The sequence below is a fragment of the Myxine glutinosa genome, chromosome 8, assembly GCF_964187855.1.
Source record: "Myxine glutinosa chromosome 8, kmMyxGlut1.1, whole genome shotgun sequence".
NCBI classification, from domain to species: Eukaryota; Metazoa; Chordata; class Myxini; order Myxiniformes; family Myxinidae; genus Myxine; species Myxine glutinosa.
In genome coordinates this window covers 33,180,262-33,252,350 of record NC_136268.1, presented here as the reverse complement: position 1 = coordinate 33,252,350, position 72,089 = coordinate 33,180,262, and the positions used below count along the sequence as shown (strand labels likewise).

The 72,089-nt window shown below is 43.2% G+C and overlaps 1 protein-coding gene across 1 annotated transcript; it reads right to left on the bottom strand.

The window, feature by feature from the left end:
* Positions 1 to 15,164: 15,164 nt before the first annotated feature.
* On the bottom strand, positions 15,165 to 61,907 carry TMEM214 (transmembrane protein 214). The gene is made up of 17 exons (XM_068104264.2): positions 61,755 to 61,907; positions 60,095 to 60,243; positions 55,636 to 55,786; positions 54,314 to 54,451; positions 49,651 to 49,718; positions 49,176 to 49,281; positions 42,842 to 42,923; positions 42,637 to 42,738; positions 38,598 to 38,739; positions 27,080 to 27,171; positions 26,782 to 26,833; positions 26,553 to 26,660; positions 22,438 to 22,546; positions 21,669 to 21,732; positions 19,595 to 19,763; positions 18,958 to 19,403; positions 15,165 to 15,878 (listed from the first exon to the last, which is right to left on the bottom strand). The coding sequence occupies exons 2-17, from the start codon at positions 60,224 to 60,226 to the stop codon at positions 15,728 to 15,730; spliced, it is 2,112 nt and encodes a 703-aa protein (XP_067960365.2). The 5' UTR covers positions 60,227 to 60,243; positions 61,755 to 61,907; the 3' UTR covers positions 15,165 to 15,727.
* Between the last annotated feature and the right edge of the window lie 10,182 nt (positions 61,908 to 72,089).

Below are 72,089 nucleotides of genomic sequence, written 5' to 3'. Positions count from 1 at the left end.
AGTGTTGAAAAACCACTTTTCGCACTTGTGTTGGTGCAGGAAACCACTTTTGCACTTGTATTAGTGTGGATAAAACACTTTTCGCACTTGTGTTAGTGTTGAAAAACCACTTTTTGCACTTGTGTTGGTGTTGAAAAACCACTTTTCGCACTTGTGTTAGTGTTGAAAAACCACTTTTCGCACTTGTGTTGGTGCAGGAAACCACTTTTGCACTTGTATTAGTGTGGAAAAACCACTTTTCGCACTTGTGTTAGTGTTGAAAAACCACTTTTCGCACTTGTGTTAGTGTTGAAAAACCACTTTTCGCACTTGTGTTAGTGTTGAAAAACCACTTTTCGCACTTGTGTTAGTGTTGAAAAACCACTTTTCGCACTTGTGTTGGTGCAGGAAACCACTTTTGCACTTGTATTGATGTGGAAAAAACACTTTTTGCACTTGTGTTAGTGTTGAAAAACCACTTTTCGCACTTGTGTTAGTGTTGAAAAACCACTTTTCGCACTTGTGTTGGTGCAGGAAACTACTTTTGCACTTGTATTAGTGTGGAAAAAACACTTTTCGCACTTGTGTTAGTGTTGAAAAACCACTTTTCGCACTTGTGTTAGTGTTGAAAAACCACTTTTCGCACTTGTGTTAGTGTTGAAAAACCACTTTTTGCACTTGTGTTAGTGTTGAAAAACCACTTTTCGCACTTGTGTTAGTGTTGAAAAACCACTTTTCGCACTTGTGTTAGTGTTGAAAAACCACTTTTCGCACTTGTGTTAGTGTTGAAAAACCACTTTTCGCACTTGTGTTAGTGTTGAAAAACCACTTTTCGCACTTGTGTTGGTGCAGGAAACTACTTTTGCACTTGTATTAGTGTGGAAAAAACACTTTTCGCACTTGTGTTAGTGTTGAAAAACCACTTTTCGCACTTGTGTTAGTGTTGAAAAACCACTTTTCGCACTTGTGTTAGTGTTGAAAAACCACTTTTCGCACTTGTGTTGGTGCAGGAAACCACTTTTGCACTTGTATTAGTGTGGAAAAAACACTTTTCGCACTTGTGTTAGTGTTGAAAAACCACTTTTCGCACTTGTGTTGGTGCAGGAAACCACTTTTGCACTTGTATTGGTGTGGAAAAAACACTTTTTGCACTTGTGTTAGTGTTGAAAAACCACTTTTCGCACTTGTGTTAGTGTTGAAAAACCACTTTTCGCACTTGTGTTGGTGCAGGAAACCACTTTTGCACTTGTATTAGTGTGGAAAAAACACTTTTAGCACTTGTGTTAGTGTTGAAAAACCACTTTTCGCACTTGTGTTAGTGTTGAAAAACCACTTTTCGCACTTGTGTTGGTGCAGGAAACCACTTTTGCACTTGTATTAGTGTGGAAAAAACACTTTTCGCACTTGTGTTAGTGTTGAAAAACCACTTTTCGCACTTGTGTTAGTGTTGAAAAACCACTTTTTGCACTTGTGTTGGTGCAGGAAACCACTTTTGCACTTGTATTAGTGTGGAAAAAACACTTTTCTGCACTTGTGATAGTGTTGAAAAACCACTTTTCGCACTTGTGTTAGTGTTGAAAAACCACTTTTCGCACTTGTGTTAGTGTTGAAAAACCACTTTTCGCACTTGTGTTGGTGCAGGAAACCACTTTTGCACTTGTATTAGTGTGGAAAAAACACTTTTTTCACTTGTGATAGTGTTGAAAAACCACTTTTCGCACTTGTGTTGTTGCAGGAAACCACTTTTGCACTTGTATTAGTGTGGAAAAACCACTTTTCGCACTTGTGTTAGTGTTGAAAAACCACTTTTCGCACTTGTGTTGGTGCAGGAAACCACTTTTGCACTTGTATTAGTGTGGAAAAAACACTTTTTGCACTTGTGATAGTGTTGAAAAACCACTTTTCGCACTTGTGTTAGTGTTGAAAACCCACTTTTCGCACTTGTGTTAGTGTTGAAAAACCACCTTTCGCACTTGTGTTGGTGCAGGAAACCACTTTTGCACTTGTATTAGTGTGGAAAAAACACTTTTCGCACATGTGTTCGTGTTGAAAAACCACGTTTCGCACTTGTGTTGGTGCAGGAAACCACTTTTGCACTTGTATTAGTGTGGAAAAAACACTTTTCGCACTTGTGTTAGTGTTGAAAAACCACTTTTCGCACTTGTGTTAGTGTTGAAAAACCACTTTTCGCACTTGTGTTGGTGCAGGAAACCACTTTTGCACTTGTATTAGTGTGGAAAAAACACTTTTTGCACTTGTGATAGTGTTGAAAAACTACTTTTCGCACTTGTGTTAGTGTTGAAAAACCACTTTTCGCACTTGAGTTAGTGTTGAAAAACCACTTTTCGCACTTGTGTTGGTGCAGGAAACCACTTTTGCACTTGTATTAGTGTGGAAAAAACACTTTTCGCACTTGTGTTAGTGTTGAAAAACCACTTTTCGCACTTGTGTTAGTGTTGAAAAACCACTTTTCGCACTTGTGTTAGTGTTGAAAAAACACTTTTCGCACTTGTGTTGGTGCAGGAAACCACTTTTGCACTTGTATTAGTGTGGAAAAACCACTTTTCGCACTTGTGTTAGTGTTGAACAACCACTTTTCGCACTTGTGTTAGTGTTGAAAAACCACTTTTCGCACTTTTGTTGGTGCAGGAAACCACTTTTGCACTTGTATTAGTGTGGAAAAAACACTTTTTGCACTTGTGATAGTGTTGAAAAACCACTTTTCGCACTTGTGTTAGTGTTGAAAAACCACTTTTCGCACTTGTGTTAGTGTTGAAAACCCACTTTTCACACTTGTATTCGTGTGGAAAAAACACTTTTCGCACTTATGTTAGTGTTGAAAAACCACTTTTCGCACTTGTGTTAGTGTTGAAAAACCACCTTTCACACTTGTGTTGGTGCAGGAAACCACTTTTGCACTTGTATTAGTGTGGAAAAAACACTTTTCGCACATGTGTTAGTGTTGAAAAACCACGTTTCGCACTTGTGTTGGTGCAGGAAACCACTTTTGCACTTGTATTAGTGTGGAAAAAAACACTTTTCGCACTTGTGTTAGTGTTGAAAAACCACTTTTCGCACTTGTGTTAGTGTTGAAAAACCACTTTTCGCACTTGTGTTGGTGCAGGAAACCACTTTTGCACTTGTATTAGTGTGGAAAAAACACTTTTCGCACTTGTGATAGTGTTGAAAAACCACTTTTCGCACTTGTGTTAGTGTTGAAAAACCACTTTTCGCACTTCTGTTAGTGTTGAAAAACCACTTTTCGCACTTGTGTTGGTGCAGGAAACCACTTTTGCACTTGTATTAGTGTGGAAAAAACACTTTTCGCACTTGTGTTAGTGTTGAAAAACCACTTTTCGCACTTGTGTTAGTGTTGAAAAACCACTTTTCGCACTTGTGTTGGTGCAGGAAACCACTTTTGCACTTGTATTAGTGTGGAAAAAACACTTTTTGCACTTGTGATAGTGTTGAAAAACCACTTTTCGCACTTGTGTTAGTGTTGAAAAACCACTTTTCGCACTTGTGTTAGTGTTGAAAAACCACTTTTCGCACTTGTGTTGGTGCAGGAAACAAACTTTTGCACTTGTATTAGTGTGGAAAAAACACTTTTCGCACTTGTGTTAGTGTTGAAAAACCACTTTTCGCACTTGTGTTAGTGTTGAAAAACCACTTTTCGCACTTGTGTTGGTGCAGGAAACCACTTTTGCACTTGTATTAGTGTGGAAAAAACACTTTTCGCACTTATGTTAGTGTTGAAAAACCACTTTTCGCACTTGTGTTAGTGTTGAAAAACCACTTTTCGCACTTGTGTTGGTGCAGGAAACCACTTTTACACTTGTATTAGTGTGGAAAAAACACTTTTCGCACTTGTGTTAGTGTTGAAAAACCACTTTTCGCACTTGTGTTAGTGTTGAAAAACCACTTTTCGCACTTGTGTTAATGTTGAAAAACCACTTTTCGCACTTGTGTTGGTGCAGGAAACCACTTTTGCACTTGTATTAGTGTGGAAAAACCACTTTTCGCACTTGTGTTAGTGTTGAAAAACCACTTTTCGCACTTGTGTTAGTGTTGAAAAACCACTTTTCGCACTTGTGTTGGTGCAGGAAACCACTTTTGCACTTGTATTAGTGTGGAAAAAACACTTTTTGCACTTGTGTTAGTTTTGAAAAACCACTTTTCTGACTTATGTTAGTGTTGAAAAACCACTTTTCGCACTTGTGTTAGTGTTGAAAAACCACTTTTCGCACTTGTGTTGGTGCAGGAAACCACTTTTGCACTTGTATTAGTGTGGAAAAAACACTTTTCGCACTTGTGTTGGTGTTGAAAAACCACTTTTCGCACTTGTGTTAGTGTTGAAAAACCACTTTTCGCACTTGTGTTAGTGTTGAAAAACCACTTTTCGCACTTGTGTTGGTGCAGGAAACCACTTTTGCACTTGTATTAGTGTGGAAAAAACACTTTTCGCACTTGTGTTAGTGTTGAAAAACCACTTTTCGCACTTGTGTTAGTGTTGAAAAACCACTTTTCGCACTTGTGTTGGTGCAGGAAACCACTTTTGCACTTGTATTAGTGTGGAAAAAACACTTTTCGCACTTGTGTTAGTGTTGAAAAACCACTTTTCGCACTTGTGTTAGTGTTGAAAAACCACTTTTCGCACTTGTGTTAGTGTTGAAAAACCACTTTTCGCACTTGTGTTAGTGTTGAAAAACCACTTTTCGCACCTGTGTTGGTGCAGGAAACAACTTTTGCACTTGTATTAGTGTGGAAAAACACTTTTCGCACTTGTGTTAGTGTTGAAAAACCACTTTTCGCACTTGTGTTAGTGTTGAAAAACCACTTTTCGCACTTGTGTTAGTGCAGGAAACCACTTTTGCACTTGTATTAGTGTGGAAAAAACACTTTTCGCACTTGTGTTAGTGTTCAAAAACCACTTTTCGCACTTGTGTTGGTGTTGAAAAACCACTTTTCGCACTTGTGTTAGTGTTGAAAAACCACTTTTCGCACTTGTGTTGGTGCAGGAAACCACTTTTGCACTTGTATTAGTGTGGAAAAAACACTTTTTGCACTTGTGATAGTGTTGAAAAACCACTTTTCGCAGTTGTGTTAGTGTTGAAAAACCACTTTTCGCACTTGTGTTAGTGTTGAAAAACCACCTTTCGCACTTGTGTTGGTGCAGGAAACCACTTTTGCACTTGTATTAGTGTGGAAAAAACACTTTTCGCACATGTGTTAGTGTTGAAAAACCAGGTTTCGCACTTGTGTTGGTGCAGGAAACCACTTTTGCACTTGTATTAGTGTGGAAAAACACTTTTCGCACTTGTGTTAGTGTTGAAAAACCACTTTTCGCACTTGTGTTAGTGTTGAAAAACCACCTTTCGCACTTGTGTTGGTGCAGGAAACCACTTTTGCACTTGTATTAGTGTGGAAAAAACACTTTTCGCACTTGTGTTAGTGTTGAAAAACCACTTTTCGCACTTGTGTTAGTGTTGAAAAACCACTTTTCGCACTTGTGTTGGTGCAGGAAACCACTTTTGCACTTGTATTAGTGTGGGAAAAACACTTTTTGCACTTGTGATAGTGTTGAAAAACCACTTTTCGCACGTGTGTTAGTGTTGAAAAACCACTTTTCGCACTTGTGTTAGTGTTGAAAAACCACTTTTCGCACTTGTGTTGGTGCAGGAAACCACTTTTGCACTTGTATTAGTGTGGAAAAAACACTTTTCGCACTTGTGTTAGTGTTGAAAAACCACTTTTCGCACTTGTGTTAGTGTTGAAAAACCACTTTTCGCACTTGTGTTGGTGCAGGAAACCACTTTTGCACTTGTATTAGTGTGGAAAAACCACTTTTCGCACTTGTGTTAGTGTTGAAAAACCACTTTTCGCACTTGTGTTGGTGTTGAAAAACCACTTTTCGCACTTGTGTTAGTGTTGAAAAACCACTTTTCGCACTTGTGTTGGTGCAGGAACCACTTTTGCACTTGTATTAGTGTGGAAAAAACACTTTTCGCACTTGTGTTAGTGTTGAAAAACCACTTTTCGCACTTGTGTTAGTGTTGAAAAAACACTTTTCGCACTTGTGTTAGTGTTGAAAAACCACTTTTCGCACTTGTGTTAGTGCAGGAAACCACTTTTGCACTTGTATTAGTGTGGAAAAACCACTTTTTGCACTTGTGATAGTGTTGAAAAACCACTTTTCGCACTTGTGTTAGTGTTGAAAAACCACTTTTCGCACTTGTGTTAGTGTTTAAAAACCACTTTTCGCACTTGTGTTGGTGCAGGAAACCACTTTTGCACTTGTATTAGTGTGGAAAAACACTTTTCGCACTTGTGTTAGTGTTGAAAAACCACTTTTTGCACTTTTGTTAATGTTGAAAAACCACCTTTCGCACTTGTGTTGGTGCAGGAAACCACTTTTGCACTTGTATTAGTGTGGAAAAAACACTTTTCGCACTTGTGTTAGTGTTGAAAAACCACGTTTCGCACTTGTGTTGGTGCAGCAAACCACTTTTGCACTTGTATTAGTGTGGAAAAAACACTTTTCGCACTTGTGTTAGTGTTGAAAAACCACTTTTCGTACTTGTGTTAGTGTTGAAAAACCACTTTTCGCACTTGTGTTGGTGCAGGAAACCACTTTTGCACTTGTATTAGTGTGGAAAAAACACTTTTTGCACTTGTGATAGTGTTGAAAAACCACTTTTCGCACTTGTGTTAGTGTTGAAAAACCACTTTTCGCACTTGTGTTAGTGTTGAAAAACCACTTTTTGCACTTGTGTTGGTGCAGGAAACCACTTTTGCACTTGTATTAGTGTGGAAAAAACACTTTTCGCACTTGTGTTAGTGTTGAAAAACCACTTTTCGCACTTGTGTTGGTGCAGGAAACCACTTTTGCACTTGTATTAGTGTGGAAAAAACACTTTTCGCACTTGTGTTAGTGTTGAAAAACCACTTTTCGCACTTGTGTTGGTGTTGAAAAACCACTTTTCGCACTTGTGTTAGTGTTGAAAAACCACTTTTCGCACTTGTGTTGGTGCAGGAAACAACTTTTGCACTTGTATTAGTGTGGAAAAAACACTTTTCGCACTTGTGTTAGTGTTGAAAAACCACTTTTCGCACTTGTGTTAGTGTTGAAAAAACACTTTTCGCACTTGTGTTAGTGTTGAAAAACCACTTTTCGCACTTGTGTTGGTGCAGGAAACCACTTTTGCACTTGTATTAGTGTGGAAAAAACACTTTTTGCACTTGTGATAGTGTTGAAAAACCACTTTTCGCACTTGTGTTAGTGTTGAAAAACCACTTTTCGCACTTGTGTTGGTGCAGGAAACCACTTTTGCACTTGTATTAGTGTGGAAAAAACACTTTTCGCACTTGTGTTAGTGTTGAAAAACCACTTTTCGCACTTGTGTTGGTGCAGGAAACCACTTTTGCACTTGTATTAGTGTGGAAAAAACACTTTTTGCACTTGTGATAGTGTTGAAAAACCACTTTTCGCACTTGTGTTAGTGTTGAAAAACCACTTTTCGCACTTGTGTTGGTGCAGGCAACCACTTTTGCACTTGTATTAGTGTGGAAAAAACACTTTTTGCACTTGTGATAGTGTTGAAAAACCACTTTTCGCACTTGTGTTAGTGTTGAAAAACCACTTTTCGCACTTGTGTTAGTGTTGAAAAACCACTTTTCGCACTTGTGTTGGTGCAGGAAACCACTTTTGCACTTGTATTAGTGTGGAAAAAACACTTTTCGCACTTGTGTTAGTGTTGAAAAACCACTTTTCGCACTTGTGTTAGTGTTGAAAAACCACTTTTCGCACTTGTGTTGGTGCAGGAAACCACTTTTGCACTTGTATTAGTGTGGAAAAAACACTTTTCGCACTTGTGTTAGTGTTGAAAAACCACTTTTCGCACTTGTGTTAGTGTTGAAAAACCACTTTTCGCACTTGTGTTAGTGTTGAAAAACCACTTTTCACACTTGTGTTAGTGTTGAAAAAACACTTTTCGCACTTGTGTTGTTGCAGGAAACCACTTTTGCACTTGTATTAGTGTGGAAAAAACACTTTTTGCACTTGTGATAGTGTTGAAAAACCACTTTTCGCACTTGTGTTAGTGTTGAAAAACCACTTTTCGCACTTGTGTTAGTGTTGAAAAACCACTTTTCGCACTTGTGTTGGTGCAGGAAACCACTTTTGCACTTGTATTAGTGTGGAAAAAACACTTGTTGCACTTGTGATAGTGTTGAAAAACCACTTTTCGCACATGTGTTAGTGTTGAAAAATCACTTTTCGCACATGTGTTAGTGTTGAAAAATCACTTTTCGCACTTGTATTGGTGCAGGAAACCACTTTTGCACTTGTATTGGTGTGGAAAAAACACTTTTTGCACTTGTGTTAGTGTTGAAAAACCACTTTTCGCACTTGTGTTAGTGTTGAAAAACCACTTTTCGCACTTGTGTTGGTGCAGGAAACCACTTTTGCACTTGTATTAGTGTGGAAAAAACACTTTTCGCACTTGTGTTAGTGTTGAAAAACCACTTTTCGCACTTGTGTTAGTGTTGAAAAACCACTTTTCGCACTTGTGTTAGTGTTGAAAAACCACTTTTCGCACTTGTGTTGGTGCAGGAAACCACTTTTGCACTTGTATTAGTGTGGAAAAAACACTTTTTGCACTTGTGATAGTGTTGAAAAACCACTTTTCGCACTTGTGTTAGTGTTGAAAAACCACTTTTCGCACTTGTGTTAGTGTTGAAAAACCACTTTTCGCACTTGTGTTGGTGCAGGAAACCACTTTTGCACTTGTATTAGTGTGGAAAAAACACTTTTCGCACTTGTGTTAGTGTTGAAAAACCACTTTTCGCACTTGTGTTAGTGTTGTAAAACCACTTTTCGCACTTGTGTTGGTGCAGGAAACCACTTTTGCACTTGTATTAGTGTGGAAAAAACACTTTTCGCACTTATGTTAGTGTTGAAAAACCACTTTTCGCACTTGTGTTAGTGTTGAAAAACCACTTTTTCACTTGTGTTGGTGCAGGAATCCACTTTTACACTTGTATTAGTGTGGAAAAAACACTTTTCGCACTTGTGTTAGTGTTGAAAAACCACTTTTTGCACTTGTGTTAGTGTTGAAAAACCACTTTTCGCACTTGTGTTAGTGTTGAAAAACCACTTTTTGCACTTGTGTTGGTGCAGGAAACCACTTTTGCACTTGTATTAGTGTGGAAAAAACACTTTTCGCACTTGTGTTAGTGTTGAAAAACCACTTTTCGCACTTGTGTTAGTGTTGAAAAACCACTTTTCGCACTTGTGTTGGTGCAGGAAACCACTTTTGCACTTGTATTAGTGTGGAAAAAACACTTTTTGCACTTGTGATAGTGTTGAAAAACCACTTTTCGCACTTGTGTTAGTTTTGAAAAACCACTTTTCGCACTTATGTTAGTGTTGAAAACCACTTTTCGCACTTGTGTTGGTGCAGGAAACCACTTTTGCACTTGTATTAGTGTGGAAAAAACACTTTTCGCACTTGTGTTAGTGTTGAAAAACCACTTTTCGCACTTGTGTTATATATATATATAAGTATGAGTGAAATATATAGGTATGAGAGATAAGATAAATATATAAGTATGAGTGATAAGATAAATATGCGAGCCGAGATCTGAGTTACGAGCGAGTGAGCTGGGATATAAAACACGTAATCGTCGAAAAACATGAGCGAGGTGTGCGTGTTGTCGACTTGGCGAGGCAGTACGATCGTAGTACTTCTACGATATGTACGATTTTGAAGCAGAAGGAGTCGATAAAGGCTATAACGCCAGCCAAGGGCGTTAAGATTATTTCAAAGCTCCGGACCTCTGTCCATGAAGAGATGGAGAAGTTGTTGTTTGTGTGGTTGACGGAGAAGCAGCTCGCAGGAGATACCGTGACCGAGAGCGTCATCTGTGAGAAGGCACGAGACATTTACGGGGATTTGGTGCAGCAGACGGCGGGAACATCAACGGACGAGGCATCGGAAGTCATTCAAAGCCAGTCGGGGATTGTTTGATAATTTTAAGAAGAGGACCGGCATTCACTCCGTCGTCAGGCATGGTGAGGCAGCAAGCTCGGATGTGAAGGCAGCTGAAGATTTTATTATAACTTTTGCCGAACTGATAGAAGCCGAAGGATACATCCCCCAGCAAATCTTCAACTGTGACGAGACAGGGCTCTTCTGGAAAAAGATGACGAGGAGGACGTATATAACGGCAGAGGAGAAGAGCATGCCAGGCCACAACTTGTTCAGAGTGCCGGCGATAGCTCGCCTTCTCTTTGTGGAAGACACGGTGAGATCCTTAACATCCAACAACTAATGGGACGCAAACGGGGCACCCAGTTTAGCGGTACACACATTGATGAATCACCCTGCCTGTGAAACACCGACATGACAGGTTATAGCTGGGTCGGGATTCAAACCCAGGCTGGACAGTTTAGAGTCAAGTGTGCGTACCTCCAGTCCAGGCCATCCTGCCAACTTGTATGCTGCATACAGGTGAAATATAAAGCGCGAGATATTTTTATATATATATTTCAAAAAAAATTGGTGTGGTTTTTGGGGGGCTGGAACGGATTAATAGCATTTCAATTCATTTTAATGGGGAAATTTAATTTGAGAAACGAGCAAATTGAGTTACGAGCTCGGTCACAGAACGAATTAAACTCGTAAGTCAAGGTTTCACTGTATAAGTGATAAGATAAATATATAAGTATAAGTGAAAAGATAAATATATAAGTATGAGTGATAAGATAAATATATAAGTATAAGTGATAAGATAAATATATAAGTATGAGTGATAAGATAAATATATAAGTATGAGTGATAAGATAAATATATAAGTATAAGTGATAAGATAAATATATAAGTATGAGTGATAAGATAAATATATAAGTATGAGTGATAAGATAAATATATAAGTATAAGTGATAAGATAAATATATAAGTATGAGTGATAAGATAAATATATAAGTATAAGTGATAAGATAAATATATAAGTATGAGTGATAAGATAAATATATAAGTGTGAGTGATAAGATAAATATATAAGTGATAAGATAAATATATAAGTATAAGTGATAAGATAAATATATAAGTATAAGTGATAAGATAAATATATAAGTGATAAGATAAATATATAAGTATAAGTGATAAGATAAATATATAAGTATGAGTGATAAGATAAATATATAAGTATGAGTGATAAGATAAATATATAAGTATGAGTGATAAGATAAATATATAAGTATGAGTGATAAGATAAATATATAAGTATGAGTGATAAGATAAATATATAAGTATAAGTGATAAGATAAATATATAAGTATTAGTGATAAGATAAATATATAAGTATGAGTGATAAGATAAATATATGTCATAAGATAAATATATAAGTATGAGTGATAACATAAATATATGTGATAAGATAAATATATAAGTATAAGTGATAAGATAAATATACAAGTGATAAGATAAATATATAAGTATGAGTGATAAGATATATTTATCTTATCACATATATTTATAAGTATAAGTGATAAGATAAATATATAAGTGATAAGATAAATATATAAGTGATAAGATAAATATATAAGTGATAAGATAAATATATAAGTGATAAGATAAATATATAAGTGATGAGAAATATATAAGTGATAAGATAAATATATAAGTGATAAGATAAATATATAAGTGATAAGATAAATATATAAGTGATAAGATAAATATATAAGTGATAAGATAAATATATAAGTATAAGTGATAAGATAAATATATAAGTGATAACTGATAAGATAAATTTATAAGTATAAGTGATAAGATAAATATATGTGATAAGATAAAAAGGGGGGTTAGGGATTTTAATGGGCTACCGCAGCCTTTTTTACTAGTATATAAATGATAGAACCAAGCATTAACCAAACTAAAGAGTGGAGGTATATACAGCCTTGGTATATACATGGAAAACATCATGAATGTGAGAAATATCAAATAAGTATTATTGAAGAAATAACAGGGGTAAGAGTAGATAAAACAAAATAGCGAATAAATTTAAATACGAATAAGTTAAAGTCTCTGAGAGACAACATCCTTGAGTGGACTGAAAACTTTAATGGTTGCCAAGACATTGGGGGGAAAATAATTTACTATAATCTCAAAATGATATGAGGCTCGGGAGGTGCTCAAACAAGAACATTAGGAGAAGTTAATCATTTCCTATCAGCTCAACGGCGATACCTAAACCAAGAGTTAAATTCTAATATAACATTTGTCAATATTCTAGATGGTGATTGTTCTTCTAAGAGAATTAAGTTATTACGTAAAAATGAAACACAAATATTCGTTGGGTCTCTGTATGAGTATAATGAAAAATGGGGGGGTTAATAAGTTAAATGCAGGGAGAAAAGGGTGTAATTTTTCAAGCCTGGCATGCCTGGCATTTCAAGCCATGGGCAAGGTTTAGGGAAAGTGGGTGGGGCTTAGTAAAAAGTGGGTGGGGCTTAGGAAGGAGAAAAGGGGCGTAATTTAATGAGAAAAAAAAGGGGTGTAATTTTTCAAGATAGGTGGTTTGAGTCAATAAGTTTCCATACATTTCCCCATTGGCTTCAATGTTAAATTTGAGGTGAGCTAGATACTATGAGTAGTAGTTAGGTTGATTGAGGATTAAATATTTGGAAATAGGGTGTCTCAAAAGAGGGTGAAATCTGGTTGAAAATCCAGTGAGTTAAGTTTTTTAGCTCTTTCCCCATTGACTTCAAATTTTAAATTCTATGTGTTTTAGCAGTTGGTAAATTAGCCTCGTAAAAAGTGGACACAATCTTTTGAGAGAAAAAGGGGTGTAATTTTATGAGAGAGGGGGTGTGAGTCAATAAGTTTTTCCCTTTTTTCCCAATGACTTCAATGTTAAATTTAATGTGCCTCAGAACCCAAGCCAAGTTAATGGGGAAAACTCAATAAAGGTCATCTCCAGGTCATCCAAGTATGGAGTTTAATCCAGTTTAATCCCACCAGCGGAAAGGTTTTTGTGCTAAAACAAATATGGCGGCCAAACCACGTGACCGATGACATCATAATTATTATTCAAAATTATACAGGTGGAGTTGCACCAAAAGGGGCGCAATTTTTTGAGTGAAAATTTCCTGTCAATCGGACCAACAGTTGCAGAGAAAATCATATTTATTCTGTGCGGACAAACACAAACACACTCAAATGCAATAGCCTCCTCAGGTGAGAGTAAAAAGGGGCACAATTTAATGAGAAAAAGGGGAGTAATTTTATGAGAGAGGGGGTGTGAGTCAATAAGTTTCCTTAATTTTCCCCATCGACTTCAATGTTAAATTTAATGTGCCTCAGAACCCCCATTTATCCCCTACTCGGGTCAATAGGATTAAAAGGTCGTGTATAGCAACAAACAAACGAGAAATATGTTGTGTATAGCACGATACTTGCAAAATCCCTAAAATTGTTTTTTGGCCTATGTTGAGCTCAAAAATAATTGGTGGTTGAATTAAGTGACCATATATGCAAATCCTATTGAAATTTCAAGTCAATTGGAAGAATTCTTGAGGATTTTAGAGATTTGGCCTATGATGACATTTTGGCCTATATTGACCTAAAATATAATTGGTGGTTGAATTCAGTGACCCGATATGCAAATTATCTTCAAATTTCAAGTCAATCAGATGAAAATTGAGGATTTTAGAAATTTAGCAAAGTTGGTGACCTTTGGCCTATGTTGACCTATTGACACCAAAAACAATAGGCTTCTTGTTTATGATCAACCCCACCATTTGGTGAAGTTTCATGAAGATCGGTTGAAAATTGTGACCTGTAGGCGACTGACATACAGACAGACAAACACAGAATGAAAAATCACTCAGAGTGACACTTGGCAAAAGAGAACAAAGCCGAATGACACTCAGTAGAGCATCCTTTTGACCTCTTATATAATTGGTGGTTGAATTCAGTTAGCTGACATGAAAATCCAATTCAAATTTCAAGTCAATCGAATGAAAATTGAGGCATTTAAAAATTTGAACAAAGTGGTTGACCGTTCGCCTATTATGACCTTTTGGCCTATGCTGATCTCAAAAATAGTTCTTGTTTGAATTCAGTTAACTGATATGTAAATCCCATTCAAATTTCAAGTGAATCAAATGAAAATTGAGGATTTTAGAAATTTGAAATTGTTGTTGACCTTTGACCTATGGTGATCCCAAAAATAGTTGGTGGTTGAATTTAGTTTGCTGATATGTAAATCCCATTCAAATTTCAAGTCAATTGGATGAAAATTTAGGATTTTAGAAATTAACAAAAAGTGGTTGACCTTTGGTCTAAGTTGACCTTTTGGCCTACGCTGATCTCAAAAATAGTTGGTGGTTGAATTCAGTTAGCTATGAAAATCCCATTCAAATTTCAAGTGAAACGTATGAAAATTGAGGATTTTAGAAATTTGAAATTGTTGTTGACTTTTGGCCTGTTTCTCTTTTGGCTTACGCTGATCTCAAAAATAGTTGGTGGTTGAATTCAGTAAGCCGATATGTAAATCCTATTCAAATTTCAAGTCAATCGGATGAAAAGAGGATTTTAGAAATTTGAAATGGTTGACCTTTGGCCGATGTTGACCTTTTGACCCCAAAATATATAGGATTTTGTCGGAACACAAACTCTACCATTTGGTAAAGTTTCGTGAAGATCGGTTTAAAATTGTGACCTGCAGGCAAGTACAAGTGAGCGGACACACGCACACACACACACACACACACACACACACACGGACGGACGGACGATCAACATACTTGCAAAAAATTTTTTTTTTTTGCCAAGTAATAACGCACAAGGCCAACACTTTAATAATCTTCGATTTTTACACGTAACAAACACACGGGGGGGGGGGGGGTGAAAACAACCTTCTTACACCTTTGGTGGTGTCGGTAAAGATGCAAAAACTGATCCCCTTAACTAGACCTATCAGTTTACTTCCAATCATGAGCAAGGTCATGGAATCCATCATCGCAGTTTATATGAAATCCTGATTGAGGTTGAGAAAATTATTACAAAGATAGAAGGCACTTGAGGAAGAAAGTACCCAAGTTAAAATGTGTTACCCTATTCCAAAGCAGCTGATGTCACTTTAGTGATGTTGATAATATGACCAGTAAAAGATAGTGAGAATGCAGACTTAAATAATTTTATTTGTTTAAAGTGTAACAATAACATGAAATCGAAGTTCAAAAACAAAAACAAAATAAATCTAAATTCCGACATGGGGGTTTACCAAGGTCATGTGAGTGGGTAGGTGTGGTGCGTTTTGAATACTGCAGCCTTTGGAAGTGTGATCTTAGAATACTTAGAATAGCTGGACCATCAATGCATTGCACATCCTCAGCTTTATACAATAAACCAATTCAAAGACGTCCATTAAAGTTCGGTCACAAAAGTCATGGAATGAACGAATCAATACGGTTAAAAAGAAATCTTGTTTCCTGTGCACCAAAAAAGCCTTCGAGGGGAACACAAAATAAGTCCAATAGTGATGGGACACGAAGGAAGTTTCAATGTTATCAACTTTAGAAAATCTTATCTTTGTAGCTCACAAAGACCATCGATGGGCACAACAATTGCGTTTTGTGGACTCAAAGTCACAACAAATTACTTTTGCTCTTGAACATTTGAAGCGACTCGTTTAATAAGGCAACGGACATTTAGCGGCGATCTTCAAGGCCAGGGTTCTTCTATCATAGCTTGGTTACGTCATCTGTCCTCCAAGTTGACAACATGCAAGAGAGTCCATCCAGCAGGCCAAAGAGCAAGTTCATGACAAGATGCGAAACACAGCGAGTCAGTGCAGCCGCGCACTCCACCACCGTGACCAACCTCGGGTTTTGTCTAGAGGAAACAAGGATGGAAGGTCAGGGCCAATCACATTCACACAAACGATCATATTACCCTCCGACTACCCAGGCAATTGTAAATCAGTCACGGGGGCCTCAAGTTTGTCAAATTGTAAGGGAATCAACACATGACTGCAAGACTCGTTTCATTTTCTCCAAATGTAACCTCAGAATGAGGATAACCTTAGAAAATCCTTCCTTCACAAGATACACTGAAGCAGACACGTTGGGTCACAGACCAATTAAAGAAGATGACTCTTCTTATACGACATTGATGCCCATTGTTGATTTATTAACTTTTGATTCTAATGTTTTCTCCAACTTCGCAAAGTAATCCTGGTACTTGAGAAGTCATCGCACTTTATAAATCCCTACTGCCCTCTTCGGATCGGATCTTTAACCTAGCACCCCAACACCACCACCCCAACTCTGCACCTTGTGCATGTAGTTCATCTGAATAAACCAACTAGAAGGCAAACAAATAGAAATTGATGGGTTTGCGGAAATCTGGCACGTCCAATAATGGACAGTTGGTACAGTTGAGTGGTCAATGTACATTCATCAAAATGGGTTATTACGGAAGCAAGATGAAAACAAATAAATGAATCATTCAACTATTCGAGTGATTAATTATATTAGATTAACTAGTGAGGTACCCGTGCTACACACGGGTGGGAGGCCAGAAGCAAACAGACAATGCAGAAACGGCTCATGCTAAAGCATGAAACCAATAAATTCCACATTCCTGTAGCACCTTTAGTCATACGGCAGACATGGACAGCAAGTTCGTGAAGGACTTACATGAAAAACGTACACGTTCGCAAACAAACGGGTACGTGTTTTTCATACCCAGTCAATGGCGAATCTGCATAAGGCGATCCGCGAATTCACGTTTAGAAAGTAGAAACCGTCACGGCATTCCGTCATTCACTTGAACTCGATATCTCTTTTTTCATTCCAAACAGCATAACTCCAATCACAAATTAAATAGCATTAATATACAAAATAAACTTTTAACAACATTCGTGACATAAACAAATATTTAAATCCTGATGTGAAGTTCCGTATGGTCGGGTGAATACAATTACGAATTCAAAATCGGAATTGTATTCACTCAATTCCAATCATCAATTGATACTTTAACAAAACGATTAACACGATTAACGTTTAACATTACGATTGAATGACGGTTGTATTTGGATATTATCAAACCCGCACATTGCCGTCATCTGTCCACTTCTGCATTCGCGGCATGTTCATAATTGTCATCAAAATCTAAACAGTATTTGTAGAATTTCAATAAAAGCCACATTACTGTTCATATCGGCAAATATTATTCCATAGTGTTTGGAAAAACTGGAAAATTGGAAAACTTGGAATAATTGGAAAAACAATATATAGCCTATTTTACTCCCAGGGATCCCAGGAATACCCACCCAAAATATCGTTGCGATCGGTCGAGCCGTTTTTGCGGTACCTTCGAACGGACAGACGGACATTTGGTGAATTATAGTAAGACCAGCAACGGTACCCGCCCTATGGGCGGGGCTTAAGATGGGAAGCCCAAATGAAAAGGCAAAATATCAGAAATTGAAGGCTTTTTTATTTTAAACGATTCATATAAGCATTCGTTGAATCATATCACACGCAAATCATCAAAATCTAAACAGTACATGGCGTGCATTTTGAAAAAAGATTGAATTCTGCAAAACGGAAGCAGCCGCTGCACATCTTTCTCAGTCGCACGTTTATGTGTGAAGAGTGCGCGCCGAATCTGTAACACGGAAGCGGCCGCCACACCCGTTTCTCAGTTGCTTTGCACATTCTGCCATGTTACTTCGGAGCCGCACGTTTATATAGGAAGAGTTCGTCAGGAGTGGATCTACTCTCTCCTGGTACGTAGAAATAAGCAGTATTTGTAGAATTTCAACAAAAGCCACATCACTGTTCATATCGGTAAATATTATTCCATCGTGTTTGGAAAAACTGGAAAATTGGAAAACTTGGAAAAACAATATAGACTATTTTACTCCCAGGGGTCCCAGGAATACCCACCCAAAATATTGTTGCGATCAGTTGAGCCGTTTTTGCGGTACCTTCGAAAGACGGACGGACATTGGTGAATTATAGTAAGACTAGGGCATGCCCGTACTATATATATATCTAAAATTATATCCCCCCCCTCTATTTACATGAATGGTTTGGTCCATTCGCAAAGCCAAAGCGGACGGCTTGCGAGTACGGTGACAATCCCCCCCTCTATTTACCTGAAATGGTTTGGTCCAAAGCGAACGGCTTGCGAGTACGGTGACAATCCCCCCCCCCCCCCCCCCCCCCCCCCCCCCCCCCCCCCCCCCCCCCCCCCACCCCTCTATTTACATGAAATGGTTTGGTCCAAAGCGAACGGCTTGCGAGTTTGGTAAAGAAATCGCCATAGCTCGGTAACTACTTCTCCGATTAATATGAAACCTTGAAAGGCACATCCTCGGGTCCCCAGCAATATACCTGGCAAGTTTCAAGTATATCGACCGGTAGTTGTCGAGAAACAGCGGTCGCATACACACACACAGACACACACACAGAGATTACTGGAATTATAGATAGATGAACAGGATAAGATAATTAAATTGATATATGTGGGAAAATTACATGCCCAGACCAGTAATTCCACATATATCAATTTAATTATTTAATCCTGTTCATTAATCGAACTGCTTCACCACACCCCCCAGTGATGTTTATAATAGAGGATATGGATTTGTCCCCCCCCCCCCCCCCCATTGGAGGAGGACCCTCTCGGGTTCAGGCCGTTGATGCTCCTATGGTTGGCAGCGAGTGCCCCGGAAGCAGTGACAGACAAGGGTGGCAATTATAATGTGTGAGAAAATTGCATGCTTGGTCAGGGTCACCCAAATAGCTCAGATGGCAGAGCACTGGTATGGTTCACCAGTGGACCTGGGTTAGATTCCTCGTCTGGGAATGTAATTTTCCCACATATATCAATTTAATCAACTATATATACAGAGAACAAACAAAGAAACAAAAAAAGGACAAAATAAAAGTGACAAACTCACCGAACAAGGTCAACAATCAAAGCCAAGAGCTTCGTGGCCACTTCAGAAATCACACTCGTCCACAGGTGGAGATGTTCTTGGACCACCTGAGCCACTATGGCGATAAACCGTAGACAGCGTACACGTGCACGGCCCACTGAGTCGCACAGCCTGGCGGTTCCATTTTCAGGTGACAGCAGCATCTGCCAGCACTCCGTGCAATCTCGGGCATGGAAACTGGCAGGAAAACGTTTGAACGAGGTCCAGGGCTGGTACGTTGCCAATTGTACCTGGGTAGAAATCGACCCGAAGGCTGCAACGGCCCAGTCGCCCAGCTCAGTGAAAAGAAGAACCGCGGACTCAGCAAGCATGCCGGCAGCCATGCGGAGTGAAGATCCATCGAGTGCAATCCAACACGAATCCAATAGGTTGGAGATCACAGATGTGGATGGAATATTTTCCTGCAGCTGATTAATATTAAAGGAAGTGCAAGGAAAATAATACAAATTGCTGCATCCCGCTCGACATACGACGCAATCCGAAGAACAAACCATTAAGCAGCACAAGAATGTCCAACTCTGGCATTTTTTTCCCCTGACATTTTGAGGCATTGCCAATTATGCATTTTCAAAACGATTAGCGTGTGCAGATATCTTACCGACAGCAAAAGACCACAAAGAGTCTGTAGGAACAGGTCCAAGTAATGCATCATGTTCTCCCAGGAGAAGGCTCCCCACTCCACAGCCCCATTCCATAACACTGATGCATAAGGCTTTAACGTACGAATTGTACGGGTACTGGCAAACTCCACGCTGTCTTTCATCCACCTACAGAAAAAGAGGGTCATGGAAGGGGAGGCGCTGTGCACAACAACGGTACCATACAATATTCCTCATATATCAGTACTGTCGCGCAGACCCTTCCGGTTAAGACCAGGGACCGCGGATGGACCAGAATGGATTTACTTGAGGCGACGACCAAACACAGATTCGGCTATAAAACGTGGGAGGAAGAAGGGAAGTGGAAGCTGCGGCAAAAGCCCTTATCTTCAGCGAACCGACGGCAGCTGCAGGGAAATTAATGTACTCGACACCGAATTAGAATGTACAAAAATAAACACGTTTATTCCCGGCACCCGATAATAATGAAACGCGACGGTAATAAAATAATGCTCCTAAATTGGGATCCCACACACCAGACTCAACAACAGGACACAGGAATGAATTACGAAAATAACTGTCCGTCGTGTAATTGTGAAATGTGGTGTGAGCTTATCTGTCCGTCTGTAGTCGTGTCCGCCGTCCAAATGCGGCTCCAAGCTCCGGTGCGGAGAAATCCTCCGTCCACCTCGCACGCTTTGCTAGGCCCGAGCCAACGCCCTCGCCGTTTGCACACGAGGTCCCGTTCACCACTCTAAGCTCCGAGCCTCGCTCCCGCACAAGCACTGCTCCAAGCACAAGCACCGCTCCAAGCACAAGCACCGAGCACCGCTCCAAGCACCACGCAGATGGCAAGCCAACGACCACCAGGACCTCTCAAGACCAAGAAGAAACGCAAGAGCTTCAAGCACGTCCAGACAGACAGAGCGCACCAGGGCTAGAGCTGTGCAAGAGCTTGAGCTGTGCAAGAGCTAGAACTGCGCAAGAGCTAGAGCTGCGCAAGGGCTAGAGCTGCGCAAGGGCTAGAGCTGCGCAAGAGGGAAATGTCGTTCGGCGCACCCTTATATAACCTGGGCGGTGACGTCAGCCTTGGCGCACCACCCAATCAGCGCGCCTTCCACCGAACCTCCCAGCTCCTTCCCTCCAATCACAACCTCCTGGGCATGTTGCTATGCAAGTTCGTGATGCGACCGGTGGCAGTCATCATCGGCGGTGTCCTGGCCTGGTTTCCTGTCCGTTTTCTTCCAAAGTCATTGTCAGGGAAGGGAATTTAATTAATGTGTGCACTACAGGGCCTGTCTAAGTGTTTATATGGGTATGCATTGCCATAAGGGACAAAGGTTTGATTACCAGGTGTGACACACAGGGGCTGTTATCTTTAACCCCTATCACTACCGAGCGCACGAACATCCTGGTATGTTCACAGGTATACTCTTAACCGACAAACCGGACTACACATGGAACTTATTACAGGGAGATTCCCTATCGCGACAGACGAAGCATGTTACCTATTCAGATCTACCTGACTCTAGATATTGCTTTACCCCACCGACATAACAGTACGTATGACCACAAGTACAGTTGCAGAAATGACTTCTAGTCATTGGGAGAGGGGACAGAAGTACTCCAACAACAAAGCTCCAGATGAAGGCCTTGTAGGTGGATAGGAGTTCAGGTGTGCCAAGGAAGGACTTTGTACAATGAATGATGCCCAGTCGGCAGCCGACTGTGGAGGCCAACTTTGAAATGTGGTTCGCCCAAGAAAGATCGTGGCAGATAGTGAGACCCAGGAGTTTTGAATGACTGTACTTCCTCAGGAGGATTATCAAAAGTAGACGGGAGGAGGGGGTGGGGGAGAGGAGGGAGATCGCTACAATAATCTCGATCGCTACGTCCCAGACAATTCCACAGACATTGTGTCTGGAAGCTCAGAAGATTTCCCTGCACGCACCACTTGAACTTGGGTGCACAAATTTAATGCAATAAGACAAGCAATAAGTCTGCGAGGGTTTCCTGCTATGAACAATCATTTGATAGTGCAAAAATGTACTGTGATGCCATGTTTGAACCGACCTCCACATAAACTGCACTCTTGATGTCACACTTGAATCGCTGCTTGTGAACGCCACGCCAGACCCTGCAGACAGTAAGTACAAACAGAACCGATTGAGAAAATTGTAAAAATGGGCGATTTGTATAACATCTGGGAAGATTTATCGGTTGTGCTTGGATCAAAGGATCATCTTTCAACAATCACAAGTGTCTCATCTTAAACCAACCATATGCCTCGTTTACTCTCCTGTTCTAGAATCCTATTCCTAACCTGCTCTGGCAGCAAGTTCAACAAATTAAGAAAGATTTGGGCCATGTTGACATCCTTACAGAAGGATACCACCCCTCCTTGACCTCAAACCCTTCCCCTGATCTACACCTTATCCATATCCCAATATCCTCCCTCCACATGCAGTCAGTCCCCCTACGACTGACAATATCCTCTCCACTTTATTCCTTTTCTCAATTAGATTTTGCGATTACCAAAAGTCATCTCACAGGGTACTAAAGAGCCAACCACAGTGTGAACTGACATCGCACATGTAAGGGCAACAGATTACCCACAACCGTCTCCCCTGAAGGTCATTAAATGAGCCAGCTGAGTTTTTACCAATGACCTGATGGTGGAAAGGTAATTCCTCCAAGACCTTGCTCATTTACAGAAACTCATTATCCAGACCCTTCATCTGGATTTCAACCCCAGACCTCTGGTACATCAGTTCAGTGTCAATGCAAGGAAATTACCATACCATTAATATAAATAAATAAAATGGAACAATGAGCTACCAACCTTCAGGTGATCGAAGGTGCATCACAGCACAGATGAGCATAACTGTAACGCAAAGCCATGGTAATATCCTCCATATGGCCCTTTTCTTCTGCATTTTACACAGCAGCCTCTGTGCACATGGTTGGAGAACTTGAAGGAACAATAATTGGCCCAAACAAATATCCAAGTGACACACAACAATTTAAATAAACATTAAAAATGGATATCGTGTTAGAGAGTGGAAAAAGCAGCGATCATCGATTAATATTATAGAGCATCGATGAACATCGAACAGCACACACATCGAGTTGTGGGAGATATGTTGAAGGCAGCAGGAAGTTGGGATGTGAAGAGAATGACAGAGATCTGTAATCTGGTGGTGAAAGAAGGCCGCATTCCAGTGGATTGGGAACTGAGTACCCTCGTCCCTCTATACAAGGGGAAAGGAGACCCTCTGGAGTGTGGCTCGTATCGAGCGATAAAGTTATTGGAGCATGGAATGAAGGTATTGGAAAGGGTGTTGGAGAGGAGGATAAGGAAGAAAGTGAAGATCGACGAAATGCAGTTTGGATTTATGCCAGGAAGAGGAACGACAGACACGCTTTTTATTGTGATGCAGTTGCAGGAGAAGTACATGGAGAGTAGGAAGATATTGTTTCTTGGGTTTGTTGATCTGGAGAAAGCATTTGATGGGGTTCCACGTGAAGTAGTGACATGGGCATTGAGGAAGTTAGGAGTGGAGGAATGGTTGATCAGAGTGTTGATGGCAATTTACAAAAGAGCGACCACAGCTGTAAGGACGAAGGACAGGAACAGTGGTGAGTTTGAGGTCAAGGTGGGAGTGCATCAGGGGTCGGTACTAAGTCCACTACTATTTGTAGCTGTGATGGAGGTGCTGGCTCGGAACGTAAAGGAGGGTTTACTGTGGGCGTTGTTGTATGCAGATGATCTGGTGTTGATTGCAGAAAGTATGGATGGACTGAAGGAGAAGATGAACAAGTGGAAGGAATGTATGGAGACGAAAGGTCTGAAGGTGAACATCGGAAAAACAAAGGTGATGGCAAGTGGTAAAGCATGTGGTGAGGAAAAAAGAACTGGGAAGTGGTCGTGTGCTGTGTGCAGGAATGGTGTCGGAGTGAATTCCATTCAATGTACAATGTGCGCTGAGTTGGTTCATCAAAAATGTAGTGGTTTGAGAGGGTCATTAACCAGTGTGGCAGCAACATTCAAATGTAAGGTGTGCACAGAGGGAGCTGCAGATGGAGGAAATGTTGAGTTGGATGTTCGAGACGGCGTGAGGAAGGTGTGAAAACATTTTGCGACCTCAGAGACATGCTGAATGGAGAAGGTGGATCAGACTCGGCAACGGTTGCTCGAGTGAGATGTGCATGGAAGAAGTTTCGGGAACTGAGTGGCGTGCTGATGAGGAGGGGAGTATCGTTCAAGCTGAAGGGAAAGGTGTATGCTGCATGTGTGAGAAGTGTCATGATTTATGGGAGCGAGACATGGGTAATGAACGTAGAGCAGCAACGAAGGTTGGAAAGGGTGGAAATGCGAATGGTTCGATGGATGTGCGGAGTATCGTTGAGAGACAACAACAACACAACATGCATTTTAAAGGCCATTTTCCCTACTAGAGCGGGGGTTACCCTTGCGGTCCCCATGACAATCTTCTCCATTTTGCCCTATTTTCTGCATCTCTCCTTGTTAACCCCCTTGCCCGCATTTCTTCTTCCACCATCTTTAGCCAAGTCTTTCTCGGGCTTCCCCGTCCTCTACTTCCTTCTACATTCATTTCCATCACTCTTCTCAACCAGTCACTTTCATCCTTCCTCAACACATGACCAAACCATCTCAACCTGTTCCTCTTCACAGCATCAATCACAGGCTCTATTCCCATCATCTTTCGCAATTCATCATTTGTCTTCCTCTCTCTCAACGATACTCCGCACATCCGTCGAACCATTCGCATTTCCACCCTTTCCAACCATCGTTGCTGCTCTACGTTCATTACCCATGTCTCGCTCCCATAAATCATAACACTTCTCACACATGCAGCATACACCTTTCCCTTCAGCTTCAACGACACTCCCCTCATCAGCATGCCACTCAGTTCCCGAAACTTCTTCCATGCACATCTCACTCCAGCAACCGTTGCCGAGTCTGATCCACCTTCTCCATTCAGCATGTCTCAGAGGTAGCAAAATGTTTTCACACCTTCCAGCTTCACGCCGTCTCCAAGATCCAACTCAACATTTCCTCCATCTGCAGCTCCCTCTGTGCACACCTTACATTTGAATGTAGCTGCCACACTGGTTAATGACCCTCTCAGACCACTACATTTTTGATGAACCCACTCAGCGCACATTGTACATTGAATGGAGTTCACGCCGACACCCTTCCTACACACAGCACAGGGCCACTTCCCAGTTCTTTCCACCTCACCACATGCTTTACCACTTGCCATCACCTTCCTCACAATGAAAAGCGCATCTGTCATTCCTCTTCCTGGCATAAATCTAAACTGCATTTCGTCGATCTTCACTTTCTTCCTTATCCTCCTCTCCAACACCCTTTCCAATACCTTCATTCCATGCTCCAATAACTTTATCGCTCGGTACGAGCCACACTCCAGAGGGTCACCTTTCCCCTTGTATAGAGGGACGAGGGTACTCAGTTCCCAATCCACTGGAATGCGGCCTTCTTTCACCACCAGATTACAGATCTCTGTCATTCTCTTCACACCCCAACTTCCTGCTGCCTTCAACATATCTCCCACAACTCCCGTCGGCCCTCCCGCTTTTCCACTCTTCATTGCTTTTATCGCTTCCTCAACTTCCTTCTCAGTTATCTTCTCTGCCGGTCATAAAACTGGGTTACTCTCTATGTTGCCATCCCATTCATTCTCTGTATTCAACAGCATTTCCATATATCTTTTCCATCTTCCTTTCATTCCATCTGGGTCGACAACGATTTGTCCCACTTCATCCTTCAAGCAACTCACCCCCATCACATCACACCTCTCTTTCACTATCTGCTTTGCAATCCTGAATACTGCTTTCTGACCCTCTTCCGAATCCAAGCGTTCTCCGAACATTTTCCTACATGCCTCCTGCGCCTTTGCTACCTCTTTCTTTGGAGCCTTATAACTTTCATACTCTGCTGTTTCTGCTCCCGTACCCTTCGCCTTCTGCCACTCCTTGAACTTCTTCCTCTTCTCGTCAATCCTCTTTCCAACTTCATCATCCCACCACCATGTTTCCGAGTGCCTCGGTGGTCCTTTTGTCCATCCACATACCTCACCAACGGCTCCCAACAGACTAGCTTTCATTGACATCCAACCACTTTCAAGCTCAACCACATCATCCTCTACCCTACTCAGCCTCTCTTTTAATGCCTCCCTTACTGTCACCTCTTTCAACCTCCACACCTTCATTCTCGGTTGGGACTTCACCCGCCGAGCTCTCCTCGCACCTTTCACCCTTACGTCGCAGACAACCAAGTGGTGCTGTGAAACAGCCTCCTCCCCCAGGATCACCTTTGTGTCCCGAAGGTGCCCCCTATCTCGCCTACGCACCATCAGGTAGTCAACGGTTGTCGTCGACCCACCTGACGTGTATGTAACAAGCTTATTATCCTCTTTCTGGAACTGAGAATTACAAATCAGCTCCATCAGCAAACTCCAAAATCCTTTCACCTTCTCCATTTCCCACACCATATCCGTAACCCCCAGTATCATTGAGAGAGAGGAAGACAAATGATGAATTGCGAAAGATGATGGGAATAGAGCCTGTGATTGATGCTGTGAAGAGGAACAGGTTGAGATGGTTTGGTTATGTGTCGAGGAAGGATGAAAGTGACTGGTTGAGAAGAGTGATGGAAATGAATGTAGAAGGAAGTAGAGGACGGGGAAGACCGACAAAGACTTGGCTAAAGATGGTGGAAGAAGAAATGCGGGCAAGGGGGTTAACAAGGAGAGATGCAGAAAATAGGGCAAGATGGAGAAGATTGTCATGGGGACCGCAAGGCTAACCCCCGCTCTAGCAGGGAAAATGGCTTTAAAATGCATGTTGTTGTTGTTGTGATGAACATACAAAATAAATAAAATAATGCTCATCAGGTAATTACTGCGTTACCGTGCAAATTTCCTCGCAGTCATGGGATATGAACTTTCCGGAAGAGCGATAATCCCTGTTAATTGAACGAAATGCGCACACAGTACGACGGAGGTTCTCCAAGTGAATCTGGACAAAGAATGAGCACGTGGGTTGTCGAGTGAAGAAGTCGACTCACAATTAATTGTACAAGAAATAAAATCGAATTGAGGGAGGCGGGGACGAATACAAAGAATGAAAGAAAACTCACTCTTCTTCCTCCCAAATGATCCCAATTTTCCAGGACGTGCTTCAGAAGAACACTAAAACAAAAATAAATAAAACATTCATCGCTGAACACTGCAATAAGGTAAGCACCTCACTAAATATTTACTCAACATTGTCTTAAGGGAATTGAAGGCACACAAATATTACCAGAATATGCATTTTTAAAATAATGAACGCAATTTATGGAAGGATTAAAAAGTTTAAATGAAGAAAACATTTCCCTCATCTCCCAAACTCTATTACGCATTGCCTCGGCCAGCACAGGTGTCCATTTATCATACTTGGTCTGTTCCGTGTAGCTGCTGAATAGTTGTTTCCAAATTAAGAAACATTTCTGATCTTCTGCCACACAATCCAGGAGATCCTGCAGCAGCTAAAGAAAACGATGTTTAGGAACACAACAACAACGAAAATACGTTTTGCTAGCTCAGAGACTTGAAGCATAGTAATGGAGGGAAAGCAACAATAAAAATAAAAATCAATAACAAATAAATAACAATAGTAAATAAAATAGAAAACGTCTCAAAATGCAAAACCGGCCATGTCCACTTTGTACTCCAATTAAACTTGATGAAAACATTGATGAAAAACTAGAACCACATTCAGTAGAGAGCATACCTCCACCTGGTGAACAGTTTACGTTTTCTATCCCAGTGATAGGCCGGATCTGGATTCGGACCTGAAACAAAATCTAATCTGCTGGTTCTTGTCACCGACTGAACTCATCCACCAAGTTTATTCCTAACTTGTCCATAACTTTTTACATCCACCATCAAAGGTGGATGGAGGTTATGTTTTCACCCCTGTCTGTCTGTCTGTTTGTCTGTCCGATTGTGAACAAAATATCTCAAAAGGTTGTGGACGGATTTGGACGAAATTTGGCAGAGATGTATCATATGTGACAAGGACGAAATGCTTCGATTTTGGTGAAGATCCGGATTCGGATCCGGCTATTAGAATTTTTTAAGTGATTCTTCACCATTGGGAGGTAGGGCCAAAAACGATACATAACAGGATATCTCAAAAAGTTGTGAACGGATTTGGACGAAACTTGGTCGACCGGTTGGGTGTCTGACAAAGACGATACCATTCGATTTTGGTGAAGATCTGAATATGGATTCGGATATGAGAACTATTTAATTATTTAAGTGATTCTTCACCATTGGGAGATCGGGTGAACAATACAAGAAACGTTCAGAGAAACCTACATGCAAGAATTGACATGTGTACGCACACCAGTGGCTCACGATTGGAGCAATTATTAAATAGAATTGTACAATAAATTGATTCTGGACTTTTGAAAAACCTGTATTGCCATGCTTGTATTTCTGTGAGGGATATACAAGTAGGAAATGAGCATGACTCCCTTGAGGTCCCAGAAAATCCAAGGTCGTGATCTTGTTGGGGTTGGGTGCAAAATTACTTGGGTGGTGGTGATCACTTGTGGTTCCATTTCATGCATTCCAATTGTGGTTCAAGATCCCAATGGTGAAGCCCCGTTTCATCGGCAGTTACCAGATGAGTATAAAAGTTGGCTGGATCTGTTTGGAACAGTTTCAGAACTTCAACATGACGCGAGTTGTTTGCTGTCAATCATGAATGCTGAGGCTTCATCTTCCCAAGACCTTTCGGGGAACATCTTGGTAACTGCAGAAAATGACGATGCATCTTTGCCATAATCTGCCACCAGGTTTATTAGTCTTTAGTACGAAACCTCAGCTCATGGAAAGGTGAAGTGACTCAGGATAAAATGGCAACTTACTGACAGTGGAGCTGCAGATGAATGCAGTAAGAGCATTGCAAGGGTAGAAAAGATCGCAAACAGGATGAGATCATAGTGCACTGTCTGAATGAATCCCTGCAGAAAAGAATGGGATCACTCGTTCTACGGAATGGTTCTACAAATGAGAGAAGAATAGAAAGAAAGAAGAGGTGGACGTAAGCCTACGTTTTGTGAATTTAACCAGCAGAAGGTAACTGGAAGAACACGTGTTCTGTGTGTCCTGGGGGATTTGGGGAGGGTGAGAAAGCCGAGAGCAGAGTAAGAAAGACTGGAAAAAGGCCTTTTTTAAATCAAAAAAACTGAGGTCACCAACCTGTTTGCTATGTGAGAACAACAGACCTTGTGATTTAGCCTAATCGCACCAGAGATTTAAATTCCACAACATCCAGGAGTGGCTGATGTGGAGGGGGCACCAACCCGTATCAGGGAGCAGTATGCCATTCAACTTTTATCAAAGGCATCTCGATCTGAGTAGCTCTGAGTTTCCAAGGAATGACTTGCAACAATCAAGGATGCTCAGTGTGTGGCTGGATTTAGAGGACATTTAGAGGACAACAAGGAGGTTGAAGAAGCAATAAAAGCAATGAAGAGTAGAAAAGCGGGAGGGCCGATGGGAGTTGTGGGAGATATGTTGAAGGCAGCATGAAGTTGGGGTGTGAAGAGAATGACAGAGATCTGTAATCTGGTGGTGAAAGAAGGCCGCATTCCAGTGGATTGGGAACTGAGTACCCTCGTCCCTCTATACAAGGGGAAAGGTGACCCTCTGGAGTGTGGCACGTACTGAGCGATAAAGTTATTGGAGCATGGAATGAAGGTATTGGAAAGGGTGTTGGAGAGGAGGATAAGGAAGAAGGTGAAGATCGACGAAATGTAGTTTGGATTTATGCCAGGAAGAGGAACGACAGACGCGCTCTTTATTGTGAGGCAGTTGCAGGAGAAGTACATGGAGAAGAGGAAGAAGTTGTTTCTTCGGTTTGTTGGTCTGGAGAAAGCATTCGATAGGGTTCCACGCGAAGTATTGACATGGGCATTGAGGAAGTTAGGAGTGGAGGAATGGTTGATCAGAGTAGTGATGGCAATGTACAAAAGAGCGCGCACAGCTGTAAGGACGAAGGACGGGAACAGTGGTGAGTTTGAGGTGAAGGTGGGAGTGCATCAGAGGTTGGTACTAAGTCCACTACAATTTGTAGCTGTGATGGAGGTGCTGGCTCAGAACGTAAAGGAGGGTTTACCGTGGGAGTTGTTGTATGCAGATGATCTGGTGTTGATTGCGGAAAGTATGGATGGACTGAAGGAAAAGCTGAACAAGTGGAAGGAATGTATGGAGACAAAAGGTTTGAAGGTGAATATAGGAAAGACAAAGGTGATGGCAAGTGGTAAAGCATGTGGTGAGGTGGAAAGAACTGGGAAGTGGCCATGTGCTGTGTGCAGGAAGGGTGTCGGAGTGAACTCCATTCAATGTACAATGTGCGCTGAGTGGGTTCATCAAAAATGTAGTGGTCTGAGAGGGTCATTAACCAGTGTGGCAGCTACATTCAAATGTAAGGTGTGCACAGAGGGAGCTGCAGGTGGAGGAAATGTTGAGTTGGATCTTGGAGACGGCGTGAAGCTGGAAGGCGTGAAAACATTTTGCTACCTCGGAGACATGCTGAATGGAGAAGGTGGATCAGACTCGGCAACGGTTGCTCGAGTGAGATGTGCATGGAATAAGTTTCGGGAACTGAGTGGCGTGCTGATGAGGAGGGGAGTGTCGTTGAAGCTGAAGGGAAAGGTGTATGCTGCATGTGTGAAAAGTGTTATGATTTATGGGAGCGAGACATGGGTAATGAACGTAGAGCAGCAACGAAGGCTGGAAAGGGTGGAAATGCGAATGGTTCGGTGGATGTGTGGAGTATCGTTGATATAGAGGAAGACGAATGATGAATTGCGAAAGATGATGGAAATAGAGCCTGTGATTGATGCTGTGAAGAGGAACAGGTTTTTTTTGGGGGGTTTTTTTTTGTGTATACAAGATCGAGGCTCGTGAAAGAGCTAACATTAATCACACAGAAAGACAAACCGACACATAAAACATAACATGGGGAGCGGTAGACAAGATGGGGAGAGAGGGGGAGGAACACAAACACAACATCTGAGAGCAGGGACATCGAGAGATCTGTGGGAGGGAGAGGGCTTTGGGGGGAGGAGGCATGGGAAGCGGGGGTGGGAGAGGTATAAAACATATGGACACTGCCAGGACTTCCAGGAAAGAAGTTGGAATTTCAAACAAGGTGGATCTGGGGTGAATTAGCAGGGGTAGAAAAGATCAAGGTTTTGGATGGGGGAAGATAAGAGATGGTGGTGAACAGCTGTTTTAAAGACCTGGAGGAGTGGGATTGAAGGGAGTGTGGGAGTTTGTTCCAGAGGCGGGAGAAAAGAGGAATGAAAGAGTGAAGGTGAGCAGAGATCCGAGATTTCGGCAGTTTAACCATCAGAGGGTTGCTGCCAGATCTTGTGCGACCTGTAGGTCAATATTAGGGGGACAAAGCACAGAGAGAGCTGGGGGAGCAAGGCCGGAGAGGAGTCGGTAGAAGACAGAAAGACCACCTACCTGTCTGCGGTGAGTGAGTGAAAGGCCCTCGGAGATAGCTTCATCACGGGAGATTCCAATGATTCTGAAAGCTTTGGTTTCAACAGTGTGAAGTCGAGCTAGGTGTGAGGCAGGAGCACCGGCCCATAGGGGAGAACAGTATTCCATTGAGCTGCGGATGAAAGCCTTGTATGTGGTGAGGAGCTCAGGTGTGCCAAGGAAGGACTTCGCATGACGGAGGATGCCCAGTCGGCGACTGGCTTTGGAGGCCAGCTTGGAAATGTGGTTTTCCCCAAGAAAGATCATGGTAGATAGTGAGACCCAAAAGCTTGAGCGACAGAACTTCTTGGAGAGGATTGTTGAGAAAGTAGGTGGGAGGGTTGTCCAGTCGATCTTTTCGGAGAGACATAGTAAGAGTGTGAGATTTGTCAGGATGGAAAGACATGTTCCACTTGTTTGACCAGTCTGTGATTTTGTCCAGGTCTTCAGAGAGTGAGGAGGCTGCAGACTGCCGATCTGAGGGAAGAGGAATGGAGCAGCAGAGAGTGGAGTCATCAGCAAAGAGATAGAGAGGATTTTCCAGGTCTTTAAGGATAGGTTGAGATGGTTTGGTCATGTGTTGAGGAAGGATGAAAGTGACTGGTTGAGAAGAGTGATGGACTTGAATGTAGAAGGAAGTAGAGGACGGGGAAGACCGAGAAAGACATGGCTAAAGATGGTGGAAGAAGAAATGCGGGCAAGGGGGTTAACAAGGAGAGATTCAGAAAATAGGGCAAAATGGAGAAGATTGTCATGGGGACCGCAAGGCTCACCCCCGCTCTAGCAGGGAAAATGGCCTTAAAATGCACGTTGTTGTTGTTTGTTCAGATTTGTGAGCAATACATTTCCAATAAAAATAAAATAAAAGGGGAAACGTATGTATCAGGAAACACCACCATGCGGACCGTGTTTGCTGGGGGGTTTCGGAAGATGCTCTCCCAGAAAAAATATTGAATATTGGGAATCCATTTTCTGCACTGTGTTGCATTTGTTGTTTTTTTTACTTAAATTTAGATTTTAAAAAGCATTGGGAGGGAATATGAGCAAATTTAATGTGTGATAAACATGATAAAGTGATTATCAGAATGTTTTAAATCCCATGTCTGGTACTTTACCACATTTTGGTAAACAAGGATAAAAAATAAAAAATAATGACTACAAACAAATTACACATAGCCTGGTGTTGGGCTAGCGGCTAGGGTGCCAGCTTAGGATCCTAGGATCCTGGGTTCGAATCCCGATCGATCGCTGAATTAACACCAGGGGGGTTGACTCAGCCTGTCATCCTTCCGAGGTCGGCTAATTGAGTACCAGTTCACTGGTAATTCCCTGTTTGTCGTTAAAGGCGGCAAAAAGGGTTGGCGTCAGGAAGGGCATCCGGCCGTAAAACATTGCTTCAAAAAGGTGACCAAAAAACAACAACAACCACGGTTCCCGAAAAAGGCCAACCCCCGCTTTGCGGGGAAAAATGGCCTCTAAAGGTGGTTTTTTTTTTTTTTATAAACAAATTACACATTGTAATAGCAATCGAGTTTTCACTTGATCTTCACACATTCCTTAATCGAACATATTATTATTATTATTACATCTATTACTAAAAAGACAAATGCCCATCATGTGTCCATGTGGTTGACATGTGTCATGAGTCATGACACAAATGTCCATCATGTGGTTCCTGCTGTCCTAGAAAAATAAAAATGTTACCATTGGGAAGCTAATAATCAATTTACTTGGAAAGAATATTCGTGTCCATTTAATCATAAAAATAACAGCACTGTGGTCACAACCTGCTACAAAATCCTGAAACGGGCCGATTGGGATATGCCTCCTCATAGTACCTACCCGTACCGTATAGTACCGACCCGTGACAACGGATAGATGCCCTGGTTCACTGCCCTAAAAATAAACAAGATTGATTTAAATCTCTATCTATTTTCACCACACAGGACAGGCTTCACATCAATCGGTGAAGCAGTTTTAGAGAAGGGATTTTTTAAAATATGGCTGCCACACCACATAACATATGATCTTAAAAATGTACACTCTGCATATGTATGGGTAGGGGATCACGTTTGTGAAGTTTCATGTTGATCGGATAAGGTTCGTTTTTCTATACAACATGGCTAGCAGACCACGTGACCTACGACGTCATCATTTTCAAGCTATATGCAGCAATGTTGTTCGATGAAATATTTAAAATTTTGCATCGATAGGGTAAGCGGTTTCAGAGATATAATTATTTAATATTTTCCTTCAATCCAATATGGCTGCCACACCATGTGACCAACTTTTAATCGCCATTCCTAGTCAATGACAAGTAAAGTTTCAAGTCAATCAATTTGGTGGTTTGGGAGAATATGTTTTTTAAGGTTTTCGGTTAAATAAATAAATACAGAACAATTACCAGACATTTGAACACAAACAGATCTGATTCAATCAAACAATTCCGGAATTGGTCAAAGTTGGTGGTAGGTCTTCTTCTTCCTGAACGTCATCAAACTTAACTCAGAAACGTGATAAACGGCACATTCAGCAGCATATATTCAACGAAAAGGTAAAATGATGATTTGACATTTGTGATGGATTCTGATTTGGATGTAATTGCTTTTCCATTTTATTTGCCCCCATTTCAAATATGTTAATGTTTCTTTTTCACCTGAGCAACGCCGGGTACCCCAGCTATCAATGCTGATATACTGTCCTGTCACCAGCAATTAAGACCGCTGGATGACGGATAACCGAAACAGTTTTACTCCTGAGGCGGCAGCCCAAAAAATGGCGATATTTTTGTCGCGCGCAGAATGAAGGGATGCGAAGCGTTTGCCTGAACGAAACACACGGGTTTATTCCAAAACCACAAACAAGTAAACACGACAAGGAAAATTTATCAATAATTATTTAATGAAAATAAAGCAATGACGAAATAAAAACTGAAGTAAATTAATTTCCTAATGTGAGGATCCTCCACTCAGATTCACAACACACAACAGGAGAATGATAAATTAAAATAAAATCCCTTTAGCCGGCAGGCACTCAGCTTTGGCCTCAAGTGGCCCTCTTCGTGGAGAGTGGGGTGATGGCTAAGTTCTCTTGTGCAAGGAGAACTTAGCCATGGATGGTGAGGCGAGCAGACGAGGCAACTTCCTTCTCATCCAAAGAGCACCACAGCCAAAACCTCCCTCGCAATGCTGCCCACGCAGCCAAGAGCTTCTCACTCTTCAAAATCACGCACCAAAACTCCAGTCCAGCACTCGATCAGAAAGCAACAATATGGTACAACCTTCTTGTCCAAACTCAGGCACCGAGTGCCCTCTCCTTCTTCACTCTTGAGAGCCAATCGTATCGTTCGCATCCCAGTTCGCCCCGCCAATTCCCACGGTCGAATAACGTCCCTCGGGGCGTGGCCTCACGGCCTTTCTTGACCACCCACCGATTCTCCGCCTCTACTGGGCGGGGCCTTTTGCCTAAAGTGTTCATGTGGGTGGGGCTTAGTTGCTGTGAGTGTTCATAGGGCCGGTGCTGGTTGTAAATGTTGTTTAATGGGGGGTTTTCATGGCCGGCCTTGTAAAAGTAAAACGTTAGGGAAACATCAGAGGGAAATCACATACTGGGGAAAACTAACCTTAATCCCAAACTAATTATCACTGCTTCACCCATCATGTGAAGACACATAAACAATCTTAAGCTACAGTTTCCTTACTGAAGAACTTCGAGATTTCTCCTACGCGTCTATGGTCCATGCTATAATTATACAGTCCTACCTTTACTATGGGATTCCTTCATCTACCCCCACAAACGTAACGATACTTTACACGGGTACAAATGCAAATACAACTTTGCGTGGGGGGGGGGGGGGGGGGGGGGTAACATAGGCTATGTGGCTGCAGCGCGGCCTCATGCGGGGGTTGTGGGGCAGGGGGGCGGGGGCATAAATTCTCTATGTAAATGTGTACCATGTAGTACCACCTGGTGTAGGAGGCAGAGGGTATCACAATTTCCTCTTTTACCTGAGCAACACTGAGGTTGAAGCAATTTTCGCACGGGTAAATTTTCCCTCCTTCCCTTCCCCACCTCTCCCCACGCCACCCTCCCCCCAAAACGGAGGGGCCTGTCAAAGCCGCCCCCCCCCCCTCCCCCAAAAGATGTATACGTAGTACATCTTTCACCTCCCTCTCCCCTTACACTCCCCCCACTCCCTTCCTCTCCCCTCCCCATCCTGCCTTCCCCTTCCCCACCCCTCAACCCCACCACCTTTTGACTAAATTGTTCATTTGTCTCCATATTCTCATAATAAAGTTTTGTTGAATATTTGTTGACAAAGCTCAAATCTCTATGTGAAGGAAATACTTTGGATTTGTTGAAGGGAATACTCCAATACTTTGGATTTGTTCTTTACCTCTAATCTGTTGCGTTACAACTACACAATCTCACCACCAATTGGTTCTTCTGACCACAATCGTGTAAACATCACTTTACTTACCACCACTCCTTCAGCAACTGCTCCGACTAAACGCCAGTATTGGCATTTCAATAGCGCTGACTGGACTGGTTTACGAAACTTCTTTTCTGACTTTCCCTGGAAAGACTACTGCCTCTCCTCAGCCGATGCCTCTATCTCTGCTGAACGTATAGCTGAGGTTCTTGTTGCAGGAATGGAGGCTTATATCCCCTTCTCTTTCAAGTTCACCTCTCCTACCAACTCTTGGTTCAATAATTCCTGCTCTGCAGCCATTCGTGCATGAGATGCGGCATATCGGACATGGAAAAACTCTTCTTCCTCCGACTCACATTCAGCCTTCATATCTGCTAGAAACCATTGCAAACATGTTATTCGTGAGGTGAAGCATTCCTTTATGCAAAAGAAATGTGACAACCTCTCATCTTCTTCCACTAATAGATATTTCTGGTCATTAGCCAAAAGTATCTCCAACAACTTCTGTCGCTCTACCTTTCCTTCACTGTTCCGTTCTGATGGTACTATCGCTGTTTCTCCGACTGACAAAGCAACTCTTTTTGGTTCTCTTTTCTCCTCTAATTCCACTCTGGATGACTCCAACATTCCATCTCCCTCTGATTCACCAATTACCAATCCTACACCCCTCCCTATAATCTCTTTCCATGCAGTCACAAAAGTACTCCTCTCTCTGGACACAAGCAAGGCATACGGACAAGATGGCATTCCTCCTTGTGTCTTGAAGGAGTGTGCTTCAGAACTTGCACCCGTCCTTGCTCGTTTGTTTCGTTTTTGTTAAAAACCCAAACTTTTCCTCTTTCCTGGAAACGTGCCTTAGTGCAGCCTATTTTAAAGAAGGGTGATCGTTCAAACCCTTCCAACTACCGTCCTATTGCTCTGACTTCTACTATTTCCAAAGTCTTTGAATGTCTTCCCAATAACCATTTCCTCAAGCATCTTGAATCCCACAGTCTTCTATCTGACCATCAATATGGCTTTCGCAAGGCAAGATCTACCGGTGATATCCTTTCTTACATTACGAATGTCTGGGCCTCTTCTCTGAGAGATTTTGGGGAATCCTTTGTTGTAGGCCTTGATATCTCAAAAGCCTTTGACAATGTTTGGCATCGGGGTCTGATATCCAAGCTTCCCTCTTTCGGCTTTCCTCCTTCACTCTGCTCTCTCATATCGAGCTTTCTCTCTGACCGCTCTATCTCTGTAATTGTCCATTGCTCAACATCTCCCTCCTTCCCTATCAACAGCGGTGTTCCTCAGGTTTCTGTTCTGTCTCCAACACTCTTCCTTCTTTTTATCAATGACCTTTCTTCTACAAATAACCAAATGCACTCACATGCTGATGACTCAACGTTGCATTCCTCCATGTTTTTCCCATCTGCCCCATCTTCCCTCAATCGATCTGCATCTCGTTTTATTACAACCACCTCTTTAAATTCGGATTTGGACAAGATTTCCCAGTGGGGCAAATGTAACCAGGTTAAGTTTAATGCTTTAAAACTCAATTTCTTCCCATATCTCTCTCCAAAGCTCCTCATCTCTCCAATCTCCTTTGAAAGTTCCACAATTACACCGTGTGATACAATAAACCTACTAGGTATGACCCTAACTTCAAATCTATCCTGGAATCCACACATTACACAAATAGCTAAATCTGCCTCGAAGAAACTGGGAGTCCTGTTCAGATGTCGAAGATTCTTCTCCTCTCAACAGTTGCTTCAACTCTATAAAGGATTGATTCGTCCTTGTATAGAGTACTGCTCTCACATCTGGGGAGGTTCTAGTTCCACATAAAAAAAAAACCACCTTTAGAGGCCATTTTTCCCAGCAAGCGGGGGTTGGCCTTTTTCGGGGACCATGGTTGTTGTTGTTTTTCGGTCCCCTTTTTGAAGCAATGTTTTACGGCCGGATGCCCTTCCTGACGCCAACCCTTTTTGCCGCCTTTAACGACAAACAGGGAATTACCAGTGAACTGGTACTCAATTAGCCGACCTCGGAAGGATGACAGGCTGAGTCAACCCCCCTGGCGTTAATTCAGTGATCGACCGAGATTCGAACCCAGGATCCGAGGATCCTAAGCCGGCACCCGAGCCGCTAGCCCAACACCAGGGTTCGCCACTAGCCACTAGTTCCACATACTTACTGGAGAGAATTGAATTAAAAGTAATTCGACTTATCAACTCTCCCAATCTGACCTCAAAACTTGACCTGCTCAAATTACGTCACAAAGTTGGCTCTCTTTCTCTTTTCTCCAGATATTACTTCGGTTTTTGCTCCCAAGAACTTGCTGCCTGTATACCTCCGCCATTAGCGAGACCACGGATTACTCGACAAGCCACTACATCTCATGATTATTGTGTGGCCATTGGCAACTCAAGGGTGGGCCGTTATGATGTTTGTTTCTTCCCCTCCACTGCCAAACTCTGGAACTCTTTACCTTCACATGTCTTTCCTAACACTTATGATCTTCCCCTTTTCAAAAAGCAGATTCTCTGCTTTCTCAAAAACTCTGACTATTCTCTCCTTCTTTACTTTTCTCTATCAATGCAGCTCTTTTATTTGGCCTGGCCTCGAAGAGGACGACATAGTCTGTGCCTGGAGCCTTCTATATAAAAAAAAAAGAAAAAAAAAAAAGAAAAGGTAAATTTAAATTTCAATGAAATTGGATGAAATTGACGATTTCAGGTGATGCTGACCTTTTGACATTATTAGTACTTTATCTTCTCCATATTCTCATAATAAAGTTTCGTTGAAAATTTGATGACAAAGCTCAAATAGTAAAAAGTTATGGCCCAGACAGACACACCACATAAGTGATTGCAAAATACAGTCTCCTGCTGTGTGGAGACGGGCTAAGAATTCATTTCCAATAGAGTATGCTTGATGTAGCAATATGTTGAGTATGCTCTATGTCCAATGTTAGTCCAATGCTGTGATTACCTCGCTTTTCATGGTCATGGGGCAGCTCACAGTGAGGCGAGATAGGTACGATGGAAAGTAGCAATGCTGAAGGGTCTTCCTGTGATCTCCATATGCAATGTTCTTCAGGGTGCCGAAAAGTGACGCCAACCTCTTTTGCTGACTGCCAGGTGGTAAACAAGTGCAGAATATGGGTGCTCAGGCAAGAATACTTAACAACAACATTTTGCATGAAGTGAACATGAAGACAATTAGTAGTGTAGGCTGTTATGTCATTTCGTGTTTTTTTTTTGTTAAAAGCAAAACTCCACTTGATTCCTTGTCTTTGGGGTGTCACATGTTCGAAAACATAGGTTGTTAATTTTTTTAAACGGATTAAGGGTGTCAAATCCAAGATGGCCGCCAAAATATATAAATTCCATTAAAACTGGTATTCTGAACACAGTATGAGGTCCAAATTAATGATAATACCCATAATTTCAATACCAAGGAGTTCAAAAACAATTAATTTCAATATGGCAGTCAAATTCAAAATGGCGGAAAAATCAAAGATGGCCGCCACTTATTAAATAACCACAGTACAAAAACTTAATGTTCTTGATAACACAAATTGTGAATGATGAAATAGGTCCATTTTGGTGGTAATGCCCACATAAGTAATGCTAGGCCGTTGGGGAAACATGTTACTGATTCGTTGAAATCGGTGGATGCCAGCCATAGTGAGAAATAGTGAGAAAATCCAATATGGCTACCACTGTTTTACACAAAGGTCCACATTGCTATAACAATGATAGCGTAATGTAATTTCCTGTTTGACCATATTTAAATATTCCTGTCTCACAATCATCCGTTTTACCTTACAAGTCCTCGTGTTCATCTCCCACAATGTTCTGAGCTGATTGTTCATTGTTGCTACAGCCGTAGTTCAAACAGCTACAGACCTCTGTGCATGGGAGTTTATTGCTGCGGCAACTACAGGAGTTTCCTTTGCATCCTGATTTGCAGCCACATTTTACCAGCTTAGTCACGGCCTCTGGTGCTGGAGGGTTCAAACACATCACCGGAAGAAATCTATTTTCCTCTGACTTCCATCCGTAGTCAGTGGGAGAAGGAAGGGACGGTTGACTTTCGCATGTCTGCATCCATATCATTGCAATATAATGTGCTCGCAGAATGTGTGGTGTCAATGATCCAGAGGTTGGAGGCAGACTCTCTCCCTTGGCCTGTCGATTTGAGTACAAGAACCATCGTAGTGCATTTACTTTGGTGTGTGTTTTGGATCTGTACAACAAGCAAACGAACCTTTCCAGTTGGTCAATTGCGTTTGGAGAGGGTGTAGCAGCAGATTTTCCAAGTGAAGCAAGTGAATCCAGTATCATATCATCGCAGGACATGAACACCTTCATACACCAGTCCTTTGTCCTGCCAGCGAACCTGCCACACATATCTGATCCTGTGAAAGAATGAAACCCGAGAATAGCTGAGGCGCGGTTAACTCCTAACTTTTCAAAGATAGGTTTGACTGCAATTTTCCTATTCAGTTTTCCTTTTCCGGTAAGGAAATATGTCTCAGCAGGTAGCTGTGGATACATGTGGATCATCAGCAAGAAGACATCGGTATCTGGAGAGTCTATTACAAGTTCTACATCCCCGTTAACTGTTAGGGCATGGAGCAAGAGTAACGTATCCGCTTCTTCATGACCGTGTTTTACCAATTCATCAGGCACACTTACATTGCCTTTTGTCTCAGTGCCGAAGGTTACCATGAACTTCTTCAATTTGTTGGCAGAGCTGTTGCTGTGATCCAGAGTCTTTGCAGCTAAATACTCTACAAGTTCTGCCTTGGTTTTGACACTTGAAAGGAAGTCCTTCAAGGAAATATTCTGGATCAGTGTACTATCTTGGATGTGACAGTAGGTCGAGTTTCCCTTTGTTCTCTTTTTTCTAATTTGCTCTTTCAGAGAACTTTCGACGTATCTGTCAAATACCAGTCTTACTTCGTCGTAGTTAGCTGCAATCCTGATAAGCTTTTCAAGAAATGACATGGCAAAATCACTGCATGTTTTCATTTTGTCTGTCTTGGAGATGGAGTTAACGAGGGCCATGCCATCTATGACTACAACTTTAAATTTCTCAGACATGTCAGACATGTCAGTTGAAGCTTCTTGCTCAGGCTGCGCTTCTTGTACTTCAGGTGCCTCGGCTTGGGGTGGTACTTCAGTTTGGGAGTTTTCACTCAATACTTGGTCGCCAGAAACACTTGGTATGGCATTAGCTGGATCGCTTGTGGCTTCTGTTGGGCTAGGTTGCTCCTTGGTAACTAGCGCTTCAAGATGATGAAGGACCTTAGCCTTGTCATATGCTAGGAGAAGTGACCCATCCGAAGCGAAAAGGGCACGTGGAACAATTCCAAATTCATACTTCCCAATACAGTCCTTTAGATCAAGGTCTGGATGGCTTCTTGATGCTACTATAAACCTCTGTAGGAGTTCTCGTTCTTCTTTGACTTTAATGAGTTTGTCACCTGCTTTCACTTCTTCACTGTGTTGACACTTTTGAAAGTGCCTATGTTCTTTCTCTTCATTGGATCCCACACTGAAAGTTTTCCTTCTGTAAGGCATTCTTTGACAAATGTCTGGAACAACTGTTGTCCGATGGCATCGCGGTCTACTATGTCCTTTGTTACCTTTTCATCAATTACTTTCATGGTAAGAAGGTTACACAGGTCACTCTCATCGGTTACGAATGTGTCTCCATGAACAACAAATACCTCTGTCAATCTAGCGGAATTTCTCATTACTCGGGTGGACTTTCCCCCTGTGATCTCGTGGTGTTGGTCTCTGGTATCAGCACCTTCCATGCCATATTCTCTTTGAAACTCCTCTACTAGATTAGACAAGTCAGGTGCAATCAGGAAGAAACGGTCTAGAGCTCTCTCAATTTGGGTTATTCCAGTAATGCCTCCAATGACCTTGAGTTTGCGGTGCTCCTGCTCAATTCCGTGATCTGGACCTATTGAAGTGAATGCAGCAATCCCCTTCGTCACACAGAAATTTCCTTTCAGGAGTTCTGGCCCAGACATCTGGAAAAACTTGTTCTGTTTGCGGCATTGTTGACAGGTACAAAGGGAGCAAACGTGCGTAGTTCAGGTGGTCGTGAGCAAAGAAGTACTTGATAAGAGCTTCAGTGCTTTCCATATGCAGCAGCAGGTCCCGTTGTCTGGTAGCTCTAATATACTGAAGGATAGTTTCAAACTGCCTCAAGTAGTTACGGATGTAGTGTTGAATTGGTGCTGGATTGCTTTCAAACTGTCCCAACTTTGTGAGGATATCTCTAGATTCGAACATGGTCATGGTTTCTCTGACGGCATCTCTGAGGTTTTGACGGTTGCCTGTGTTCATGCTGATATCTTTCTGATATGCTTTTTCCAAATCAATGGACGCTTCACTTAGGAACACTTTCTCTTCTGGTGCTTTTGTTAGGAACCTGTCAAAGTAGAGATGGTATAGAGCAAGCAATGTTACAGTATGTGCTTCTAGGGACCTGTAGAGATGTTTTCCATTTAGGATTTGCGTTACGGTTGTTGGAGAATATAGTCCAGCTTCGACCCAAGCCTGGTCAATGCCGCTTCCTTCTGCCATATTGAAATTGAATTTGAATTTGACTGCCATATTGAAATTAATTGTTTTTGAACTCCTTGGTATTGAAATTATGGGTATTATCATTAATTTGGACCTCATACTGTGTTCAGAATACCAGTTTTAATGGAATTTATATATTTTGGCGGACATCTTGGATTTGACACCCTTAATCCGTTTAAAAAAATTAACAACCTATTTTTTCGAACATGTGACACCCCAAAGACGAGGAATCAAGTGGAATTTTGCTTTTAACAAAAAAAAAACATGACAGCCATTTTTAAGACATAGCAGCCTACACTATAGAGCAAACCAATGAATAGGAATCACTATGTTGGACATTAGGCATTAACGGCAGGAGTTTTTCCTTGTGGCTTCATCAGCAAGGTGACAAAAACGAGGCTTTTATGCTGGGCTCGTACCGGACAGGCAACGAATTGTTTGGCATGTAAGCATAGTCCAGCACTGGAAACAGTTCCTTGGGACCAATGATTCCGAAGCCTTGCTTGTGGTCTCGGTGCATCCTGCGCAGAAACCATGATGGCGCAATCAGCGATCAGCCTACAACTTGCCTTGCCACACACTATTTGAATGATGAAAAGATCCAACAAACACCACGAGACACACCTGAGAAGTTGTTCCAGATAACGGACCGTGTATGCAGAGAGGCGTTTCACACCCAGTGCAGGAAGCATCAAGACAAACCACACTGGGATAAGAAACATGAATCACTACCAGATACACCAGAAAACAAACGTGAATTTTTTTTTTCTTCCCGAATTTCTTCACGAGTTTCAAATTTAAAAAACCCTCAACTTGCACACACCTTCACCTCCCTGCCCTCTCTCCCACAACAATTGATATCTATCTACCTTCACCAAATTACTAATGTATTCACCTTTCTAGCCCTTTCCCCCTTACTTCCATTTTGCATGCTTTATTTAATTTGCCTCTTTAGGGTTCCCTCTCTCAAATCAATTATATTTCAACGCCCCACTCCCCCACCAACAATTTTGACTATTACAGCTCTCGACCCTCATTTTGATCTCTCTCCTTCCTCACCAATTGTGTTTTTCCTTCATTTCAACACCCTTCACTTCCCCCGAACTAAAATAATATACAGAGAGCCCAAAAGACAAAACAAGTGCAACATTCCAAGTGTGTCAACAAAAGACAACGACCCAAAATGTTATCAAATCATGACATGCAACTTTATTACCCCTGTCTATTTTCACCCCTGTCTATTCGTCTGTGAGCAGGATATCTCAAACGGTTATGGACAGATTCGGACAAAATTTGGTGGATAGGTTGGGTGTGTGATTCAATTTTGATTCAAGGATGAATCGATTCAATTTTGGTGAAGATCCAAATCAGGATACAGATAACATAATTTTTTATTTATTTCTAAAGTGATTCCTCGCCATTGAGAGATGGGGCCAAAACGATATATAGCACAATATTTCAAAGAGTTGTGGATGGATTATGACAAAAGTTGGTGGACAAGTTGGGTAGGTGCCAAGAGCCAAGAAAGAGGATTTGATTTTGGTTCAGGCCCAGATGCAGATCTGGCCTATCAGTGGGATCCAAAATGTAAACAGTTCAGTATGGCAGAAGAATGCACTACCAATTGCCGTTCTAGCTACATGAATGGAGTCATTGTATAAATATATTGCCGAGTGGCTGGCTCTATGAAGACAGAGCGTCCACGGATGGATTCAAGCTTACTTGGAGGCATTTCCAATTGATGGCGGATCAACACACGAGCCAGGGGATTGGGGAAGGATGCCGTGCTTACCTGTCGGTCCGACGATGTCTTCACCTGCAAATTAATAACAACCTGAGACTGAGGTAAAATGTACAAGAAATAAATATTTATTACGGAACCCGAGAACAATGGAACGTGACAATAAAAACTAAACCCCCTATTGAGTGCTCTTACACACACACTTCGAATACACACAATGGGAGAACGAATCAAAGGAACTGTTGTTTGCGCGTCTGTGCTTATCTGTCTGGATGTGCAGCGTCGGTCGTCCAACGCGGCTCCGGTTGGCGCGAAGAAAGGCCTCGATGCGCCCCCGTTCGCGAGCTGCTAGGCCCCAAGCCACCCGCTCGCCCCGGTCTCGCCTGCTCCAGCAGCAAGCCTCGCTCGTACGTGGACGCCAGGGAGGGGAATCGATGGCGCTCCAACGTCCGTCGTCAAGCAGGCAAATTCGCAAATGGCAAAGGAAGAAAAGTCCAAACGGAGCAAAAAGCAAGGGCAGAAGGAAAGTCTGGGAAGGGCAGAAGCCAAAGCGAGAGGAGGGAAAATGCCGGCAAGCAAGTCGTTTTGTCACTCGCTGTGTGATATTCAGCGCTCTCCCTCTACCAACCAGTGCCTCGTTCACTCGTCAGCTTTCGCGCCTTCTTACGTCACCGGCGCTTCTCCTCCAACCAGTGCGTAGCTTGTTGGTAGTTCCTTCGCACCTTCCGCACCGATTGGCAGTGGTGTCATTGGTCGGTGGCCAATCAGTGTGTCGCTCCTTTACCTTCCTTACCCCCAATCACGGGGAAGCTTTTTGTCCCTTCCCCAACCAATCACATGTCCTTCCCTGCTCTGCCAATCGGTGGCCTGCTCTTTGCTTGCCCCTCCCCTGGCCAATCACGAGTTCTCCCTGGACGTGGCTCTCAGGCGGCCTGGTCTATGTGTGTTTCTTTGTGGTGATGCAACTGGCTGCAGCTGCATCGGCGGTGCCCCGAACTGGCTTCCTGCCTGTTCTTCCTGCAAGTCTTGTGGCGGCGGGGGAATTAATTAATGTGGTGCACCAATGGATCTAGCTAATGTATGTGGTGTGTTGCCATAAGGGACACAGGTATGATCACCGAGGTTTCACATACAGGGGAATTATCTTAGTCCCGATTCGACCTATCACCGGATCATCCTCGTATGATCACAGGTACACACTTGATCCGACAAACCGGGCTAAGAGGACTTATACATCAAGATCGTTCTAACTCGACAGACGAAGCACGATACCTATTCAGATCTACCTAAATCTATATATTTCCCTACCCCAAAATTCATAGCAGATCTGGCCCATCAGTGGGATCCAAAATGTAAACAGTTCAGTATGGTGGAAGAATGCACTACCGAATGCCGTTCTAGCTACATGAATGGAGTCATTGTATAAACATATTGTTACGAGGAAGGGGGAAGGGAGGAATCCATAGCTAGACCGTGGTAAATGTAGTATGGTCCATGTTTCTCGAGTAGCATTTAGATTGACAGGGATCTGTCAGGTTAAGGCGTTTGTTACAAGTGATGTTGAAGAGGCAGCATATGTAATTTATAGTTAGGTTAGATCTTAATATGTGGGCGTGAACACCGCATGTGGTAAGTGGGGCTTGCAGGCAAGGACGTGTCATGAGAGACTTCAATAACATTTCATCTGCCTAGCCATCACAATCTGTCTAGCTAGTATGTGTCAGCTATGGTGGCTTAACATGCTGGGAAGATGGAAGTGCCATCCTGGAATTTTTTATTTTTTTTAAAGTGCGACCCCCTTCGCAGGACGGCCCAGGAGGAGGGGGAGGAAGAGGAGGAGGAGGAGGAGAACGAGAGAGACCTCGCTTGAGGCAAGGGACGCTTGAGGAAAGGGACGGGGGAAATCAGGAGAGACCTGATGAAGAAGAAGGGGCTCCCCCAGCTCTGTCTGTGCTCTGTCCCCCAAATATTCCGACAGGTCACACAAGATCTGCAAGCAACCCTCTTCTGGTGAAACTGCCAAAATAAAGACGCTCTGCTCACCTTCACTCTTTCATTCCTCTTTTCTCCCGCTTCTGGAACAAACTCCCTCACTCCCTTCAATCCCACTCCTCCCTCCAGGTCTTTAAAACAGCTGTTCACCACCATCTCTTAGCTTCCCCCCATCCAAAACCTTGATCCTTTCTACTCGTCAATTCACCCCAGATCCACTTTTTTGAAATATCGACTTCTTTCCTTGAAGTCCGAGCAGTGTCCATTTGTTTTTACCTCTCCCACCCTTCCCTTCACCTGCCCCCTCCCCCCAAGCCCGCTCCCTCCCACAGATCTCCCGATGTCCCTGTTCCCTACTGTTGTACTTGTATGCATCTCTCTTTCTTCCCATCTTGTCTCCCGCTCCCTTTATTATGTTTTACGTGTATGTTTATGTTTTTTTGTGATTAATGTTAGCTCTTACATGAGCCTCGATGTTGTATTTAGTACAAAAAAATTAATAAACAAAATTGCCCATCTATTTCCGTGTACAACAACAACAACAACAACAACAACAACAACAACAACAGGCATTTTAAGGCCATTTTCCCTGCTGGAGCGGGGGTTAGCCTTGCTGCCCCCATGACAATCTTCTCCATTTTGCCCTATTTTCTGCATCTCCCCTTGTTAACCCCCTTGCCCGCATTTCTTCTTCCACCATCTTCAGCCAAATCTTTCTCGGTCTTCCCCGTCCTCTACTTCCTTCTTCATTCATTTGCATCACTCTTCTCAACCAGTCACTTTCATCTTTCCTCAACAGATGACCAAACCATCTCAACCTGTTTCTCTTCACAGCATCCATCACAGGCTCGATTCCCATCATCTTTTGCAATTCATCATTTGTCTTCCTCTCTCTCAACGATACTCCACACATCCACCGAACCATTCACATTTCCACCCTTTCCAGCCTTCGTTGCTGCTCCACGTTCATTACCCATGTCTCGCTCCCATAAATCATAACACTTCTCACACATGCAGCATACATCTTTCCCTTCAGCTTCAACGACACTCCCCTACTCGTCAGCACGCCACTCAGTTCCCAAAACTTCTTCCATGCACATCTCACTCCAGCAACCGTTGCCGAGTCTGATCCACCTTCTCCATTCAGCATGTCTCCAAGGTAGCAAAATGTTTTCAGACCTTCCAGCTTCACGCCGTCTCCAAGATCCAACTCAACATTTCCTCCATCTGCAGCTCCCTCTGTGCACACCTTACACTTGAATGTAGCTGCCACACTGGTTAACGACCCTCTCAAACCACTACATTTTTTGAAACCCACTCAGCGCACATTGTACATTGAATGGAGTTCACTCCGACACCTTTCCTGCACACAGCACACTGCCACTTCTTTCCACCTCACCACATGCTTTACCACTTGCAATCACCTTCGTCTTTCCAATATTCACCTTCAGACCCTTTGTTCCCATACATTCCTTCCACTTGTTCGTCTTCTCCTTCAGTCCATCCATACTTTCTGCAATCAACACCAGATCATCTGCATACAACACCTCCCACGGTAAACACTCCTTTACGTTCCGAGCCAGCACCTCCATCACAGCTACAAATAGTAGTGAACTTGGTACCGACCCCTGATGCACTCCCACCTTCACCTCAAACTCACCACTGTTCCCGTCCTTCGTACATTGCCATCACTACTCTGATCAACCATTCCTCCACTCCTAACTTCCTCAATGCCCATGTCACTACTTCGCGTGGAACCCTATCAAATGCTTTCTCCAGATCAACAAACCCAAGAAACAACTTCTTCCTCTTCTCCATGTACTTCTCCTGCAACTGCCTCACAATAAAAAGCGCGTCTGTCGTTCCTCTTCCTGGCATAAATCCAAACTGCATTTCGTCGATCTTCACCTTCTTCCTTATCCTCCTCTCCAACACCCTTTCCAATACCTTCATTCCATGCTCCAATAACTTTATCGCTCGATAGGAGCCACAGTCCAGAGGGTCACCTTTCCCCTTGTATAGAGGGACGAGGGTATTCAGTTCCCAATCCACTGGAATGCGGCCTTCTTTCACCACCAGATTACAGATCTCTGTCATTCTCTTCACACCCCAACTTCCTGCTGCCTTCAACATATCTCCCACAACTCCCGTCGGCCGTCCCGCTTTTCTACTCTTCAGTAATTTCCGTGTACAGAAGTAATTTCAACTTATGTTTCCGTGTACGTCGGCCGTAATTATTTCGGCCCAATTGAAGCTCCTTGGAGAACAGTAAAGTTGGAATTAATTTTTTTTTTTTTTAAACACAGTGCAAAACTAAAATATTGTTTTGGTCCATCTGGCGAGTCTAACTTGCTGAGAATTCTGTTTTAATGGGATCTTCAGACATGACAATATATCAATTAAATATAACATATTAAATAGAAAAAAGGTCAATACTTCCTATTAAAGTTACAAGTTTACAAACCACTGGTTCTTGGGAAATGTAAAGAATGAAACAGCATCAAGTTCTTAAATAAACTAGAACGGGACTCGGTAGTGCGCATACCTCCGCCGGGCTGAACAGTTTGTTTTGTATCCCACCGATAGGCCGGATCTGGATTCGGACCTGAACCAAAATCGAATCGGCTTGTTCTCGTCACCGAACCAACGCAATCACCTAGTTTAGTCATGTCATCCAAAACTTTTTGAGATATCGTGCTACATGTTGGTTTTAGCCTGATCACTCAATGGTGAAGAATCACTTGAAAATTAAATAATTCTCATATCCGAATCAATACACAGATCTTCACCAAAAATCAAATCGATTAGTCCTTGTCACACACACAACCTCTCCACCAGGATTCGTCCAAATCCATCCATAATTTTTGAGATATCCTGCTATTTATTGGGTTTAGCCCTATCTATCACCCAATGGTGAAGAAACACTTAAAAATTTCTACTAGCCGGATCCGGATCCAGGTCTTCACCAAAATCTAATCATTTCGTCCTTGTCATATACACCACCTCTCTGCCAAATTTCGGCCGAATCCTTCCACAACTTTGAGATATCTTGTTCACAGACAGACAGACAGGGGAGAAAACACAACCTCCATCCACCTTCGGTGGCGGAGGTAATAAAATAGCATCAACAACAGGTATTTTAAGGCCATTTTCCCTGCTAGAGCGGGGGCTAGCCAATAAAATAGCATCAAGTATTTAAATAAATAAATAAAAACCACTACTGACCTTTCAATCCTGCAGAAAAGCTTTTAATCCCAACCTGTCCAGCAGCCCACAAGAAACACAGGCAGTGCTCAGGTCGATCGTGATGATGTTTCAGGTTACAAAGAAACTGCAGAATAAAATATCATTGTTTAAAATAAAATAATAATCATAATAATAATAATAATAATAATAATAATAATAAATATAATAAATATATACATATTATATTTATTACATGTATATATTATTCACTTCAGGAGAATACACAAGGAACTGGTACAGGAAACAGGAGAAAGCAATGGCAAAGCAAAGATGTACAAATGGCAGATGCTTTCATGGACATCAGCAGTCTAGACGTATTACACCGACAATGCTGTATTTGTACCATCCGTTTCACGTCATGTGACATTTTAAAAGGGGGAGTGTGGGAGTGGGAGAAATGACACAAACATTAAAGGAAGAGAAGAGGGAAGTGAGCTTATCGTGATATCATTACCTTGTTAAGATTGTTGGTTATTAACGCTGGATATTCCGTAGCCAACAACTGTATGTACAACTGGTATCCTGCATTCCATTGGACAAGTACAAAACAGATGAGGATAAACAACATCAGTAGAGGAAGCAGCAGTGATAGCCATAAGAAACCAGTCATCAATTCAGATACGAATGTTATCAAAAATGTGTTCTTTCAAAGAAAAACATCTTATTGCCACAATTTACACAATCTCATTACTTCCAACTTTTTAATTCTGGAATTGTCAGTACAAAACTACACTTCATACCGTTGTCCATTTCACACTACAATCCCAGAGTCAGATTAGACAATAAAAATGACTTGTGCATTGCCTTGCAGGAAGCATCAAGATTCCCATCCTTCGGATGGTACACCTAAAAGGACCACATACATCATTTTGGGTGTAATTCACAACATGACCGCTCAATTAGATGTGAATACAAATGTGGAATTGTTGGTCTCTTGAAGCACTTTTTTTTAAACCTCATTTTAAAGGTGTTTTGGATAATTTCTTTTTTCAGGTATTCAGGTATTCTTCCATCGTGCAACATCTATGGTCCTTGGGTGTGACGGATAAATCACCAAGCTGAATCACGTGATAAATCGTGATAAATCACTTTCGTTCCAAGCATGTCACAAGCTTTTACACATCCCTGGCAAGTCTGGGAGGGGTGGGGGGCGATTTATTCAAGGGGTGTTGAGTGGAAAAATACATGAAGACAGATGTACATGAAGGATGTCGTAGATCATTAAAAATACATGAAGGATGTCGTAGATCGGCCTTAGAAACAGACATTTGAGCGGGAGGGAAGACATTAGCTTCCTATAAACTACTCGACACCATTTCATTAATTACATCATGCTTATGTTAACATGCACGAGGAAATAACAATTATAATCGATTCCCGTTTTTCCAGATCTGTAACGGTACATTTCACAGTCATTTTTCACATGACAATGATGCATTAGGCCAAGTAAAATAAATTCTTGCTTTCTCTTCTGGGCTTTTCAAAAAAATAAAAATAAAAAATAAAAAAAAACCAGGAGGGGGCACCTTACCATTTCATTTTTCATGGCGAAGCCCATTGGGCAAAGCCATCTAGAGCAGTGTTTGTCTGTATGTATGTATGTATGTATGTATGTCCCCTCAAACGTATACCAATCAGAGCTGAGGATCTGGTCACATGACAGGGTGACGTCATTACGGCGGTATGGCGGCTGAATCCACACACCGCCATTTTGATTTATATGCCGTTCATGCCGAATATATCGTCGAACCTGTTATATATCACAATCGCCATGCTCTACCTTTACGTTTTTCATTCAGTGTAAAACACAAACAAACCGATTGTTAAAATGACCACCAAATATCAAAAGCATCGGCGTTATGTCTCTTCCAACAAAACAGTACATACCCAACCCTTGTGGGGTATAATCTAGATTACAGTAGATCTTCCCTCAGTTCTGTAAGTAAAGCTTACCTCTCCAATGTCTGGATTCCTCCAAATTTCTTTGTTTAATGTTTTAAACAGCATTAGCGACTGTTTAAAAAGCTAATCATGTGTGTTTGTGGTTTCTTATATTTTACAAGCCCGGCTACGCTGCTGTTAGACTTTCGGTCTTGTTTTTCCCAAGATGGCCACCACATGGTGAAGTCTACTGGACCAAAGACGAGTACTACCAACACACATTCCATATACCATAAAAAATTGCATTGGTCATATACCCTCCCCGATACATCAAGATTTACTGCAGCGGTGGCAGTTATACGTACTGTTGTGGTTTTGGAATAAAGGTCAATTCCCCCTCGTAGGTAGACGCACCACAACATGAAGCCTTGCGATAGTTCAGTTATTTCTTAGTAAATGTAAGCGTAGTCCTTTCCTGTGTTTAGTTTTGCGTTGAGTAGGCCAGTGAGCTTAGGTGTTATTTTGGCGCTGAAATGCCACGCGGCAGGCCTGAACAAGTCTACCGAGGCCGAAGGGAGGCGTGGCAGGAGGAGTGGTCGGTAAGCACAAGCCGCCCATCAGGGCTCGAGGGGAGTGGCTAACCACGATGACCAGAGGTGGGGTTTGGAACATTCGAGTCGGGCCGGGGCGGGGCCATATAACTCTGCTCCGAGCTCCCCCACCTGAGATGGGTTGAGAAGGAGTTGAGTTGGAATTTGAGTTGAGTAAGAGAAGTTCTCGGTCAGAGTCGTGTGCAAGTTACAGTTCCCTTTGAGACGATTTACAGTTCCCCGTGAGAGTGAGTTGGATTGAGCTTGAGAACGCGAGTGGAGCTGCCGAACGAGCGAATTGAATTGCCTATTGTACATGAACTTTCCCCGTGCCCTGCACTCTGCGCTGTATTAATCGCGCGCTCGAGAGGACGACCCACGCCGGGCCACAGACGCGCGATTTCCTCCTGCCTGCCTTCGCCTGATACGTGCCGTGAACATCCGAGGGCTACGCCCAGCGAGCTGCCCCGGAGCGACCGACGGCGAAGCGCGCTTGGCACGCGAACATTCTTCTCTTCTTCTCCCCGTGTGCGTGAGTGCGCCCGTGTCTGGGATTAAGTAACATTGCTTAAGCTCTGCTCTGTGTCCCCTTTCCTCCTTCATTCTGAATCCTTGTACATTGTAAATAAATTGTGTTCTTCCTCCGATTTGACCGTCCTGTCCCTTCCATCCATTGGCTTCGCATGGTACGAATAAAACCGCTCGAATCGGGTTCCAATAAAAGTAACAGCACGAGTCACGTGATACGCATACCGCTCAGGTGTACTCGATCAAGCGTCGCTTGTGCGAGGCTCGATCCCCACTTTCGTGGCAGCGTGGGTTAAAGGTACGTGCGAATTTGTCCCGATACTCTTTTTCACGTTTGCCCGGAAGTGGCGATTCGGCCTCGCGGACCCGAAGACCCAGGGGGGAAAAAAGGGGTTTAGTCCCCCCCTTTGTAACGGGAACGGGCTTCGGGAGATCCTCAACAGTACTTAACCGGTATGAGATGAATGCAGACTTGCACTACTGACCTGAGCTGTCTGGTAGTTGTCGTCGATGGGAGATCCCTGGTCGAATTTTCCATTTGCAAATTCGTTTAAAATATCCCCCAGATTCTGGGTTCCGTCGAACACCGTACGAGCATACCATGGCTTCAAAAACTTTCTACCAGCCTTCCAGATGCATACACAAATTAAGACCATTTTAAGACCTAGGTCTACTGTACTTCATCAGTACCTCAATTTCAGCTACCAATAAAGTTTATTCATGAGATCAATGTTAATGTGCGTGCCATCACGGGAGCTAGCTAGCTAACTTAACTGTACACATTACGTAGTACGTACATCTCGAAAATCGCATTTGTTGAGCGTGCGATGCGGCATAAGCAAACGTACTTAGACGAGAACGATTTCATTTGTGTGAGCGCTAGTCCTATAGGGACCACAAAATAATTATTGGTCTGGGTTCCAGACTCGAACGAATAAAATAAAAGGATTTTTTAAATGTGCAAAATGTTAGTAATTTTGACAAAGGAGAGGACAAAACAACTCACCGATGTCCTTTGGAAGTGTGGGGGGATGAATGAATGAGTTTTTATTTATTTATCTGGGAACCAAATAATAAATATCAACATTTTGAAATTTATAATAGACGCCCAAAGGGATTTTTTTTGATGCCGTGAACAAACTTTGGTACAGCACGGATGGTGAAGGGTGTGGTCAGGTTTCATCGAAATTGTGTGTGTAGTTTCAGAGAAGACAGCAAATACCTATTTTGGGGGGGGGGGGGTCAAACCTGGACACACTTTTACCCACCCCCCGTAGATCCCCTTAGACTCCCAGTTTTTTTTGTTTTTTTTTATGCCGTGAACAAACTTTAGTCACAATGCAACAAATATCATTTTGCCAAGTTTGGTGACAATCCCTTCAGCGGTTTCGGAGAAGAAGTTTCAAGTGTCTATGGACGGATGGACGGATGTACGGACGACGCGCCATCGTATAAGCTCCCCTGAATTTCCTTCATGAACTGTTCCAGGTAAGCTAAAAATAAAAAATAGAACAAGGAGGCAGCTGTTAAAAAGGAAGCAGGTGGGGATGAGAAACTAATAATTTATTTTATTAAGTGTACCGGAAAGTAATGTTTTTCTTACGCTGTGTATCCCTCTTTGAAAACGACATTACTTTCTGGTCCACCTAATACCTGGCCTTGCATGTGTAAAATATATAACCTACCAAGAGCCCTACCACTAGAACTACCACGATGTCGCAAAAATGCGATTTCCTCCCATTCCTTCTCCTCTGCAAACTTTTCTTAAAAACTCATTTTTTCCACCCCCATCCATAGATATAGAAAACAGCCCTCATATCTGGACTGCATTCCATTAGAAAAAGTAACCAAGACAAAGGCCAGCATCAAACAGATCATTCAATTCAAAACTTTCAACATCACAACGTACCCCCTTCTACAGGGATGTAGGGCTGCCTGTACATACTCCGCAAAAGGCAAATAGTTGCGTCAATGGCTGCCACCCCAGTTCCACCAAGAGTATGGTAGAGGGTGTATTAGGCATGGTGCAGGTAGCATTCAGGAAGTGTATTTTTCTAACTAAAAATTGACCATTTCTTTTTCTAAAACTCCAAAAAAAAAATATCCAAAAACTCCCACCTGCTATCTTGCCGGTAGATGCAGCTATTTTATCTAAGCAATGGTCAAAAATGTATTCCAGGTGCACAAGAGAGAGATGGCTGAAAGATGCTTTCATGACTGTCTTCAAGTCTTTACTGGCAGCCCTTAAAGGATAACCTTGGGAAAGAGAAAAACAGTTATTGTTATAGAATGCGGATTGCTACAAATACAAAACAATGACATTCAGTGATCCCCATTGCATTTTGCTTCTAAACATGAACACAAGACTTCAAACATTGTAATGGATTATGGTACGAGAAATATCCCCCTGGTCTATTATAATGCCAAGATACAAATGCAATTAGTCCCACATACTGCAGGTCACTTTACAGTAACAAAACGGCTCACAGTAATATACTGGGACAAACACCGGATGGGATTCTGGCACCAAGATGATTGGAGTACTCACAAGCAGGATCATACTCACCATAAACTTTCAGTTAAAAAAAAATTAACACTACAAGGGAAGGGTCGAGCCCAAAAACCAAGATGACCCCCTACCCCTACACCTCCCAGATGAAAAGTGAAGAAAGATGTGAAAATGCAGGATGGGGGTGCTGCAGTTGATTGACCCACAATAAAATAAAGAATGGGTAAGGGGCTTTTGGGAATTTTGCAGACAAACAAGGAGCGTTTCAGGTTGCGCGAACAAATGACCTCAGAAGGGCATCTCAGAATCCCGTGATCAGTGCAGCTCTAGTTGCGAAATGGCAGAGAAGGGGACCCGAGATTCGTCAGTCGAAACGCCTCCATCCTTTGTGTCGGTGCTTGTGAACATGTTGATATAAAGTGCCATCTATATATTATGAATGCAAGGTAGAAGGGTCAGGAGACGAGATTGAAAGGAGGAAGGAAATGGGAGAAAGGAGGACAGAGCAAGATAAAGAATCCATGGGGAAATTGGGTATGGGAGGAGAAAATGTGAGAAGTTGTGAGAGGAAGAAAAGAGAATGTTTGGAACATGGGACAGGAGGAAGAGGGATTGGAGGAGACATCAAACATCCTTGAATTTTTGCTTACAGAATATGGAAGTGGCTCTTAATGAAAGGCAGGTAGGTTAGAACATTGATAAAAGTTTTATTTTATGACAGGTCAAGCAAAGGCAGAAGTACAAAAAAAAAAAGAAAAAAAAAAAAAAAGATTCTGCTGTTGAATTGAAAAATATTTCACTGGAGGAACAATGAAATCCATGCACAATTCAAATCCACAGCATCAATACAAAGCATTCACATCGTTGAAACACCAGGGGTGGATAATTTTCCAAAACTCCCAATAAGGAGTTGATAAAGTAATGATCGCACCGACAGGGTGTGTGCAGAAAGCATTCTCTGGTTTGACCGCTTGTAGCCTCGAGTTGATCTCCAAAGCGAGGTTCTTCACCCATTCGCATGGACAAGTGGGACGCTCATCCATGTCGCTATGCAGAACGGCTCTCAGCTTGGCCACATCCAGCTGTAAAAACAAATTAAAACGAGGGTAAAGCTCATATTTGTACAAATACCTCTCGATTCATGCCTGTTCACTAGAAACGACCTAGTCATGGGCACCCGTGATGCCTCCAGAGGTTAGTTTTATTCAAGCTACATTGTAGCAACCTGAAAGAATAATGTGAAGCAAAATTCCAAAATATGTGAGGGTGGTTCGAAAATACTGGCAGTTCTTCTTTTGCATACAAAGAATCAAGGCTCGTGGAGGAGCTGGAACAGAATGGATGAGGACGTAACATAACAAAACGAACAATATAAAGAGAATGTGGCAGGCGGGATACCAGCAGGGTTGAGGGACAAAATGGAGGAAGACTTGGACAAATAATGGGTGTGTGGAGGAATGAGGGCTCGGGGAGATGGCACGGGCTGAACAATATGGACGCAGAAGCAAACTCTCAGGAAGGAAAAACTGGAAACTTTGAAAGAGGTGGATTTGGGGAGGATTAATGGGGGTAGAAACGATCATGGTTTGGATTGGGGATGATCTGAGATGGTAGGGATCAGCTGTCTTGAAGACCCGAAAGGACGAACGAGATTGAAGAGGATGTGGAAGTTGGTTCCACAGGAAGGAACCAAGTTTTGTGCATGAAGGCCCGAATAATACATGGAAATGTTAAGATAAAGAAGGGAATTTGTCTTTAGTGTATCAATAACCAACACCCGTTATGCATGCATCTAATAAATTAATGCATGCGTCGAGAATCAAAATAGTGTCGAGTGAAATAACAAGAGTGGAAGAATGTTGAAACCTCTGCTCAGTGAAAGCAATCAAGCATGTTGAAATTTGCAAACAAATCAGAATGACTGGCCAGTCTGGCTACGATTGCCCGACATTGTGTTAAAGAGCACAAGACAAAGTAGCTTTGATTAATGAGGCTAACAAGTATGTCTTGTATTGATTGGATTGTGCAAATCCTAAATATTTCCATATGGAAGGTGTACAGAAGCGTCCATTGAGATGGGACGAGCGAGTGTCGGAACCTGGAGAAATTTTTGAAAAGCAATTTAAGTTTCAATATTTTGTAACAAAGACGAAGCTTAGTTCTGTGCTGCATAAATCAGGTCACATGTAAACCACCTCGTACTAAAACAGGCCTTTCCCGTTGAAGCAATGCAAGACAAAGGACTGTTCAACGACACGAACACGGCCACTGAGCTTGGGGGAAGTGCCGTCACTTCCTGGGGGACTCTGGGTACCAGCGACGTCGCAACAATGCCACATTTCTCACAGCACTCATTTCCTAAAGAGGAATTTCCTCCTCTATGATTGTTTGTCCATGCTCTATCTTTTTAAATGCTGAACGTCAAGGAAGGAAGCAGCACTTACTGTTTTAGTCTTTGGTATGACTCAGCCGAGGTTTGAACCTCCGACCTACCAGACTCGGAGCAGAAGCTCTAACCATTACACCGGGTCAGGTTATATTAATTGTTTTAACACTCACTTGAATTCTTATTTGCAAAATCGAAGATTTTTCAATTATATTGATCGGTTGCGTTTGTTATTCTCTGTTTGCTACTTGGCAAAAAAAAAAATTTTCACAAGTATGTTGATCACTCTGGTTTGTGTGTTTGTTTGTGGGTGTGTTTGTTACTTGGCCAAAAATAATTTTGGACATGTTGATCACTCCGGTTTGTGTGTTTGTTTGTGTATGTGTTTGAATAGGATTTTTAATTTGAAAGATTTGAATAAGATTTTCATATCAGCAAAATGAATTCAACCACCAACTATTTTGGAGATCAACATTGGTCACAAGGTCAGCATAGGCCAACAGGTCAACATAGGCCAAATTTCTAAAATTGTCAATTTTCATCCGAATCACTTAAAATTTGAAGACTATATGCATATCTGGTCACTGAATTCAACTCACAACTATTTTTTTTAGGTCAACATAGGCCAAAAGGTCAACATAGGCCAGGTTTCTAAAATCCTCAATTTTCATCCGATTGACTTTAAATTTGAATAGGATTTTCACATCTGCTAACTGTATTCAATCACCAACTATTTTTGAGATCACAATTGGCCAAAAGGTCAACATAGGCCTAAGATCAACCACTTTCGCCAAATTTCTAAAATCCTAAATTTTCATCCGACCGACTTGAAATTTGAATAGGATTTGCATATCAGCAAACTGACTTCAACCACCAACTATTTTTGAGCTCAGCATAGGCCAAAAGGTCAACATAGGCCACGTTTCTATAATTGGCAATTTTCATCCGATTAACTTAAAATTTGAAGGTAATTTGCATATCAGGTCACTGAATTCAACCACCGATTATTTGCGAGGACAAAAGGATGCTCTACTGAGTGCCATTATACTTTGTTCTCTTTTGTCAAGTGTGATTTTTCATTTGTTTGTTTGTTTGTCACTCGCCTACAGGTCACAATTCTAAACAGATAGTCATGAAACTTCACCAAGTTGTAGAGGTCGTCACAATTGTTACGTGCTCCTCCCCGACCCCCTGGTCACAGTGTACCTCCGAACCCCGAGAGGAGTCACGGCAGAAAAATGCGTTATTCTGTATGTCAAAGATCAATGGAGAAGCCACCCCAATTGTTACTCACAAACAAATATTGTATTAAGATCACACAAGAATAACAGTACAACAATAATAGTAATCAAAAGTACAATCAATATGTCCTATGATGGTACCATCAGTTTCGTAATATATAACTCACTGTGCTCCAAGTGAGTGAACCAAGAACATTCCCCAATGTCTCTTATTCCCGGCTTCAAGCCAAAGTTGATTCGCTCCAGCGATCGCCAGAACGATGTCCAATCGAGACCAGAATCCCGTGCGGATGGCAAGTACAGTCACACAGCCAAAGCTGCATGGCAAGTACAGACACACAGCCAAAGCTGCACAAAGGCGCCCTCAAGGCGACTGGGAAATCCAAAGGCGCCCTCCAGGCGACTGGGAAATCACACCCGTGGGTATGGACTTTCACGGCTCACAGTCGGCGAACCGCAAATTAATCTTCAAAAGCCACGGTGCACACACACACACCAGATACGTCTGAAAGCGGTGAAAACGGCTGACAAAGCAAAGAAACCTTGCTCGACGCGCGAACGCTAGTCAAAATGGCCGACGACCTGTTCTTGAGACGTAACGGCCCGACGATAATTCTCCTCTGAATCCACCGCCAAAAACCTGACACGCAGGTTGATCGGTCACAGCGATGACAACTCTGTCGCAGGAATTCCTGTCCCGGGAAACCCAAAAGTTCGCAAGTGACTCCCGTTCGACGAGTGACTCCCGTTCGACAACGTTCGCTTCAGAACTCGGAGCAGCTCGGCTTTCACTCGCTCCGCCTTCTTTCTCTCCTCTTCCTCTTCGTCGCCGTCTGGGTCCTGTTTCATTTAAAACATTAACCTTTTTACCTTTTGACAATAATAATTGCTATTTCCCTCAAACAACAATAATAATAATAATACATGGAACCAGAAATGTTTCAAGTGGATGAAAACCACATCAACGGAAGTGACGAATCCGTAACACAATTGAGAAGCCTATTGATTTTGAGGTCAAAGGTCACCTGGAGGTCAAATTTCTAAAATCACCATTTTTCATCTGATTCTGATTGATCATCAATTTTCATCTGAAAAATCATCAATTTTCACCCAAATGACGTGAAAATTTAACAGCATTTGCATTGTGCCTCACTGAATTGGGAAACCAACTATTCTTGAGGTCAACAAGTCAAAGGTCAACTATAGGTCAAAGTTCTAAAATCATCACTTTTCATCCTATTGACACAAGCTTTAATCAAGATTGTTAATTCTAATCTTGATGAAATGGACAATTTGCTGGATCAATGGCAATAAAAAAAATTTTGGGGGGGGGGAGGGGGGCAGGGAGGGTGGATTTTGCAAATATCGTGCTCTGCATGACGTTTTCTTGTTTTAATTGTTCATCTATACTATAACAGAGAAGTTTGTCTGTCTGTGTCACCCCATCTTTCCCAGAAAGCCAAACTGTTCTTTGTCTAACTTTCAGAGGTTCATCAAAGTGCAGGGGAGTGTTTAAACAAAAAAAATTGAAAAAAGTTGGATTTTATTTTTAATTGCTCTATAATGCCTACGTTTGTGTGTTGCAAATGTGTAAAATCCATTCATGTGAACGACCTGTTAACCCGTTAACTCCAAGGAGTATATATTTGTGCATTTATTGCTTCCACAATTACCAAAACAAATTCCTCCCAAAAAAATAATCCTCCGAATATAACAGAGTTATGGGAGGGAGGGAGGGTAGGCGGAATCTCCAAACCACGTACAGCTGCAACATCTCGTTCCATGGAAGGATGGAACGAACATTTCACCGCTTTCCGCTTCATCTGCTCAGCCAAGCACTGTTCGTTTGCAGGCACGTTCATTCGAGAACCACTTTTATTCAGCTTCAAGGTCATCGTTCTGCACGAGGTGTCTGAATCATTTGGAACGGGAACACATACAAACATCATAAAATGGGTTTCTTCATTTCATCATGGTGGACATGACCTTCATCCAAAGTAATCATGCATTATCGCTCACCACTTTGGGCTGCTATAGATACTTCACATCGTGCTTCCCTGGAGACAGTTAAGAGGTACAGTATATAATGATCTTCGTGCATTGGCGTCTTTTGGTAAGAGCTGAGTCCCAAGCTCTTCCCTTCCGAAGTCAAAGCCAAACACACATCCCTCCATCATCTCGTACATGGGACCGACTTCCAGTATCTGGTATTGTCATACTCTTACCTCCAGACTTTCAAAACTGATGCTCATCCATCACCTCTTGCTTTCTCCCCCCACTTCAATCCTTGTTCTTTTTGTCTCTTAGTAACCCACTCTGCCCCCACTTCCACCCTTATTCTTTTCACCTCTCGCTAACCCAATCTGCCCCCACTTCCACCCTTATTCTTTTCACCTCTCGCTAACCCAATCTGCCCCCACTTCCACCCTTATTCTTTTCACCTCTCGCTAACCCATTCTGCCCCCACTTCCACCCTTATTCTTTTCACCTCTCGCTAACCCAATCTGCCCCCACTTCCACCCTTATTCTTTTCACCTCTCGCTAACCCATTCTGCCCCCACTTCCACCCTTATTCTTTTCACCTCTCGCTAACCCAATCTGCCCCCACTTCCACCCTTATTCTTTTCACCTCTCGCTAACCCATTCTGCCCCCACTTCCACCCTTATTCTTTTCACCTCTCGCTAACCCAATCTGCCCCCACTTCCACCCTTATTCTTTTCACCTCTCGCTAACCCAATCTGCCCCCACTTCCACCCTTATTCTTTTCACCTCTCGCTAACCCATTCTGCCCCCACTTCCACCCTTATTCTTTTCACCTCTCGCTAACCCAATCTGCCCCCACTTCCACCCTTATTCTTTTCACCTCTCGCTAACCCATTCTGCCCCCACTTCCACCCTTATTCTTTTCACCTCTCGCTAACCCAATCTGCCCCCACTTCCACCCTTATTCTTTTCACCTCTCGCTAACCCATTCTGCCCCCACTTCCACCCTTATTCTTTTCACCTCTCGCTAACCCATTCTGCCCCCACTTCCACCCTTATTCTTTTCACCTCTCACTAACCCACTCTACCTCCACCCTCGTCTCCTTGCTTGTACTTTCTGCCACTCATCCATTCGTATACGGTGCCTTTCTGTTCCTACCATTGATTCTGTCAGGTAATGAACCATATCTATTCACAATTAAAATATTTTAAATCTACAATAACAATGTCCAGCGATCCTTTCAATAACCCAGCGTGATAACAAAATTACTTCAGAAATGAATTCAATTATCTATCGATTCATCATTTACGTATTTTCCTACTAATCAGTAATCTTCAACCACTAATTTTATCATTAAAAATAAAATGTATTTATTTCACCGAAAACTGTTAAGTATCGTTTCGGGCTAAATTTCACGATTATATTATTATTAACTTACCTTGAGGACGCACCGCACAAACAGCTTTCACTGCTAAGAAGAGGTTCAAAATGGTATTAACAAATACAAGGCACTTCACCTCAAACCGTTTCTGCCGCAAATCATTATATTACGGGCTGAGATATTCTTCTTCTTCTTTCGGCTATTAAATTTAAATACTGGATAAAGATACATTTCGATAAATAAAACAAAAACTAAATCTGAATTTATATACTTTCTTTTCCTCAGTGCGTTTCCTTATTATGCGGAGCAAGTCGTGAAAAAGGGAAATAAAAGGTAGCGACCGTTGCAGTGAAAGGGAGAACCATCCGAGCGCACTGAGATTCTTCAATACACCCCAAATAATATTTCCTTGCAAATTCGGTTCCAATGCAAAAATTCTTTTTAAATGTGTGTTTTAGCTTAAATATATATTGGATCCTTAATATGTTTTGCAAATCATAATTTAAACAAATAATTTTATAATCCAGCAAGGGAGTGACCAACATGACAAAACAACACTATTTCACTAAGTATATACACCGTCTATAACACTCAAGTTACATTGTCATGGACATCTATGATTAAAAAGGCGGAAAATAGAGACAAGTTGATGAGATAATAAAGTAAAAGGCAAAACATTCAGCTAGTCAGGCTTAAAATACTGTTATAGACCCGGGGTTCGGGGTTTACCACGAGGGGGACTTGTCAGACTACAGGCGCCATGGATAAGTCCGCGGCCCGGCGGGTTTCCAAGCAGCCAAGAACGCCGATTGTTACCACCAAACCTGGCAGGGTCCTCACTCTTTTACAAATGTGATACCTGTCCGGTGGGTTGGCGATGGCAATTGGGACACATACCCTCAGTGCGTACTCGTCTATTTGTTCAGTACGACCGAGCGGAACCATCAAGTACGCGCCGGTGAAGTTATGAAGCAATCGGTCGGGAAGAACTTCCCGTCTATCGAAACTTACACACTAAATCGAGCCTATCGGGAATAAGACGAAACGGACAGAATGGAAACAAACCGTTTACCAAAAAAAGTGAACACATCTATCTATAATTCCACTAATCTCTGTGTGTGTGTGTGTGTGTGTGTGTGTGTGTCTGTGACCGCTGTTTCTCGACAACTACCGGTCCGATATACTTGAAACTTGCCAGGTATATTGCTGGGGACCCGAGGATGTGCCTTTTCAAGGTTTCATATTAATCGGACAAGTAGTTACCGAGCTATGGCGATTTCTTTACCAAACTCCGCAAGCCGTTCGCTTTGGACCAAACCATTTCATGTAAATAGACGGGGGGGATTGTCACCGTACTCGCAAGCCGTTCGCTTTGGACCAAACCATTTCATGTAAATAGAGGGGGGGGATTGTCACCGTACTCGCAAGCCGTTCGCTTTGGACCAAACCATTTCATGTAAATAGAGGGGGGGGATTGTCACCGTACTCGCAAGCCGTTCGCTTTGGACCAAACCATTTCATGTAAATAGAGGGGGGGGATATAATTTTAGATATATATATAGTACGGGCATGCCCTAGTATTTACAATTACAATACTCATGATGGAAAGCACATATATACAGGCACAGTAAGTAATCAAGAGAAAGGCACACGACATCAGATTCTTATCCTCAGCACTTATTTGGGACATGGTGCCAGCAGAATGGCACCGAGGAAACGTAGAGAGGAGGAGACCGTAGAGAGGCAGCGCAAGGTGTTGGTAGCTTGGTCAGTTGTTGGCACTTTTGCTAATCCAGATTTATTGGCTGCATGTAATGTCCCATCAGTTTTCACTTACGACAGTAGAACTGGCATTAGTTCATGCTGTAGAATTATCTTTCCACAAAGACATCAAGCTGTTTTTGGCCCAGTTACGCAGCACCAAGAAGTGACTCCTGAATGGCGGACGTAGCCATGTCCTTGTTCATGAAATGTTCTCGTGTAAGAGAAGCAACTTCAGTGTTGAAGACTTTGTTCTTCAACAAAGTCTTCACCATCTTGCCTTCATCATCTTTACTCATGGTGATTCTCCCTGTATTATGGTAGTCGTAAGAACACACATCCTCATCCTCACCATTGCCTTTGTCTCATATGACATTATATCTCCTTAATGTCGAGCCAGTCCTTGTAATACCAACTAAGCCCCAGCTCCTCTTCCTGGTTGCATTTAATGATTTAACCACTCGGTGCCGTGGTCTGCGCCTACCTGGTTGAAACGTCGATCCGAAGCCTTGACCGCAAAGTTGCCATCTTTGAATTCCTTCTCAACCTCAAAAGGGAGCCAATTAATTTCTGCAAGGTCGGCCTTGCCCCACCGAGCATAATTGAGATGGTCCGAATGAGATGGCCCGAATGCGCACAAGTGAAGATCACGTTCTGCTCGAATGAAGAGCAATGGGACTTCAACCATTTGCATGTGATGCCACCAGAATTGTGTATTTGGACTCTGTCTTCAGTTTTTCTCCAAACTCTTCGATAATCCCATGTGTTATCCTAATCTCATCCCCTAATACATGGTATCAGTATGTTCCTGTACACAGGTACGGACCATCAGTTTGGGTGCTACCTGAAGGGTTAATGTAACCCAATAGTACATGGTGTTGTGTCATTGTAGTGCAAAATTTGCTACACTAGTGGAACCAATGTTTTTTGGAATCCTTATACCCTAGGCAACAAGACCTGAGTTGGTTCCATTGTTTTCAATGGCGTCTTTGGCGGCCATTTTGAAAGTCAAAATGGCCGCCATTTTTTGCAATTTTGTATGTATCTTTTCACATAAAACGCTTTGATTAACCATTTTTTCTGGCATTTTGGTCATTCCTTGTACAGAATATCCACCAGAACACTTATATCCAGTTAACAGACGTTTTTTGAGAAATATCTTTGGCTAACAACTTGTTTTGAGCATAATGTAGTCGGTTGTAGCTGAAGAAGTATATGCACAAATTTTCTAGAGACGCCAAGTACAGGAAGAAATCTGGCTGCTTCAGTGAACGTATTAAGTTAATCAGCACCAACACTTGCCTCATGGACATTCGTGCCCATTGATACATTGGGAATTTACTGTGGCTCCTGTCAAAATCACTCAGCTGCTTTTCCAAGTTTAGATGTTCAATCTCCATTAGAAGTTGGTGATGGGCTTCCTGAATGCCTACCTCTTTCTTGTTTGCTTCTATCAAGTTATCCATACAGGCAGATAGAGCTTCTACAACTACAGGCTTCTCTTTCAGAAATTCTGAAAGCCAGAGATCAAAGAATACCTCTAATGTGAGCTCATGAGCTTGACGGTCGTCCCCTCTTGCGGTTCGTCAGATTTGAAATATTCTTTGATTCACAAGATTTACTAAAGTTCACTTCATCACGTTTGATATGAGCACGATTTGTCACTGCCTTGTAACATTGCTTGTGCCTTGTAGCCTTTTTTTCTTTAAGTACTACTGAAGAAACATCACATAGTCTCTTACTAGCTGACGCAAAGCTTAAGTTGCCAAGTTGCACTCTTTTGTGTAAGCTGCTAAGAAATGTTTCATATGAAGCACATTTGAAATTGGCATGAGCAACGTCAACCAAAGGTTCAGGAGTTCTCTCTTGGCAGAATACACAAAGTTCGTAACTTGTGCATTGCTTCTTAGAAGGCGGCTCTTCAAACGATGACATTATGCGGCGGTGAAGCTGAAATCCAACTTGTCTATGAATACCTGTAAGATAAAAAAGAATAAAGCAAATGTTCATATTTCTTTCATTTTTGTAATTATAGTTATCTATGTGTAGTTTAAGACTGTAGAAATTAGACTACATACAAAATTTGCAAAAAACGGCGGCCATTTTGAAATTCAAAATGGCCGCCGAAGACGCCATTGAAAAAAATGGAACCAGCTCAGGTCTTGTTGCCAAGGGTATATAGATGCAAAAAAACTGGTTCCACTAGTGTAGCAAATTTTGCACTTACATATAATAATTCTACATAACACCATGTACTACAAACATGGTGAAAATGTGCATATTATATCTTTTAGAAACATCAAATATTGAAATGAACGTTCAGAAATGACCAACACAGGTCTTCCGTGATTTTTTTGTGAGCAAAACAACTACTGAGGTGCATAAATTATGTATTTTGTATTGCAACTGGCCGCCATTTTGAATTTTACTTCAGAGGGTTAAAATCGCAAAATCGTTTCTGGCATACACTTGATTTGGATTCAACACGTCAAAATACCTGTGGTGAACACGTATGCCGCCCGCTAACAAAAAATGCCTCCATGGTTATCTTTTTGTCAAAATTGGCCTGGTCTACTACGAGAGTAGAGGAAGTCAGTAATCCAAGAGTGGAGTTTCATTACACATCAAAACAAGTGTCTGAATATGATCAGTCTTTTAATATTATAGCACAAAGCGCAACCACAGAACTACCAAGAGTGCACTACCACCAGTATACACATTGCTTACAAGATCAATACAAATGGCGGATCAGTTAGGACAACAAGATGTCAGTTGGTTCTCTATGCAAAAGCACTAAAAACGAGAACGACACTCAGTAGAGTAAACCTCGGCCTGGTTGGCCAAATCACTCAATGGTGAAGAATGACTTTAAAAATTCGATTAGCTGGATCCGGATCTTCACCAAAATCGAATCATTGCGTTGTTGTTACATACACCACATGTGTGCGAAATTTCATCCGAATCCGTCCACAACTTTTTGAGATATTTTGTTCACAAACAGACAGACAGGGTTGAAAACATAACCTCCATCCACCTTTGGTGGCGGAGGTAATAACTTCTCAACACAAAGAGGAATTCCAACCAATTGTGCTTAGACTTGGTGCATTCCACATGGCTTGTAAATTTCTTCATGTCCTTGGCAAATGCTTTGAAAATGCAGGGCTGAGGGACATGCTTACAGAACTGAGAGTTGTTTGGCTCTATTGCAGATGTGCTAAATGGAAAACATTACAACAGAGCCATGAGACCTCACAAAATCATCATGGAGGCGATGTGGCGACTGCAGTGGGAAGCACTCTTTACATGGATGGAAGCACAACCAGAAAACAATAACACTGGATGGAACATTAGATACAAGTAAAGTGCTCTCGAAAATACGAGATGACCCCGAGGTCAGACCTCAATGACCTTCTCACATCAGGGAGCTTCAAGAATCTTCATTATCTTAATGGAAACTACATAAAATCAGATCAAGGAGCAATGGCATAATAATATAGACTTTTCAATTATGATTGTAAATAATTAGCTTTTTGAATTATAATTGCTATTTATTCGAGGAAACTCACATTTAGAAAATTCACATGATGCAATTTGAACTCGTTAACTCATGTCCAACATCCAATTTGCTTCGCGGCAGAAGAGGTCCAGTGTCTGAGTTCAGTGTTTTTCTTTGGGTTCAATTTGATGTTAGTATTTCTGAGTTCAGTGTTTTTCTTAGAGTTTATTTGATGTTAGTATTTCTGAGTTCAGTGTTTTTCTTAGAGTTTATTTGATGTTAGTATTTCTGAGTTCAGTGTTTTTCTTAGGGTTTCATTTGATGTTAGTATTTCTGAGTTGTGTTTTTCTTGGGGTTTAATTTGATGTTAGTATTTCTGAGTTCAGTGTTTTTCTTACGGTTTCATTTGATGTTAGTATTTCTGAGTTCAGTGTTTTTCTTGGGGTTTCATTTGATGTTAGTATTTCTCAGTTCAGTGTTTTTCTTTGGGTTTAATTTGATGTTAGTATTTCTGAGTTGTGTTTTTATTTGGGTTTAATTTGATGTGTATTTCTGAGTTCAGTGTTTTTATTTGGGTTTAATTTGATGTTAGTATTTCTGAGTTGTGTTTTTATTTGGGTTTAATTTGATGTTAGTATTTCTGAGTTCAGTGTTTTTCTTAGGGTTTAATTTGATGTTAGTATTTCTGAGTTCAGTGTTTTTCTTAGGGTTTAATTTGATGTTAGTATTTCTGAGTTCAGTGTTTTTATTTAGGTTTAATTTGATATTAGCATTACTGAGTTCAGTGTTTTTCTTTGGGTTTCAATTGATGTTAGTATTTATGAGTTCAGTGTTTTTCTTTGGGTTTCATTTAATATTAATATTTTTGAGTTCGGTGTTTTTCTTTTGGTTTAATTTAATATTAGCATTTATACAATTAAACCTTATTAAAACAATGCCCTTCATTGTGTTTAATCGATCTGAAAGGGACTACAATGTTTATTTACGCAACTTTTGAGTCACTTTTTGGGATAAGAGATTGACTAAGGGGGTGAGGAGAGCAGGGGGGGGGGGGGTTGAGGTGAGGTATTGGGGAGAGGGAGGGGGATCATGAAAAAATGACTAAAAATGACTGATCTTGCAACCTGAATTCCTGAAAGGCTTCCCGACATTTTGGTACCACCAAACCTTTGGCACCCATCGAGGGAACAAACCTTTTTCTGAAGCCCCTATTCAAATTTGGCTCGTGGACCGTTAATGGTTAAACAGCATATTAAAACTACAGGTTCCTGGCTTCAACAGCTCCCTTAGAAAGCATTTTATTGTTGAAAATCAAAAAACAGTTTTTGTGCTGTACACCTGTTTCAGCGTCATTCATCAATCACTTCACACCTTAATATTGTGCACAGTTGGTCGAAGAAACAATATAACTGGTACTATTCCAGTGCGAGGCTTTTCAAGGTTTAATTAGGACCATGTAGCGGTTACCGCTGGATGCACACAATCGCCTTGCACCGGCCAGAACACGGCCAGACGCGCCTCCCCCGGGCATGCCCGGACTCACTGTTCCCGGGCACGCCCGAACCTCCCGGGCACGCCCGGTCTCGTCTTTCCCGGGCATGCCCGATATCGCCTTTCCAGGGCTCGCCCGATATCGCCTTTCCAGGGCTCGCCCAGAGCGTCCGGGCATGCCCGCTATCGCCTTTCCAGGGCTCGCCCAGAGCGTCCGGGCATGCCCGCTATCGCCTTTCCAGGGCTCGCCCAGAGCGTCCGGGCATGCCCGCTATCGCCTTTCCAGGGCTCGCCCAGAGCGTCCGGGCATGCCCGCTATCGCCTTTCGAGGGCTCGCCCAGAGCGTCCGGGCATGCCCGCTCTCGCCTTTCCAGTGCTCGTCCAGAGCGCCCGGGCACGCCCAGCCTCGACTTGCCAGGCCGCACCCAAACACGCCCGGGCAGGTCCAGACTCGCCTTTCCAAGGCTCGCCCTTGACACCCGGGCATGCCCGGTATAGCTTTTGCAGGGCAAACTTCCCGACATAAATGTGTATATATATTGCTGCCCGATAAACGGGCTTTGGTCAGAATACCTGAGCTGTTTTGTTTCAATAAAGCAACTCGGACGAATTCCGTCTTTGGTCACGTCAATTCTTTTGACTCGCGTTGGAGCGCAGTTCCTTCATTGGTGACCTACCGACATGGATACGGCAGTGACGCTTAAACTGCCTACCTTCTGGGAGGCTCACGCGGCTGTTTGGTTCGCTCAGGCGGACTCTCAGTTCGCCCTGCGAGGCATCACCACGGACGACACCCGCTTCGACCATGTTGTGGCGGCGCTCGGTTCCGCCACCGCGGCCCGCGCCTTGAGCCTCCTCGAGCACCCGCGGGCTGCTGACAAATACGACGCGCTGAAGACACTCCTCCTCGACGCTTTCGCCCTCTCACCGGCAGCACGCGCACGGCGCCTGCTCACTCTGCCCGAGCTCGGCGACACGCGCCCGTCCGAGCGCATGGACTATATGCTCTCGTTGCTCGGTGAGCACTCTCCGGATTTTCTGTTCCGCGAGCTGTTCCTTCGCCAGCTGCCTCACCCGGTACGCCTCGCCCTGGCTGGCACGTTGATCACGGATTCCCGCGCCCTCGCCAGGGAAGCCGATAAGATCTCCTCGGCGGGCCAGCACATCGGCGCGGTTACCTGGAGCCCGCCGCCGTCCAAGGCGACGCCCACGACGCCTGAGCGCCCTGCGCGGTTGGAGGCCGAACTGCCGGTGCAACTGGCGGCCGCCACGCCACACCGCCCGCTTCCGACACGACGGCCGGGGCCTCCACCTGACCGGGCGTGGTGTTATTACCACGCCAGGTTCGGACACAAGGCTCGGACGTGCCGGCCCCCGTGCACTTTCGGCAGGTCGGGAAACGGCCGAGCCGGCGTTCATTCCCAGCCATGAGCGCCGGCCACTCGGGCAACTTGCTGTTTATTCGGGACAAAGCGTCTGGGCGGCGTTTCCTGTGTGACACCGGCGCCCAACTGAGCGTCATACCCGCCTCCGAGCAGGACAGGCGGGACGCCGTTTGCGGCCCCTCTTTGGTCGCTGCTAATGGCTCGGCCATACGCACTTTCGGCCCACGCGTCGTCACCCTCTGCTTCGGCAGCCAGCGTTTTCAATGGACTTTTGTTACCGCCAGCGTCCCCGTGGCTTTGCTGGGCGCCGACTTCCTCTGCGCGCACGTGCTGCTGGTCGACGTCAAACGACGTCGCCTTGTCCACGCCGAGACCTTCAGCTCCCTGGCGTGCACAATGAGCAGCTCAGCGCCGACCGAACTGGCGTGCGCCCTCCCGGCAGCGAACGAGTTCGCTCGCCTGCTCGCGGAATTCCCGGCCCTCACGCACGCGGCACGGGATCGAGCACCACATACCCACTACAGGCCCGCCGGTCTACTCCAGGGCCCGCCGCCTCGACCCGGCCAAGCTCGCCGTGGCGAAGGCCGAGTTCGACACGTTGGAGCACCTCGGCATCGTGCGGCGCTCCGATAGCGCGTGGGCCTCGCCACTGCACATCGTGCCAAAGCCGGGGGGTGGATGGCGCCCGTGTGGCGACTACCGCCGTCTCAACGACGCTACCACCCCCGACAGGTACCCGATCCCGCATATTCATGACTTTTCCGCCCGTTTGGCGGGACGGGTCATCTTTTCGAAAATTGACCTGATACGGGGATACCACCAGGTACCTGTCCGGGCGGCCGACGTCCCGAAGACGGCCGTCATCACGCCGTTCGGCCTGTTCGAATTTTTGCGGATGCCGTTTGGCCTCAAGAACGCGGCCCAGGCGTTCCAGCGCTTGATGGACGGCGTGCTGCGCGACCTGCCGTTTCTTTTCGTCTATCTGGACGATATCCTCGTCGCCAGCACGTCCCGCGCCGAGCACCTCCTCCACCTCCGAACACTGTTCGGTCGCCTCAGCGAGCATGGCTTAATTGTCAACCCGGTCAAATGCCACTTCGGCGCGACGACCGTTGACTTTTTGGGCCACCGCATCACCAAGACCGGGGCCGTGCCGCTGCCGACCAAGGTCGAGGCCATCACCACGTTCCCGCGTCCCCGTTCCATCAAGGCCCTCCAAGAGTTCCTCGGCATGGTGAATTTTTATCACCGATTCGTGCCCCGCGCTGCTCAGCTCATGCGGCCCCTTTACGAGGCCCTCCTGGGCAAGCCGGCCAAGCATGACATTGTTTGGTCCGCGGCCATGGACGCGGCCTTCGCCAGCGCCAAACGGGCCCTCGCCGACGCAACGCTGCTGGCTCACCCGGTGCTCAACGCGCCCATCGCCCTCACTACGGACGCCTCCAACTACGCGGTGGGCGCCGTCCATGAGCAATGGGTGGACGGGGTTTGGCAGCCACTCACTTTTTTCAGCCGGCAACTCCGGCCGAACGAGTTAAACTACAGCACGTTCGACCGCGAGCTGCTCGGGCTATTCCTGGCCGTTCGCCATTTCCGACACCTCCTGGAGGGCCGCCCGTTCACGGCTTTCGTCGACCACAAGCCGTTGGTCTACGCAGTGGCTAAGGTCACGGAGCCGTGGTCGGCCCGCCAGCAGCGCCACCTCTCCGTCGTGTCGGAGTTCACCACGGACATCCGGCACGTCGCCGGCAAAGACAACGCCGTGGCCGACTGTCTTTCTCGGGCCAGCGCGAACGCGGTCCACCTCGGCGTGGACTTCGCGCTCATGGCGGCCGACCAGACCACCGACGCCTCGGTGCAGGCACTCCGTGCGGCGGACACGGGCCTCCGCCTGGCCGACATTCCCTTCGCGGGCACCGTCCTGCTCTGCGACGTCTCCCAGGGCCAGCCTCGCCCCATCGTGCCCGTTTCCTGGCAGCGCCGCATCTTCGCCTCCATCCACGGCCTTTCTCACCCGGGCCGGAAAGCTTCTCAGAAGCTGGTGTCGGCGCGTTTCGTCTGGCACGGCCTTCGACGAAACATCCGCGACTGGGCCAACGCCTGCACGGCCTGCCAGCGGGTCAAGGTCCACCGCCACACCCAGGCCCCGCTGGCACCTTTCGCCGTGCCTGAACGGCGTTTCGACCACGTCCATGTGGACCTGGTGGGTCCCCTGCCCCCCTCGCGGGGGTTCACCCACCTGCTCACCATGGTGGACAG

Coding starts and splice junctions, on each gene's coding strand:
- TMEM214 (XM_068104264.2), bottom strand. CDS start 60,226: ATGACCTTGAAGCTGAATAAAAGTGGTTCTCGAATGAACGTGCCTGCA. Junction 42,924..49,175: donor CTTTTCTGCAGGATTGAAAG/GTCAGTAGTGGT, acceptor TTCTTATCCCAG/TGTGGTTTGTCTTGATGCTT. Junction 26,834..27,079: donor AGCTACACGGAACAGACCAA/GTATGATAAATG, acceptor TTTTTGTTTTAG/TGTTCTTCTGAAGCACGTCC.